The 70,723-nt window shown below is 47.4% G+C and overlaps 3 protein-coding genes and 1 non-coding gene across 4 annotated transcripts; 3 read left to right on the forward strand and 1 right to left on the reverse strand.

Annotated features, from left to right (window-relative positions):
- The first annotated feature begins 20,485 nt into the window (after positions 1-20,485).
- Positions 20,486-22,344, forward strand: SPN (sialophorin). Its single transcript, XM_052636239.1, has 2 exons — positions 20,486-20,530; positions 20,889-22,344. The coding sequence occupies exon 2, from the start codon at positions 20,905-20,907 to the stop codon at positions 22,342-22,344; it is 1,440 nt and encodes a 479-aa protein (XP_052492199.1). The 5' UTR covers positions 20,486-20,530; positions 20,889-20,904.
- A 4,264-nt stretch (positions 22,345-26,608) lies between these two features.
- On the forward strand, positions 26,609-42,337 carry QPRT (quinolinate phosphoribosyltransferase). The gene is made up of 4 exons (XM_052652180.1): positions 26,609-26,666; positions 40,304-40,884; positions 41,616-41,747; positions 41,821-42,337. The coding sequence occupies exons 1-4, from the start codon at positions 26,609-26,611 to the stop codon at positions 42,037-42,039; spliced, it is 990 nt and encodes a 329-aa protein (XP_052508140.1). The 3' UTR covers positions 42,040-42,337.
- Positions 42,338-55,252: 12,915 nt separating this feature from the next.
- Positions 55,253-56,595, reverse strand: C2H16orf54 (chromosome 2 C16orf54 homolog). Its single transcript, XM_052636313.1, has 2 exons — positions 56,524-56,595; positions 55,253-55,909 (listed from the first exon to the last, which is right to left on the reverse strand). The coding sequence occupies exons 1-2, from the start codon at positions 56,548-56,550 to the stop codon at positions 55,253-55,255; spliced, it is 684 nt and encodes a 227-aa protein (XP_052492273.1). The 5' UTR covers positions 56,551-56,595.
- Positions 56,596-64,714: 8,119 nt separating this feature from the next.
- On the forward strand, positions 64,715-64,821 carry LOC128043999 (U6 spliceosomal RNA). The gene has a single exon (XR_008198995.1). It is a non-coding gene; the product is annotated as a U6 spliceosomal RNA (small nuclear RNA).
- Positions 64,822-70,723: the final 5,902 nt, after the last annotated feature.

Genomic DNA, 70,723 nt, shown 5'->3' on the forward strand with positions numbered 1-70,723 from the left:
ATTCCACTTAGCATACTGTTTTGAAGTTTCATCCATGTTGTAGCAGGTATCAGAACTTCTTTCCTTTGAAAAAAATCCATGATTTCTCCCCCTTCTCAAGATGATCTATTTTTGATTCATTGTCATGCTTTGAGTCTTTGTTTTCTTGTCACACTTTTCTTTGTTAGTTCTTTGAACATATTTATAATAGGTACTTCAAAGTCTTGGTCTATTACATTTTTTTTTCCCACTGAGTTTGGACTGATGCCCCCTAAAGGTTGTTGTTGTCATGGTTTGTTTGTTTGTTTGTTTAATAATTAGCCTGGTAGGCAGTATCTGTGAAATCTGCCTCCTTCATGGTGTGTGGCCATGGTCTCTACCCTGTCTTTTTGTGTTTTGTTTTTTAACCAACTGATGTTTTTATTTTTAAGCTTGGGTTCCTTGGAAGACCTCTGTGTCGGTGTCACTTAATGGTCAGCCACTTATTGAATGGAGGCTGTACGCAGTTACCTCGCATCGGGGAGAATTCTGCTCTCTGCCAACAGATCTGTGTGTGGGTAGGAGAGTACAAAGTTCAAGCTGTTTTCAAGTTGGCCCCAGCTTTACTTTCCACTGAGCCCCTTTGAAGCTTCTCTGCTCATGTGGCCCCAGGTTAGCCAAGCGTGGAAGGATGGAGTGGGCCCCCCTGTCCTCCACTGCAAATGCACACATCCTCAACTAGGAGTATGCATGCCTCAACCTCAACCACAGCATCAGGCTAGTAAAAGCATCAGCTCTTCTCACTTTCACACCTCCAGTTTGGCTACTTCTACCAGCAACATTGCTTGGTGTGGGCAATGTCTGCATCTCTAAATCCAATGAGCCCCCTTCATCAGTGAATCTGCTGGTCCTCAACACTGTCCCACCTTGGCAGCTGGGATGAGGTGAGATGAAGCAGCCTCAAGCAAGAACACAAGAACAGCCTCCCCCAGTTCTAACTAAAAGTTGAGCAGTTTTCAAGTCAGTTCCTTCTTAGATTGGGGCATGTGTTTGGTCAGTTTCAGAGCTCCGAAGTGACTGTTTTGTCTGTTTTGCTCAGATTTATAGTTACTTTTAGGGAGAGGATTTTCTGACCTCCTCACTCAAACATAGGTGGCAACCTCCTCCTTTAAATATTTTGAACTTTGTTCTCAAAAACAGTTATGTTGGGACTTCCCTGGTGGTCCCGGGAATCCGCCTGTCAATGGAGAGGACACAGGTTTGATTCCTGGTCAGAGAAGATTCCACAGACCTGGGGGACAGCTGAGCCCATGCACCACAGCTTGAGAAAGCCCACATGCAGCAACGAACACCAAGTGCAACCAAAATTAATTAACTAATTAATTAAAAACCAATTTTATCACTTGGCTAAGAAATTTGGAAGTGGGGGGGTCATAGTGCCTTGAAAACAGTTTGATGCTTTCAAGACTTATTTTTACAGTTGTTTAGACAAGACTGGAGGGCTTCCCAGATGGTTCAGTGGGTAAATAATCAGCTTGCAATGCAGGAGACGTAGAAGATGTGGGTTCAATCCCTGGTTGGGGAACTAAGATCCCACATGCGGAGAGATAACCAAGTCCACATATTACAACTACTAAACCTGAACACGCTAGATCCCAAGTGCCTCAACTAGAGAAGCCTAGGTGCTGCAACAAAAGATCCCATCCTTGTCCACTTTGACTCGATGCAGCCAAATAAATAAATATTTTAAAAAATAAAAAAAATTTTAATGTAAAAAGTAGGTATATCCAGCCCCTGTTACCGCATTCTGATCAGAGCCCCAGGCAGGCTCTCTGGTTACACTATGTGGCACCCCAGCCCAGCCCCACCTTGTGCCCCCAGATCAGTGGCAGCTGAGACAGTAGAGGGCAGCTTTTGGTTTTCTACAAATGTCCCCAGAGTTCACAGAGGCCAGCAGAAAGCCCCCATTCTCTGTGTTCATGGGCACCCATGCCATGTGGGCTAGAGGCAGGCGTGGGGAAACAGGCGCGGTGGAAGGAGCCAGTCCTTGAGTGTCATGGCCACGGGCTTGTTACTGAACTCAGTTTTGGCAGCTCGCTGCTCAAGAGTCCAATACGAGACAAGTGCTACATAAGGAAAGACAGCTTTATTGAGGAAGCCGGCAATCCTAGGGAGAAGGTGGACTCATGTCCCAAAGAACCAACTCCGCACTCCCCGAGTTTTTGCTTGGAGATTGTATAGGGGAAAGAGGAAGCAGCTACATTTTGAAGAGAGGGTTGCAGGGCCCATGATCAGCGTGTGGTCATTCTTCTGATTGGTTTGCAGTGAGGTAACTGAAGTCAGCATCATCAACCTTCTGGTTCCAACCTGTCTGGGGTCTACATGCTTCTGGGCAATATACAGTGAACTTCTTCCACCCGGAGGGGATTTCTGCAAATAGAAAGTATCTGCAAAATAGATCCAAGAATTATCTGTAGCCCTTGATAAGAAAGGGAACTAAAGGTCCTTGACTTTGTTTAATGCCTAAACTACTATTATGTTGTCTTGTTTGACTATTTCCCTTTGCTTCTGCATTTTCTCATTTCTCTGATTAAATTTATTCTGTGGAACTCCGGGAAGACCTTGGAGGCTGACGTTTTTCTACAGTAAAGAGGCAGGCAGAGGATAGGCAGGAGGCAGGGAGCAATCCTAGGAAGGCCCATAGGGTCCTGCTCAGTTACAGCAGGTTACCTGTGGCTCTACAGCCACCAGGTATTCTGAGATTTACAAGGAAGCAGGACATGTAACACCTACCTGAAGCCCACTGGAGGTTTGTCTTCTGATTGTTCTTGAAATTGCCTTGGTGGTGATAATAATGCTGCTGCTGCTAAGTTGCTACAGTCATGTCTGACTCTTTGTGACCCTATGGACTGTAGCCCACCAGCCTCCTCTGTCCATGAAATTTTCTAGGCAAGAATACTGGAGTGGGTTTCCATTCCATTCTCCAGTTGCTATCTGGGTGTAAACCCATCAGTAGCAGGAATTTGGGGCCTTCTGGAGTTTCCTGAAGGAGTAGCCAGAATGACTCCATGGGGGTTAATGGAGGGATAGCTTGGGCCAGTGGCTTTTTTTAAAAAATTAATTAATTTATTTTATTTGGCTGCATCAGGTCTTAGTTGCACCACACAGGATCTTCCTTGCTTCATGAGGGGTCTTTTGTTGTGTAGTGAGGACTCTCTAGTTGTGGCTCTCAGGCTTAGTTGCTCCAAGGCATGTAGGATTTTAGTTCCCCCACTAGGGATCGAACCAGTGTCCCTTCCTTGCAAGGTAGATTTTTAACCACTGGACCACCAGGGAAGTCCCAAATTGTATTTAATTTTAATTATTGCAATTTAAATTGCAGTGATTATTGTATAGGACAGCACAATTCCAGAGGCTTTAATATAGGGACTCCTGGTAGAGTTATAGGTATGATTAAAGGAACCTACAAAGAATGTTGAAGCCCCCAGAGGCTAACAATAAAGGGAAAATGTTACTAATTCCAAGATTTAAGGGAAGAAATAGTGTCGCTGAACCCCAGTGAAAGGTGGAGACACATAGGAGGGGGTAAAATTCTGATCATCAATTCCAGTGTGTGTGTGTGGTTTGGGGGAGTTCTGTGCCAGAAATGAGACAGAGGTTAAATATGTATTTCTTATTTCGAATCACAATATCACAGGAGGTCACCTCACAGATCCTATAGACATGAGCAGGGAGATAAAGTCAGAAGCGTGACTAGAGTGGGCCAGAAATGTCCTCTCTTCTTTCCCTCTGATCTCCAGGCTGTCCTACCTTTAACTGAACCCAAGTGGGAGCCAGAGAGCAAAGGAGCCTCCAGGGTAGAGAGCAGGGCAGAGAAGGGATCTGCAGGGTGGAAGGCAGATGACAAATCAGGCTAGGGTGACAAGCCCCAAAGCACCACTTCTGAACCCCAGGGTCTATGGAACTCTGAAAACCACTTCCTAGGTGGGATGTGTCAATCTGAACAAGTGCCTGGGGCAGAGGCAAGAGGGCACCCTTGGAAGTCTTATGGCTTCTGAGGGATCTCTGCTGAGATTCTTAATGGCCGAGGCAGGAGAAGAAATTCAACTCTGTGCCAGTGCTTGACCTAAGCTGGGTAATTTCATTGACATTTTCTTGTTTAATCTTATAGCATTCCTGGAGAGACAAGCATTATTTTTGTTTTATCATTTACCATCTTACCATTTGTCATTTATCATTTTAGCATTCCCTTCAATTTAGAGCTGGGATGAGGGCAAGCAGTTGGTGACACCCGTTGGTGACATTTTCCAGACTGGAGGAAAGCTGCATGGGTGTACTGAGTACTTCCTTACTTATTCTGGGGCTGGAATGGATCCCAAAACATGCCTTAATGGCCAATACCTGGTCAGCCAGGTCCTCTAACTTCCAAAATCTAGTAAATTCCTACCACCTCTGGCTTTGCAAAGCACACAGATCTTCACTGTCTCGGTGTGTGGGAATCCCATCAGACCTCCAGGCCCAAACTTGGACTCCTGATTCTTTGGCTTTTCTCAAAGCTCTGGAGAAGGCAATGGCACCCCACTCCAGTCCTCTTGCCTGGAAAATCCCATGGACGGAGGAGCCTGGTAGGCTGCAGTCCATGGGGTTGCTAGGAGTCGGACGTGACTGAGTGACTTCACTTTCACTTTTTACTTTCATGCATTGGAGAAGGAAATGGCAACCCACTCCAGTGTTCTTGCCTGGAGAATCCCAGGGACGGGGGAGCCTGGTGGGCCGCCATCTATGGGGTCGCACAGAGTCGGACATGACTGAAGCGACTTAGCAGCAGCAGCAGCAACAGTTAAACACCACTTAAACCCTCTAAGGGTTTCCCAGGTGGTGCCCATGGTAAAGAACCTGCCTGCCAATGCAGGTGGATTTAAGATACACAGGTTTGATCCCTGGATTGGGAAGATCCCTGGGAGGAGGGCATGGCAACGCAGTCCAGTATTCTTGCCTGGAGAATCCCATGGACAGAGGAGCCTGGTGGGCTACAGTCCATAGGGTCGCAAAGAGTTGGACATGACTGAAGAGACTTAGCTTGCATGAATATATATACACACCTGAGTCACTTTGCTGTATACCTGAAACTAACATAACATTGTAAATCAAATATACATACAATCCATAGGGTTGCACAGAGTCAGACTCAACTGAAACAACTTAGCAGGCATGCACACAAACCCTTTAAACACTCTTAATGATAGCCCCAGGTCAAATTGGATAAAGAGAAGCCTACAATGACAACTCTAAAGCAATACTAAAGATGTAAGACCATTTTGAATGCAGTACTAGGACCTAGTTGTGAATGCAGATTCTACTCCATACCAGCTGTGTGATCTTAGGTAAGTCACTTAACCTCTCTGAGCCACTGTGGCCCATTCTTCACTGGAGTAACACCCACCTCACATGTCGTCATCTCTTCAACACTCACTCTTGATTTGCTTTGGTGATGCAAAGTGAAGTCACTCAGTCGTGTCCGACTCTCTGTGATCCCATGGACTGTAGCTTACCAGGCTCCTCCATCCATGGGATTTTCCAGGCAAGAGTACTGGAGAGGGTTGCCACTTCGTTCTCCAGGGGATCTTCCCAACTCAGGGATCGAACCCTGGTCTCCCGCATTGCAGGCAGACACTTTAACCTCTGAGCTACCAGGGAAGCCCTAACACTCACTCTTGAGCTGAGCTCATCCGGACATGGCTTTAAATACCAACCATATTCTGATGACCCCCAAATCCACACCTTCAGTGTGGGTGTCTTCTGGGAGCTCCTTACTTGCTGGTAGGAGCTCATAGAGAATTGCTTACTTGGAACCTCCACTTGGGTGTCTAAAAGGCGTATCAAATTTAGCATGTTCCCAGATGAATTCTTTATCTTCTCCCTCAAACCTGCTCCATCCCCAGCCTTCCCGTATCAGAAAACCACAATTTGGTTCTTACAGTTAGTTGCGACAGAAATCTTGGTGTTGTCAGATTCCCCTCTCTCACAACACCCCCCCGCCACGCCCACCAAAGCTAATAGGCTAAGAAATTCCATTGGTTCTACCTCAGAAGATAAGCAACAGTTGATAACTGGCCTCCACATTGCCCATCATACTGGTTCAGACTCCCTCATCTCTCACCTGACCCGGGGCAGGAACTCCTGCCCTCAGAATCTGGCCCTATTTTCTCTCCGACCTCCCCTCCCACCCTCTCCCTGGCATGCGCTCTGCTTCAGACATGCTGGCCTCCTTGGGGTTCCCAGAACACGCCAGGCATGATCTGCTGACAGACTCTTTGATCTGACTTTGTTCTCCATAATAGCAAACACTGTAGATTTGTCTAGACTCTGTCTCCCCTTGGGAGACAGTCACCTCCAGGACAGGTGACTGGCACTTTCTTTGGTTCATGATTATAAACTATGCCTAACTCATGGTTGCTTTCATGCTCAGTGGCTTCAGTCGTGTCCGACTCTGAGACCCCATGGACTGTAGCCCGCCAGACTTCTCTGTCCACGGGATTCTCCAGGCAAGAATACTGGAGTGGGTTGCCATGCCCTCCTCCAGGGCATCTTCCCGACCCAGGGAAAAAACCCACATCTCATGCATTGTCTGCCTTGTAGGCGGATTCTTTGCTGCTGAGTCACCAGGGAATTTAGCATTCAACAAATATTTATGAAATAAATGAACAAATTAAGTAACATTGTGAGGTAGATTCTTTATTCTCATTTCAAAGGTCTAGAAAACTGAGAATCGGAAATGTGCCCAAGGGAATTTCCTGGTGGCCCAGTGGTTAGGACTTGGTGCTTTAACTGCGGGGGGCCAGGGTTCCATCTTTGGTTGGGGAACTAATCCTGCAAGCCGTGTGGCACAGCCATAAAAAGAAAAAAGGAAAGAAACGTGCCCAACTTCACTCAGTTAATGTCAGGGAGTCAGCTAGAATGTTTGCCTTCAAGGCCTAGACCCTTACTCATGACTGACATGTTGTCGGTTGATGTCATCCCTGACATTAACCAGTATGAACGATATTCTCATGTGAAAAGTAATTTTATGTGAGTGCCAGGAAAACACCGGACTCCTCTGAGGATCTACTGTATTTCTTCCTCCTTGAATAAGAGAACTCATCGTATAAATTGTCCCTTTGGGGGTCGGCCCCAGGAAGTTCATAGTCAGATGTGGAGTTTGTCACTCTACTTGCTCTTTCTTAGCCTTGGATTTTGTTTGTTTGGCTGCGTTGGGTCTTAATTGGGGTGTGTGGGCTCAGTTGCTCCTCGGCATGTGGGATCTTAGTTCCCTGACCAAGGATCAAACCCAAGTCCTCTGCATTGGAAGGTGGATTCTTAACTACTGGACCACCAGGGAAGTCCCTGCTTTTTCATTTTATTGGTAGTTTTCTTTGCTGTGCAGAAACTTTCTAGTTTGATGTAGTCCCACTTGTTTACTTTTGTTTTGGGTACTAAGTTCAAAAAGTCATTGTCAAGATCAATGTCAAGGAGCTTATTACCTGTGTTATCTTCCAGGAGTTTTATGGTTTCAGGTCTTAAGTTCCAGCCTCAATCCATCCTGAGATCTTTTTTGTGTATGATGTTAAGATAAGAGTGCAGGTTAAGGCTTCCTTGGTGGCTCAGTGGTAAAGAATCCACCTGCAAATTCAGGAGATGCAGGTTCAGTCCCTAGGTTGGGAAGATCCTCTGCAGAAAGAAATGGCAACCAACTCCAGTATTCTTGCCTGAAAAATCCCATGGAAAGAAGAGCCTGGTGAGCTACAGTCCATGGGGTCATAAAAGAGTCAGGCACGACTTAGTCACTAAACAACAAAGACTAATTTTTTTTACATGTGATTGTCCAGTTTTCCCAACACCATTAATTGAAGAACTTTCCTTTCCTTATTGTATATTCTTAGGTTTGTTGTTATAAATTCATTGACCATATTTTTTGGATTTATTTCTGTGCTCTCTATTCTGTTTCATTGATTTGTGTGTCTGTTTTTATGCCAGTGCCATACTGCTTTGATTATTATAGCTTTGTAATATAGGCTGAAGTCAGGAGGTGTAATGCCTCCAGCTTTGTTCTTTCTCAAGACTGCATTGGCTCTTGGGGTCTTTAGTAATCCCTTGCAAACTTTAGAATTGTTTGTTCTAATTCTGTGAAAAATGCTACTAGAATTTTGATATGGATTGCATTTAATCTAGATTATTTTTGGTGGTATGGACATTTTAACAATATTAATTCTTCTAATCTGTGAACATGAAATATAATGTGATTTTTCTGTCTTTTTCAGTTTCTTTCATGAATGCCTCATAGTTTTCAGTGTACAGATCTTTTGCCTCCTTGGTTAAATCTATTCCTAGGTATTTCATTCTTTTTGATGCGATTATAAATGGGATTGTTTTCTTAATTCCTCTTTGTGATGGTCTGTTACTAGTGTATATAAACATAGTTGGTTTTTATGTACTGATTTTGTATTCTGCAATTTTACCAACTAATAGGAAGCCCATAGAAGGGGACCAAAGGGGACTCAGGACTCATTGATTGGGTTTTTATAAGGCCTCCAGGATCCCATGCTGTTTTTCTCCATTCTCTGCACCCATAACATTGTCAGCATCCTAGGGCTGGTTCTTCTCAGAGTTGTAGGATGTGTTTTAATCACGTGGTAGGAAGGAAAAGTCATTTCTCCTGTTTTTTTTATTTGTTTGTTTGTTTTTGTTTTAGCCAAAGAAGAACTTTCAAACCTTATAAGCTTGCAACTCAGTGGCTAGAATGGGGTCACATTCTCTTTTCTGATCCAATTGTGGGTAGAAGTGGTGGTGGTTACTTTAGATCATCAGACTTTCTCCTGGAGCTGAAAGGGTGTGTCAGTGTCCCTGATATGCAGGGGCCAGTGTCCCTGATATGTAGAGAGGGTGGCCATCTGAATGAACTGAGGGTCTCTTAGGAAGGAGGAAGGCAGGATAGATGATGGGGTTGGTTAATCTGGGCACTTTCTTTTCACATTTCAATGGCTTTTTTTTTACTGTCTGGTATTTAAGAATATTCATACTTTACAGTGAACTAATAAAGCTAATTGGGGATTTAGGTACTGGAGTTGCTGCTGCTGCTGCTGCTAAGTCACTTCCGTCGTGTCTGAGTGTGTGACCCCAGAGACAGCAGCCCACCATGCTCCCCCATCCCTGGGATTCTCCAGGCAAGAACACTGGAGTGGGTTGCCATTTCCTTCTCCAATGCATGAAAGTGAAAAGTGAAAGTGAAGTCGCTCAGTCGTGTCTGACTTCTAGCAACCCCATGGACTGCAGCCTACCAGGCTCCTCAATCCATGGGATTTTCCAGGCAGGAGTACTGGAGTGGGGTGCCATTGCCTTCTCCAAGGTACTGGAGTAGGGCTTCCCAATTTGAAAGCATTCAGTACTGGAGTAGGGCTCCTCAACTTGAAAGCATTCAATTTTTCCTTTTTTTTGAGAAAAATCTCCTGGATTAGCATCAGACTTTTCATCAGCAAAATCAAGTATTCAGATAGTAGAAGAAGATCAGACAACACCCTCTAGATTCTAAAGAAAAGTATTTTTAGCCAAGAATTCTGTATCAAGCAAGTATAAGAATAAAATAAAGACATATTAGGGTGTAAGATTATTTAGAAAGTTTAACTTCTTCTTAGGAAGGTCACTTTCTTAGGAAGTGACTTGAGGATGTGTTCCAACAAAAATGAGGGATAAATCATGAAAGAAGGATGTACGCTTCAGGTTACAGGGGATTCCACTTTGAAGAGAAATAACCACCAGTCCCAGGATGAAGCTGTGTAGCCATGAGGAGAGGCAGGGGGACAGGTAGGCCACTCAGAGCAAGCAACTAGGAAAAGCAATTTGATATTCTAGGAAAAAATAAAGAAGCATAATTAAGAATGGGTAATCTTAGTAAATTATTAGACTGTGCACTGAATAATATTGGTATAATATTTAAAGGAAAGAAAATGAATAGTGTTCCATTTTTAGACTCAAACCTTGGACCAGACATTGCTGATCCAGACTCTAGATCAGACAGTGCTGATCTTGAATTTCTGAGATAATTGAAATATTCTACTTCTGTGCTAACCAGTACGGTGAAGCCATTGGCCATGTGTCGTTTTTGAGAACTTGGAATACGGCTGGCTAGTTGCAACTGAGGAGATGAATTTTAAATCTTTAAAACAATTTTTTTTTTTTACATTGGTTTTTCCCAGTGGTCCAGTGGTTAAGAATCTGCCTGCCAATGCAGGAGACACACGTTCGATCCCTGGTCTGGGAGGATCCCACATGCTGCAGGGCAGCTAAGCCTGTGCACCACAGCTACTGAAGCCCAAGCTCCCTAGAGGCTGTGCTCTGCAGCAAGAGGACCCACCGCAATGAGAAGGCCACACACCGCATCTAGAAAGTAGCCCCTGTTCGCTGAAACTAGAGAAAGCCCATTCTCAGCAACAAAGACCCAGTGTTGCCAAAATAAATTAATTAGCTAAAAAATTTTAATTGAAGTATAGTTGATTTACAGTGTTGTGTTGGTCTCTGCCATACAACAACACATGCATGCTAAGTTGCTTCAGTCATGTCTGACTCTTTGCAACCCTGTGGATTATAGCCCACCAGGCTCCTCTGTCCATGGGGTTCTCCAGGCAAGAATACTTCAGCGGGTTGCCATGCCCTCTTCCAGGGGATCTTCCCCACCCAGGGATTGAACCCACATCTCTTATGTCTTCTGCATTGGAAGATGGGTTCTTTACCACTAGAGCCACCTGAGAAGCTATATATATATATATATATATATATATATATACATACATATCCCTAACCCTAACCTTATATATATATTCTTTTATCCTGCTGCTGAGTCGCTTCAGTCATGTCCGACTCTGTGACACCCGATAGATGGCAGCCCACCAGGCTCCCCCGTCCTTGGGATTCTCCAGGCAAGAACACTAGAATGGGTTGCCATTTCCTTCTCCAGTGCATGAAAGTGAAAAGTGAAAGTGAAGTTGCTTAGTCCTGTCCAACTCTTAGCGACCCCATGGACTGCAGCCTACCAGGCTCCTCCGTCCATGGGATTTTCCAGGCAAGAGTACTGGAGTGGGGTGCCATTGCCTTCTCCTCTTTTATCCTATATGTATATTATATAATGTATAGAATAAAAATATGTCTATTATTTAATATATACTTTTTCAGATTCTTTTCCAGTATAGGTTATTATAAGATATTGAATATAGTTTCCATGTGCTATAAATAGGTTTTGTTATTTATCTATTGTATATACAGTGATATGTACCTGTTAATCCCAAATTCCTAATTTATCCCTCCCCCATCCCTTTCACCTTTGATAACCATAAGTTTGTTTTCTATGACTGTGAGTTTTATAAATAAGTTCATTTGTATCATTTTTTTTAGATTCACATATAAGTGATATCATATGATATTTGTCTTTTTCTGACTTATTTCACTTTGTGTGATAATCCCTAGGGGTCCTTCCATGTTACTGCAAATGCATTATTTTATTCTTTTTATGACTGAGTAGTATTCCATTGTGTGTAGGTGTGTATGTGCGTGTGTGTGTGTATAAAAGCCACATCTTTCTTTCCATTGAATTTTAAATCTTAATGAATTTTAATTAATTTAAATTAAAATAGTCCCACTTGGCCAGTTGGTGTTGTATTGGACAGTATAGCTCTAGACAATGCAAAGAAGAGATGCAAGTATTAGCTACTTTAAGCATTATAAAACTAAATGTGCGCATATCAGAAACTAGGAGAGAGATCAGGAAAGGGAAACCACAAAGCAACAGTCAAGAAACTGCTATATAAGAGGGGACCCATGGTCCAGCGGTTAGGATACTGCACCTCTACTGCATGGGGTTCAATTCCTGGTTGGGGAACCAAGATTCCCACATGCTGCATGGTGCAGCCAAAAATAAACAAATAAATAAAAGCTTCCAGCCACTGACATTAGAAAAAAGAAAAAAAAAATTTTTTTTTAAATGGACTTCCCTGGGGGTCCAGTGGTTAATACTCCATGCCCCCAATGCAAGGGGCCCAGATTCGATCCCTGCTCAGGGAACTATCCCACATGCTGCAGTAAGAACTGGCATGACCAAATAAATAAATAAATATTTTTCTAAAAAAGGATCTATAATTGCCAATATTTACATAGAACTTATGATCTATTAAAGATGAGGCAACAGGCCTCAAATGGAGTCCATTTGTGTTGAGCCAAGTCACTCAAACCAAAACTTAATACCTAACCTGATTATAGTTTCAGCTGTTCCCAGGCATGAAAGTTTAAATTAACCAGTCTGAAACTTCTTGATCAACACTAGTGAGGTAATTTTCTTGATAAGACTTCTATCTTTCCTGACCCCTGCCTGTAAGGAAATAATTGACTAAAATAATCCTTTTCTTTCTTTGGCTAATCGCCTCCTCATCCTGCCGAACTTAGGCCTATAAAAGCCATCGATTTGTACAGCCCCTCAGAGCGCGTTTCTCCTGGCTAGGTGAGATGCTGCTAGATTCATGGATTGTTTAGTATAAAGCCAATTAGGTCCTCAGTTGAGTTGTACTCTTTAACAGGTTGATGGCACAGCTACCCCTGGCTTAGCTCACTGAATCCTTAGTGTTAGTCGCTCAGTCGTGCCCGACTCTTTGCGACCCCATGAACTGCAGCCCACCAGGCTCTTCTGTCCATGGGATTTTCCAGGCAAGGATACTGGAGTGGGTTGCCATTTCCTTCTCCAGGGGATCTTCCCAACCCAGGGATCGAACCCGGGTCTCCTGCACTGCAGGCAGATTCTCCACCAACTGAGCTACAAGGGAAGCCCTCCACTGAATCCTTAGGATAAGGCTAACTCTCCACAGCTCAGTAGCCTGAGGCACAGGAAGGTGACATTTGTTGCCCGGGGTCACACACTCTGTCAGCGGCGGAGTCTGGGGGTCTGGCCCTAGGAAGTCTGGCCTCAGAGTCCTCTCCAACCATCATCTCGCCACACATGACAGCTGACACCAAAAATGACCATGAGCTACTAAATTTACAGCAACAAAAACTGCAGTCACAGTTACAGAAGGCCTAAAAAAAAGGGATGGCACTGACCTGGGAAGTGGGACAGGGCCAGTGGGTCAGATACTTTCCTACTGGAGCTGGAAGCCAGTGGATTAATGACAGCCAGGGAGGATACTTCTAGAAACAGCAGAATTAACATGTTGTTGAGGAATATGGAACTACCAGAAGAATTGAGACTAGAATAAATAAAGGAGATTAAAGAATGGTTCCTTTCCAGGACTAGGACTCGGGAGGGAAAGGGAGGAGTATTACCCTCCATGATAAACACTCTGTGCTAATAATATGCGTTACTTTGATAAAAATTGAGAAACCATTATATTCAATGATAAATTAGTAGTACATAAACACCCCTCTGACCAGATAGAAAGTCCCTGGGAGGGGGCGGATAGCAGAGAAGAAAGGGCTGCCTGACTTGTCAGCCCTGTTCCTGGAGAGGGCTGTGGATGGGAGGAAAGGGCCCAGGCTTTGGAGGATTAGATGGGACATCACAACACAGCTCATACGCATCAGTTATTGTTTACTAGGCTCTTACTAAGGGACTGCCCTGCTCCCCTACACTATCTAATTTAATCCTCCTATGAACTTTGAAAAATAATATATGTATGTATGTATATATTGGCCATGCCCCACAGCATGAGGGAATCTTAGCTCCCTGACCAGGGATCAAACTCGTGTCCCTTGCATTGAGAGGCAGGTTCTTAACCACTGGACCACCAGGGAAGTCCCTGAAGCACAGAGTCTTAACCACTGGATTGCCAGGGAAGTCCCCTCAAATAGTATTATCGTCCCTATTTATAGATGAAGAAACTGAGACACAGAGATGACATACCTGACCCCAGGCCATGCGGACAGTAAGTGACGCAGCTCAGGTGCCCGTGATCCCTAATCTGAGGCTTCCTTGGCCTCAGGCTTAGGGGCAGGAAGGAGCAGGCTCCCATCTGCTTGGATGTCTGCCTGGAAACAGCCCCTCAGAGACCTGCAGGAGATCAGATCTGAAAGCCCAAACCCTAGAGAGGACAGAAATATTATCTTCATAGAACACAAGTGGCTTGCCCCACTCTAGCACCTGCAGACCTCTGATGACCTCAAGGGACTTCCTGGAGGTCTGTGGGCTGGGTGCAGCCTTCACAATTACAGGCACACCCAGTGCTTGCAGCTCCACCCTCGTCTGGTCCCTTTCAGGCATCCTTGCTTCAGTGGCACAATTCTTCATCCTATGCCTTCTTTCTTCTCTCAGCCAGAGAACTCCTTGTCAGCCAGTAAACATCATGGAGCACCTACTGTTTACCAAGCAAGTCAACGAGGGTTCCCTAGTGATCCAGTGGTTAAGAATCCACCTTACAATGCAAGGAACACCAGTTTGATCCCTGGTTCAGGAAGATCCCACAGGCCTTGGGCAACTGAGCCCATGTACCACAACTCATGAGCCAGCACTCTGGAGCCCATGAGCTGCAAGTACTGAGCCCACAAGCCGCAGTTAGTAAAGCCGGCGTGCCCTAGAGTCTGTGCTTTGAAACAAGAGAAGTCACTGCAATGAGAAGCTTGCGAACCACAACTAGAGAGTAGCCCCTGTTCGCCAAAACTAGAGAAAGCCCATGTGCATCAACAAAGACCCAGCAAAACCAAAAACTAAATAAATATTTTTTAAAAAGTAAATAAAAAGTGCCATAGAAAACAGCGGTAGGGCCTGGGACATGCAGGCTGGGGTGAGGGGAGAACAGTTTTAGTCCCCTCCTCCTGCATAATACAGTACAGTAGCCAGGCAAAGACATACTGAGAAGGTGACACTTGACCCATTTAGATAACAGGGAAGAGCCTTCTAGGCAGGTTCACAAATGGCACAAAGGCCTCCAGGCTCAGATTCTCCAGAGACAGCTTGGAGGCCTGGGTGGCAGGAGCAGAGGGAATGAGGGCAGGAAGGGAGGGAGGGTCAGATTGACATGGCCTTGTTGTCCACCTTGTGGGTGGCTGTCTCAGAGTTTAGAGCGGGAGACGGGTGAGATCAGATGTTTGACCCGGGTCCCTCTGGCTGCTCCTTGGCTAAGAGCCCAAAGGAGGTGATGAAAGACAAGGCTGAGAGCAGGGAGACAACAGCGACGGTGGGGGAAGAGTAACCAGATTCTAGGTCTTTCTATTTTATCTTTTGTGCGTGTGTCGGGGGAGGCATGCCACAGGGCTTGCAGGATCTTAGTTCTCTGACCAGAGATCAAACCCGTGTCCTTGGCAGTGAAAGCCTAGAGTCTTGACCGCCAAGGAATTTCCAGTATGTTCTTTTATTTCGAAATTTTTCAGGTAAGAAAAGTCCCAAGAATAATATAGTGAACACCCGCAGATCTTTCACATGTCTTCACCACTTTAAAAAAAAGTCCTTTTATTAGATGCCTGAGCACGTAATGGGCTTCCCTGGTGGCTCAGAGGTAAAGAATTTGCCTGCAATTCAGGAGACGCAGGTTCAATCCGTGTTTCCGGAAGATATCCTGGAGAAGAAAATGACAACTCACTCCAGTATTCTTACCTGCGAAATCCCATGGACAGAGGAACCTGGTGGGCTACAGTCCATGGGGTGACAAAGAGTCAGACACAACTCAGTGACTAAACGACAAAGAATAGAATAGAATAGAAGAAAAGAATAGAAGAATGATGGAATTACATTTTCAGTATGGTATCTGGATACATCTTACAAACTCAGAAGCTCTGAGTCCTCTTTGTTCCTGACTTAGGGGAAACATAATGACGCCATTCACCTTTTTGGTAATGACCGCTAACTAGAAACCTTTTTTTCTTCTTTTTCTCTTCTTTTATGGGCACCTGCGAAGAGATTTGCAAGATACACGTTTCTGCTTTCTTATTTTGAAGTCGAGTTCTTTCTGCTTTCTCATTTTGAAGTCGAGTTCTTCTCAAATATCAGGCCAGGTGCTAAATATATAGAGGGAAATGGTGGCTCAGGAAAATGTTGATATATTCGATAACCGGTTTGTTATAAAAGTTTATAATGCAGGAACAGCGAGATGAAAGAGAGGAAAAGGGCAGGGTCTGCGGGAAAGGGGGCGGAGCTTCCAAGCCCCGCCCCCATCTCGCCCCATCTCTGCATGTTCAACAACCTGGAAGCCCCCTCACTTCATTTTATTTTTCCATATGTGCTTTATTTTTATCTTCCAAATTTTTAAATTTTCTGTTGTTATTATTGTGTGTGTAAAACTATTGAAGAGGAACTCGCTGGATTATGCACCATGACTCCTACGTTCTTTAAACATGTTATTTCCTTCAAACTAGGAATATAGCCATAATATGCTTATCAAATTCAAGGAATTAATGTTAACTCAACAACATTATTATATATTCTACAGTCTAATCAAATTTTGCCAGTTATCCCTTGGTGTCCTTTACAGCATCTTTTTTTTCCTGTTGACGATACCATATTGCATCTAGTCCTCAAGTCTCTACTCTTTAAAGTTCTGAAAGAGTTTCTCAGGCTTTCTTTGTTCTTCCTGCCACTGACATTTTTGAAGAGTAAGGGCCAGTTGCTTTTGTACAGTGCCCTTCAATTTGGATCTGCCTGATATTTCTCAGTGATTAGATTCAGGTTTTTGCATTTGTTTGCTAGGACAGAAGGGATCCTTCTCGGTGCATCATATCTGGAGCCTCTTGTTGGGTTTGTACTATCACTGGTGATGTGAACTTTGATTGCTCTGGTAAGATAGTGTCTGTTAGTTTTCTCCACTGTAAAGTTGCTACTTTCCTTTAATGAATACATAGCTTGTGGACTATAAATACATAGCTTTAACACTATAAACATACCCTATGTGCATGCCACACCTCCCTGCTCCAATTTCACCCAGTGGTTTTAAACATTCATTCTTATCTGAATCCATTATTATTATGTTGGTTGTAAATTGGTCTTTTTTGTCTTTATTATCAGTATTTTTAATATCTACTTATTTGGCCACACCAGGTCTTGGTTGTGGCAAGCGGAATTTTTTTTAGTTACAATGTACAAATTCTTAGTTGTGCCCTGTGGTATCTTAGTTCCCTCACCAGGGGCTGAACCCATGCCCCCTGCAGTGGGAGCTGGGAGGCTTAACCACTGGACTGCCAAGGTCCCTCTTGTCTTTTTGATACTAGTCATTCTGACAGGTGCGAGGTGATCACCTCATTGCAGTTTTGATTTGCATTTTCTTGATGATTAGTGATGTTGAACATTTTTTCATGTGTCTGTTGGCCACCTGTATGTCTTCTTTGAAAAAATGCCTATTTGAGCCCTCTGCCCATTTCTATTCTTTTTGACTTTTCTTTTTCCTCTGCCCATTTTTAAATCAGACTTTTTTGTTGTTGTTATTGAGTTGCATGAGTTCCTTATGTATTTTGGATATTAACTCCTTATCAGATGCATGATTTGCAAATATTTTCTCCTATTCTGTAGGTTGTCTTTTCATTTTGTTGATGGTTTCCTTTGTGGAGAAGCTTTCTAGTTTGATGTCGTCCCATTTATTTTTGCTTTTAATGTCAAATCTAAAAAATCATTGTCAACACCAATGTCAAGGAGATTATCATCTATATTTTCTTCTAGGAGTTTTATGGTTTTAAGTCTTACATTCAAGTCTTTAAATTATTTTGAGTTTGCTTTTGCATATGGTGTGAGAAAGTAGTCCAGTTTGTTTCTTTTGTAAGTAGTATAGTTTTCCCAACACCATTTAATGAGGAGGCTGTCTTTTCCCTATAGCATATTCTTGACTCATTTGTCATAGGTTAATTGACAGATTAATTAATCAATTAAGTGTGAGTTTGTTTCTGGGCTCTCTATTCTGTTTCATTGATCTATGTGTCTGTTTTTATGCCAATGCCATACTGTTTTGATTACTGTAGCATGAGATATAGCTTGAAATCAGGGAACAAGATAGTTCTTTGGGTTCATCTTATACTTTCCAGGCTCCAGCCCTGGGATCAGCCATTTTCCAAGGAGCCTGGTGGAAGAGGCAATCCCCTGCAGCCCAGAGCATACTTGCACACTCTTGCTATGTGTGCATACGTCCGTGCATGCTCAGTCTCTAAGTTGTGTCCCCCTCTTTGTGACCCTATGGCCTGTAGCCCACCAGGCTCTTCTGCCCATGGAATTCTCCAGGCAAGAATACTGGAGGGGGTTGCCATTTCCTTCTCCAGGGGATCTTCCTGACCCAGGGATTGAACCCTCATCTGTATTGGCAGGTACATTCTTTTATCACTGAGCCACCTGTTAAGCCCACACTCTTGCTGATATGCCAACAATACATGATCCTGGCCGTTCTACATCCAGGCAGTTTCTCAAGGTTGTGTTGACAGTGAGTAACGCTGAGGGATGAAGTAATGTCTCCCTTCAGGACAAAGGGCAAGTTTGCTTACCACCTACTCAAAAAGAAGGAAATTCTACAAGCTCAGAGTTCCTCAGCTGTGGGGCAAGTCTCTCCGTGTTCACCGCTGTGCGAATCGGAAGGTGGTGGGGGGTGGGGGGGTAAGGGGGGGCGGGGGGGGGCAGAGGGGGCGGCGCGAGGGGAGGGACGGGGTAAGCGGAACTGAAGCAGACGCAGCGCATCTGCTGTTTGCTGAGTGATGAGTGGTGGGTTTCTGTGTCTCTGGCTTAGGAGTCTCATGTCTTTGTCAGACTAATTCGTTAGCTTGTGAGTTAGGTACAGTCCCAGGCCCTGATACTGGCCTGTTTTGGTCACATGTCATGTACATGTATTAGTACTTGTACAACATAAATATCCCTGGAGGAGGAAATGGCAGCCCACTCCAGTATTCTTGCCTGGGAAATCCCATGGATGGAGGAGCCTCGCGGGCTACAGTCCATGTGGTCATAAAGAGTTGGAAACGACTGAGTGATTGAGCAAAACATAAATACCAGTTTTGATTTTTTTTAAAAAGAAAGGTAAAAAAAAGAAAAAAAAATCATATATACATACCAAAAGTCAAAGCTCTCAAATTAAAGGAAAGTGAAAAAACAGCAACCACCCAAAGAAGAAAATAGAGAACTCTGCTCATTCCTGCGCAACAAAATTTGTTAATCCCCTCTGTAGATATCTTTTCAGTGTCTTCCATGTAGATTCCCACATTTTTATTAGTCTTTTGCAAAAATAAGATCATAGCATAATGGGAGGGGGCTCAAGAGTGAGGGGATATATGTATACTTAATAGCTGATTCATGTTGTTGTACAGCAGAATGCAACGTGACATTGTAAAGCAATTATCCTCCAATTAAAATGAAAAAAAGGAGGGCGCTTTCCTGGTGGCTCAGTGGTAAAGAATCCACTTGCCAGTGCAGGAGGCACAGGTTCGATCCCTGATCTGGGAAGATCCCACATGCTGTGGACCAACTAAAGCCCATACACCACAACTATTCAGCCTGTGCTCTAGAGCCCCAGAGGTGTAGCTACTGAGCCCACGTGTGGCAACAACTAAAGCCCGCGTGCCCTAGAGCCCGTGCTCCGCAACAAAAGAAGCCACCGTAGTGAGAAGCTCAAGTACCACCCCCTGGAGAGTAGCCCCCGCTCGCTGCAATTAGAAAAAAGCCTGTGTAGCAACAAAGACCCAGCACAGGTAAAAGTGATTAAATAAATACAAAGTTTCAAAAATTAAAAAAGTAAGATCATAGCATGCTGCTGCTGCTGCTGCTAAGTCGCTTCAGTCGTGTCCAACTCTGTGCGACCCCAGAGCCAGCAGCCCACCAGGCTCCCCCGTCCTTGGGATTCTCCAGGCAAGAACACTGGAGTGGGTTGCCATTTCCTTCTCCAATGCAGGAAAGTGAAAAGTGAAAGTGAAGTCGCTCAGTCGTGTCTGACTCCTAGTGACCCGATGGACTGCATATTCAGTGCTCAATAACCACTTTGATTTAGTCAGGCAGTCCATGCCTGGGGCTGTTGTGGTAACCACCCCCAGCTTCTTGAGAAGTCCAGAGCCCACCAGGAATTTCACACAGCCTGCAAAGGCTTTCACTGCCCCCAGCCAGAGTCAAGGGCTTCCTCTTGCCCTGGTATTTCCTGGGAGCTCCTGGGGCAGAAGACGTGCTAGCCTTGGGGGCGCACCTAACAGCCTGGGGACCACAAAGGCAAAGGAAACCGCCTTCCCCTCCCATCTCCTCCTCCACACCCCTTTGTTTTCAAGCACCCATCTCCACCAGCTCTGCTGTGACCCCTATACCTGTTCCAGAGTCACCAACTTGCCATCCCATTTTCCAGTGAAGATCTAGGAATCCCCATTCCAGAACCCGCCCACCATCCCCACCTGCTGCAGCGGAGACCCCAGAGCCCCTGTCATCACCTGGGACCCTCAAAAAGTGAGTGATGCCTCTCTCATCACAGGGCAATGTAGGAGCGGGGAGGGTGGGGCAGGATGCTGGAGTGGGTGGAGCCAGGGCCACTTCCTTTCCCCTTGGGGCCCCTGACCGCCAGTCTTGCCCCAGCTTCAGGAGGAGTTGGAGCAGCCTGGTCGCAGCCCTGTGCCCTTTTCAAGTGAGCTGGTAAGCAGTGGGACGTGGTGGGGCAGAGGCCTCGGTGGACCTGGGAATGTGCCTCTGGCTTGAGAAAACCTTCCCAGATAATGGGAAAAAAGGACGGGGAGCCATCGGAGCTGCATGCGGTCAGGGCAGGGCAGGATGGGATGGCAATGGCTAGAGCGTGCCGAGGGGTCCTGAGGGATAGAGTTGATGGGGGTGCAGCCAGTATCTTGTTATTTCTGACACTAGTGAAAGCAAGGGTGGAAAAAGCCGTTGAACCGGCAGTTGGCAGGGAAGTGGGCAGGAGGGGAGGGCCTGGCTCGGTCCTCCCCCTACCCGCAGATCCTTATGTGCTCTACTTCTCCAACTTCCCCACCCTCAGGTCCCAACTCCTGCTCATGCCTTTTGCTTTGGAAATGATCCTGCTTCTCCTCCTCTTCGGGAGCATGAGGGCGGAAAACCTGACTGAAGTGTCTCCAAGCAGCTCTCCTTCGCGGATATCTAAACCCACAACAGACTTTCTTTCTTCTTCGGTCTCTGGGAAGCTGACATTCAACTCAGTGGCAACCAGTCTTACAACAAACAAGTCCTCTAAGATGAGTGATAACCTTGAGCACCAGACCTTCCCGCCTTCCTATATACCCAATGTGGTGTCCTCTCTTGAAACTTCCCCTGCTGCCAGCAGGGACAGTCCTGTATCTGAGTCAACAATCTCCCAGGAAGATTCAACCGAGAAGTCAACAATGCCCATGAAAATCTCTGATACCCCCAGCATACCTGGTGTCTCAGTAATGAAACCTACAGGACTCCCTACTATGACTGGTGAAACCATGGCAACTAGCCCTCTGGATACCTCCAATGGGACCAGTGGAACCCCTGTCACCATGGCAACTAGCCCTCTGGAGACCTCCAATGGGACCAGTGGAACCCCTGTCACCATGGCAACTAGCCCTCTGGAGACCTCCAATGGGACCAGTGGAACCCCTGTCACCATGGCAACTAGCCCTCTGGAGACCTCCAGTGAGACCAGCAAAGTCCTATTAACTATGGCAACTAGCTCTCTGGAGATCTCTGGTGGGACCAGCAGACCTCCTGTCACCATGGCAACAAGCTCTCTGGAGACCTCCAGTGGGACCAGGGAACCCCTTGTCACCACGGCAACTAGCTCTCTGAAGACCATCAGTATGACCAGTGGATACCCTGTCATCATGAAAACTGGCCCTCCTAAGACCTCCAAGGGGTCCAGTGGACTCCTGGTCACCATGCCAGCTACCTCTCTCAAGACTCCCATGGGGACCAGTGGCCCCACTAGCTATGGCGTAACAACATCCAGCCCAAATACCTCCACAAACGTAAGCAGGAGGGACAAACTAATTCCAGCTCAGGGGACAAACGGCACCCTGCTGGTGGTTGTGCTCGTGGCCCTGCTGGTGGTCGTTGTCCTCGTGGCATCAGTCCTGTTGTGGTTCCGGCGGCAGAAGCGGAAGACGGGAGTCCTGACACTGAGCAGAAGTGGAAAACGCAACGGGGTGGTAGACGCCTGGGCTGGGGTCGCCCGGGTGTCTGATGAGGAGGCCATGACAGCGACAGAGGGAGCGTCTGGGGGGAACAATGACTCTGATGGCCCCCACAGGGAGGGGTCTGGCCAGCGACCCACACTCACCACTTTCTTTGGTAGACGGAAGTCTCGCCAGGGCTCCATGGCGCTGGAGGAGCTAAAGGCAGGGGCAGCCTCCAGCTTAAAGGGGGAAGAGGAGCCGCTGGTGTGCAAAGAGGATGAGGGTGCAGAGGCCCCTACTTCTAATGGGCCAGAAGTGAGAGAGGTGAAGACCCCTTAATGCTCAAGAATCTCAAGGCTAGAGTTTAGAACCATTCCTGCTTTTATCACCTTCCCTCCCATCATCATCCAGCCTCCTCATCCGTCACCCAGCATTTTCACCCAGCGCTCTTTGGATTTTAATACAGCATCTTCACCCTCAATCTTCATTCAGCTTCTTAACCCTGGCTCTTCTAGCCAGCATCCACCCCCAGCATCTACCCCCAGCACCTAGACCAGGGCCTACACCCACTGAACACTTGCAGATGGAACGAATGAAACTTCCTCATCAACCGCTACTTCTCCCCATCACATTTTCTCCACATTTTGGCCCTTGAAACTAGCTGCCGAGTCTCTGGAAATGCCAAACTTCCTGGATTGATGATTTCTCAGCTGATTCCCCACAAATATCAGGGAAGAAGGAATTGGCAACCCAGCAACCTCCCACTTCAGGATTACTCTGGAAAGTACATAATGGCCCCATGGATTGGGACATTTGTAGTGGATTAGCCCATGAACTGCCTGTAACTCTGGGTGCCAGTGGTCTGTGCCAGGCTGGCCCAGAGCATGGGCTGGGTGGCGTCACCTCGGGGTGCTTTCAGTGTATCTGTGACAGCCCCAGGCCCCTAGACTGGCCCATGGTCCCAGCTGCCACACTCCCCCCAACTCTGGATGGAGGCGGCCAGAGGCTTCGGTTGTTTCTCCTCCCAAGAGCAGAGGTGAGAAGTTTCTGGGCAGGTGTAGTTCTTAGAAGTCTTGGCGTCTGCGTGGGTCCACTCGTGCATGCGGTTTGTGTGCAGGAGGCAAGGACTTGGTGATGTTGTGAACAACAGTGGGGAGCAGTATAGACGGTGTGAGGGAGGGGCAGGAAAGGCTGCGGAGGCTGGGGAGATGCCACCCTAAAGAGGTGCTGAGAACATAGGCGCCCTTGTCTTTGCTCAGATGGGTGGGGATGGAAAATTTAGTTCTGTCTGGCCTGGCGTGAGAGAAAGACTGCATGTGTGACTGAGCGTCGTTCTTCAACTCAGCCTCAAAGTACCCCGTAACCTCTACCCCTATCCCCACTTCCCCCCCCACCCCTCCAGCCACACCCTCCCCACTTGCCACCCCCCACTCTTTCATCCATCATCCCCTCCCCTCCGCCCACCACCCCTCCAGTGGGCACACTGAGGCCCAGGACTCACTGATGTTGTTACCCGTTTTAATGTGTTTGTGAGAGAGGGAGCTGTGACAGGTCCCAGAACCAGGAGCATCCCTGTGGCTCTGGGATGGAGAAAAGGGGACCAGACCCAGCTGCACTATCTCTGAGACCAGCCCAGGCCAGTGCCCTGGGCACCACGTGGACCCGGAGGCTGTTGGTATTTCCCCAGAACAAAGAGGACTTGCAAAGAGGAAGTTGTTAAGAGGAGCAGTGACCAAGAGCAGACGTACTGACCTACAAAAGGAGAGGCCAAGGGACACCATGGTAGTGTGACTGCCAGGTGGTTTGGATCGGAGGGGATGTGGGAGACAGGGAAAGAGCTGGGTCAGACAGTTCATGGGAGGGTGGGGGAGAGATGGGGAGAGAAGTGGCGGAAAGTGGCTAGGGACCCACCCAGAATTGTGCCACCCACACCTGGGGAAGCGGGGGTGGAAATCTAGTCTTCCCCACACATGTCTGGGTGCCCTTTTTTTTTTTTTGGCCATGCTGTGCAAGCAGGAGGGATCTTAGTTCCGCAACCAGGTACGGAACCCGTACCCTTTGTCAAAATAAATAAATAAAAAATAAAATATTTAAAATACTAATTTTGTCCTGATGGTAAAATAACAGTTTTCCTCTTTTGCAAAATTGCCAGCATTTTCTAGTATCTTAAATAACAGAATACTTCACACACCCAACCATATATGGTATTTTATTCTTCATCTTATATTTTAAAACGCATGTTCCTATTTTATTTTCAAAAGTGCACATTATAATCAGTTATAAATACAGCTTTGTCATCCAGTGCAAATTCTAGGTGGAAGAGGATTTTGGTCTTGAAAAATCTAGTCATGTAATTTACTTCTCCAGTCAGGAAAAGGGTCTCAAAACATGGTTCAAAGTATATCTCGTTTCTAAAAGTGGATATTTACACTTCATTTTCCTCTGCATCCATAAGTCTGCTCCTGTTTGGGATGTTTGGGGTCCAGCCATTAGCCATCAGAAAACTCAGACTATTCTGGAGATCATCTGTGTATCCCCAGCAATGAGCTGCCAGTGGGTGTCTTCAGGACAGCTAGCCAGACCATGGCCAGACCTGGGGTGCTTAGCAAACCTGCCTGCCCAGCTCATGTCTTCAGGACAGCTAGCCAGACCATGGCCCAGATCCCCAGTGCTGCCAGCCACGGAGAGGGCCACATACTCACTCCTACATTTGCGCATGCTCCGCCTGAAGCCCGCCCACTCCCCATCTTGCCCACCCCACACGCATCTTGACTTCCCTCCAACCTCCTCTTAACCATCAAGATGTTGCTCAAATGTCACTGCCTTTGCGAAGCCACCCTCGCTGCCTCCATGCCCAGCAGAGGGTTTCTCCTCCACTCCGACAGTGCCTCATGTGACAGTAAGAACAACTGGGCTGTCATCATGCGAAGGTGTCCCCTGTTCCTGTCGTCTTTATGACTCCAGATTCCAGAGCCTGGCATGCTTACCTAATGTGTGTTTACTGAATGGAGGAGTACATGAATGAAAGAATGAGCAAACGATGTTTTTCACGTAAGCCATGGCAGGATCAGATGTCTTTTGACTTTGTTTTTTGCAGGTACAAAGTTAATTATTAGAGATAGCACAACAAGTGGGAGAGCACGTAGAGAAACAGTTTCTTTAGTTAACACAGAAGCAAGGCAGAGATGCTCACGCAGAGAGGAAGGGTGGGGGCGTCCCCCCTGTGAGGAGGAGCCAGATCAGTTTTTTGACTGAAACTGGCATCCAGGAGCATGGCCTGAAGGCAGTGCGACCGGAGATGGGAGCATCAGCCTAGTTCAAGTTAGATAGGGTGGGAGTCTGGTCTAAGGCAAAAGAAGAGGTCAGGCTTGAAATATATTTATCCAGAGAATAAGATTTGTGGAACTAATTGACTATTGAGATGATGAGAGGAAGAATGAGGTTAGACTCCAAGGTTTCTGTCTTGGGAGATGAAGATGCTGACATAATTATGTGAAAATGCAGAGAGATGAGCAGTTTGGGGAGAAAACATGAGTATTTCTGTACTTATGTATTTATTTATATTTTGCCTGCTCTGCACAGCTTGCAGGACATCAATTCCCCAACCAGGGGAATTGAACCGCAGGCCACAGCAGTGAAAATGCTGAATCCTAACCAGTAGTGACCAGGGAACTCTCCATGAGTTTGTTTTTAGAACTGTCAGGAGGGATGTTAGAAGTAGAGACCTGAAATTTTGGAGGGATCAGAGCTGGAGAAATAAAGAGTCATCTGAGTTTGCATAGCAATTTAAATAATGGCACTGATGGATAAATGCATAAACTGTATCATTCATCGTGTAGAATGAGAAAAGGAAGAGCTGTGGAGAGAATCTTCTTGTGTTAGGGCAAGCTAACTGCTATTAATAAGCAACTGCCAAATCTCAGGGGTAGAACTCAAAAGAAGCTTTTTCTTGCTTATGCAACAATTGGTATTTGGAGGGCAATCTTCCACGAGCTCACTCAGGGACCCAGGCTCCTTCTATCTTACGGCTCTGCCATTCCTAGGGAGGATCATGGGAAGGCTGGAAGTGGCCTGTATCACTTTTGTTCACATTCCACCGGACAGAATTCAGTCACATGGTGGTCTCTTTTCCCGGGGGCTGGGAAATGTAGTTTAGCTGTGTACTCAGGAGGGAAGGGGCTTCCCAGGTGGCGGGAGTGGTAAAGAATCTGCCTGCCATTGCAGGAAGAGACATGGGTTCAATCCCTGGGTCAGAAAGATTCCCCTAGAAGAGGGCACGGCAACCCACTCCAGTATTCTTGCCTGGAGAATCCCATGGACAGAGGAGCCTGGTGGGCTACAGTCCATAGGGTCACAAAGTTGGACACGACTGAAACGACTTAGCATGTATGCTCACCAGGAGGGAAAGAGGAACAGTCCTCGCCACACTGAGGGGACACCACAATTTGAGGAAGAAGGATCTGCAGGAGGCAGAAGAGAGCCTTGAGGAAAGAAACCAAGAGAAAATGACGTCTAGGGGGAAGAAAGGGAGAAATGGTTCGGAGAAGGGCTGTCAGGAGCTAGCCTGGACTAGAGAGAGGCAAGCAAGGATGGAGGCGCAACAATGGAGCTCGAGCTTGAGCTCTTTCAGTTTTGTGCCGCAGGACCCTTGCTTGCCTCACGTAAGTCCAGTCCCTGCTGGGGTCGAGTGCCGCAGAGGCAGAAATCCGAGAAGGCTGGGAAGAGGCCAGGGTCTAGCAATCAGTCAATGGTCCCAGCAACTTTAGCAGGTGGTTCCGATGAAGAACTGGAATCTCCAGCACTTTTGGAACAGGAACTTGCCTGAAGTCCCAGTACCATAATTGGCAGTTTCCTGGTTTCCTTGTTCAGAAGCCCGGCTCTAATCTGTTCGGGGACCTGAAAGTACTTTGGGAAGAAGGAAGGGAAGGGAAGTGGCTATTTGCTGAGTTTCTACTCTGTGTCACCCGTGGAGTTTTTCACTTGAGTCTCAGCTGAAACCATGAGGATGGTATTACCCCCATTTTACAGCTAAGGAAATGGAGGAACAGAAAAAGGTAAAGCGGTATCTGAGATCAAAAAGGGTGGACGTAGGATCTCCCCAGTGCACCATCAGAAAGGCTCTCCAGGGGCTTCCCGGGTGGCTCAGTGGTATTAATAAAGAACCCACCTGCCAATGCAGGAGACACGGGTTTGATCCTGGATCTGGGAAGATCCCACACGGGGAGGAGCGACTAAGCCCGTGTACCACAACAACTGAGCCCACGTGCCCTAGAGCCTGAGCTCCGCAACAGGAGAAGCCACCGCAACGAGAAGCCCCTGCAGTGAAGCTAGAGACTAGACCCCGCCCACCGCAACTTGAGCAAAGCCAGTGAGCAACGAAGACCCAGCACGGCCAAAACTAAATAATAAAATTATTGTTATTATTTTTTATAAAAATGCTTTCCAACCCTCGGAGGGAGCACAGGCCCTGGGGCAGGGCTGGGGAGGCTGGTGACTGGCAAGAATAGGAACCTTCCGCTCAAAGAGGAGAGGACTTCTGAGCTATTGTGGCTGAGTGCCCTGGAGGCAGGAGGGAGCCCCAGACAGGGGCAGGGCTCTGGTGGGCTGACAGGGCTGGTCAGACTGGCCCCACCCACCTCCCTCCAGCAGCCCCACCCCCAGCTTCCGGCCTCTCCAAACATTGGATCCAGCAGTGGACACACCAGTCGGCCAGCTCCAAGCTCTCATGGACCCTGAAGGTAAAGAAGCCTCCCAGACCTCTCTCCCCTGTGTCCCTGCACCACCTTCTGCCCCTCTTCCGCCCATCCCCGCATCCCATCTCGCCTCCGTCCCCAGCCTTCCTCCTCCAAGATCGAGTCTCTGCTGGTCCCCAGCTACTCTCTTACCTACCCCTGTCTCCCTCCAGTCTCTCTGACCCCAAGCACTCTTTTCTGCCCTCCAAAGGCCTCATCTCACTCTAGTTTCTCTCTCCACCACGGGTCCTCAGTTGAGCTCTGGGGAAGAAAGGGGCTTGACCTCTGGGAAATTCGGGGATGGCCTAGAAGTGGCCACATCTTTGGGGGTGCTGAAGGTGCAGGGTAGTGGGAGGCTGGAGCAGCTCCGGACTTTGTCCCTCGCTAACAACTCTGGAGGAGTGAGGCAAAGTCCTGTCCCATGCACCGTGAGGGCGGGGGAGGGGGCCTGAGTCCTGTGAGTCCTGGGATTCTAACGCATGTGAGGAGTGATGCCCAGAGGAGGCTGGATGCAGGATGGCACAGGCCAGGCTTTGGAGTCAAAAAGCCTCCTGTTTGAATCCAACCTCCACTAGAAATAGGCTGTGTGACCTTGAGCCAGTCACTTGAGGTCTCAGGGCCCCATTTCCTTGTATCTGCAAAATGATAATACTATTAATAGTTTCCTGCTCCTCAGGTTGGGGATGGGGGCAGGGAGTGACAGGAACATGGAGGGCTCCCTGCAGCTTCACAGTCCTCTCCCCAGGCTTCTCCTTCCCCAGCTCTGGCCTCCCTCTCCTGGTCCGACGCTTCTTCAGGGCCCACACCTGGCCCCTCTGGCTTGGCCGTGGAACCAGCTCTTGGGGGGTCAAGACCAGTTCTTAGTTTAGAAATTATCTCAGAGGACTTCCCTGGTGGTACAGTGGATAGGAATCCGCCTGCCAATGCAGGGAACACGGGATCAATCCCTGATCTGGGAAGGTCCCACAGGCCGCGGACTCCTAAACTCTGTGTGCCCGGAGCTACTGAGCCTGCGTGCTGCAACTACTGAAGCCCGTGGGCCTAGAGCCTGTGCTCCCGACAAGAGAACCTGCCACAATGAGAAGCCTGTGCGCTGCCACCAAGAGTAGCCCCCCACTCACTGCAACTATAGAAAGCTGGTGTGCAGCAACAAAGACCCAGCGCAACCAAAATTAAGTAAATAAACAAATTATTATTATTTTTTTTAAAGAAATGATCTCAGAGTTAGAGCTGGGGTTCAGGGCCCATCCCTGCCACCAGCCAGTTGTGTGACCTTGAACAAGATCCTTAGCCTCGCTGTGCCTCGGTTTCCTCATTGGGTCATGTGAAAACAGTGCCTACCCTCGGGTTGTGGTGAGGATTAAATGAGATAATACACATCAGGCGCCTGGTACAGAGATCACTCAGTGCAGTTACACTGGTGATGGTGTTGGGTCCTCACAGTCGTCTCTCCAGCTCCGAGGCCACCCCAGGTTCCAGTTCCATTTTGGGGAAATGTGCTTGGTGTGTCAACTCAAACTCCTCTGGTGCCACCAGCTCCATTTCTGTTCATGTCTCGCCAGCTTCCCACTCAGACCGGAAACCTCAGGTCACCTTTGACAGCTCCCTCTCCCTTGAACCCCAATATCCAGACAGTTGCTGTGTGCTATGGATCTACCGCCATGTCTTTCTGGTCCCGCCTCCCTCTGGGGGAGCCTTCCTCTGAGTGGCGGCCTTCACGCATGAGGTGACACTGATGTTTAACCCAGCCAGAAGGGTTGGTGCTGGGATCACTGACCGGGAGTTCAGCCAGGAAGGAGTAGTGAGATCAGTGGGGTGAGGCAAAGGCTGGGGACACAGAGGAGAGGAGGGGCGAGGACAGAGTTGGGCTAAAAGCAGATGGCAGGCTGGGACTTCCCTGGCGGTCCAGGGGCCAAGACTCTGTGCTCCCGATGCAGGGGACCTTGGTTCTGTCCCTGGTCAGGGAACAAGATCCTGCATACTACAACTAAAGATCCTGCACACTGCAGTGACCAAGACCCGGCACAGCCAAAGTTTATTTTATCTATTTAGTTTTTTAAATATGAATTTATTTATTTTAATTGGAGGTTAATTACTTTACAATATTGTATTGGTTTTGCCATACATCAACATGAATCCGCCACAGGTATACACGTGTTCCCCATCCTGAACCCCGCTCCCTCCTCCCTTCAAATTTTAAAAGAAGAAGGAGAAGCAGGTGGCAGGCTGGTGGCCAAAGTGTGAGCAGGGGGCAGAATCCCAGGTCTGGGGGTGTGGAATGCAGGAGGCAGCCCCTGTAAACAGAGGTTCTCCCTTTACCCTTTATCTTGGTTCGCTGCTTCCTTGCCTTGGAGAAGGAAATGGCAACCCACTCCAGTGTTCTTGCCTGGAGAATCCCAGGGACGGCGGAGCCTGGTGGGCTGCCGTCTATGGGGTCGCACAGAGTCGGACGTGACTGAAGTGACTTAGCAGTAGCAGCAGCTGCTTCCTTGCCTAGGCTGTTGCAATAGCTTTGCAGCTTATATCTTTCAGGGCTTCCCAGGTGGCTCAGACAGTAAAGAATCTGCCTGCAATGTGGGAGACCTGGGTTCAGTCCCTGGGTTGGGAAGATCTCCTGGAGGAGGGCGTGACAACCCTCTCCAGTATTCTGGCCTGGAGAACTCCATGGACAGAGGAATCTGGCGGGCTACAGTCCATGCAGTTGCAAAGAGTTGGACACAACTGGAGAGACTAAGCACATTACATCTTTCAAGAACCCTAGGCATGAGACTTCCCAGGTGGTCCAGTGGCTAAGACTCTAGGCTCCCAATGTAGGGGGCCTAGGTTTGATTCCTGGTCAGGAAACTAGATTCCACACACCACGGCTAAATATCCCACACGCCAAAACTAAAAAGATCTCACTTGTCACAGTGAAGATCAAAGATCCTGGGAGGGGGCAGGGGGAGGCTGCAACTAAGACCTGGCACAGCATTTATTTAAATAAATAAATAAATATTTTTTAAAATCTTAAAAAAAAAGAATCCTAGGTACAACTTGCACATGAAAACTTAAAAGTGCATTTTTCATCATGTGACTTCAGATCAAAAGTTTGATGAATTTGCCATTACCTGTTAAGTGAGACCCTAACTGTTTCCTGTTATTCAGGGCCTGCTCAGTCTGGCCCCTTCCTCCCACTCAGCACTCTCTCTCACCATGTGCACCTTCAGCTCCATAAGCCTCAGGCCTTCCTCTGCCCATCCAGCCCCAGCCTTCTCTTACTGCTATCTCCTTAACAGCAGGTCTCCTCTCCTTGTCTGAAGCCCTGTCGATCATTTTACCACTTGTGTGACAGGCAATCCCCTTTGGCTCTCTTTGGAGGTCATTTCGCCTCTCTAGGGAGAGAAAGGGAAAAGAAAACTTTTTATCTGGAAGCCGGGGTGCTAACCAGCCTCTGTCTCCATCTGGTGTTTGCCAAATGGATCAACAAATAAGTAGATGGGAGAACAAAGCGGCCAGAGTCAGACCCCTGGGTTCAAAGACACCAGCTGAGTGGGTGTTGGCTCAGGCCCTTAACATGAGCCGCCCATTTCCTCCTTATTGTAACCCTGTGCTTTTTTCATGAAATTGACTCTCAGAGAGGTTAGGAAATTGCCTTAGGTCACCCAGCATGTAGGTGATGGAGGCGGGATTCGAATCAGGCATTTCCGACCATCCCCTCCCCTGCCCCCCATCCAGGCTATTCCTACTGCCCCAGGAGACGGAACGCTGGACCCCTGGATTGGCTTGTAGAATTCTGTGAATAGTGATATAATAAATATATAATAATTAAAAAATAATTGAGTGAATTATGTGATAAGGTGGGATAAGTGAGGGGACTCTGGGTCAGCTTGCCTAGACTTATCCTGCCTTCACACACTTCGGAGCTGTGTGAACTTTGGGCAAATTACTTTCTTATTCAGTGCCTCAGTTTCCTTATCTGTAAAAGGGGGATAATAATAGTACCTACCTTATGAGTGTTGTTGGGAGGATTAAATGTATTAATATGTAGAAAATACCTGGGACAGGGCTAGGGAAGGACAATATGTGTTAGCTGTTATTATACACGATGTCACTTCAGATTCTATTATAGACAAGTGGTAGCAGGCACCAGAGTTTTAAGAAAAACCTATAAATGCAAAACCTTTACAACTGACATCTATTTAATTTTTTTTTTCCAGTCAGTTGGGGAAAACCATCATCACTTGCTTTTAGCTGGAACATTTTGTCAGCCTCATATAAGTCACTGTTGTTCCAAGCACAAGCCATATGGTTACACACGGTTACACCCGGTCATACATCAAATTAAGAACAGAAACTTGTGGTATTTGTCTTACATGCATTTGTAGAACCTGCCTTTGTGCCAGTTCATCAAAAGCATGATCAAGTACTTATTACATGATTGGAGAAAAGATGCAGGGATGGGAGCTCTGATTCTAGCCCATTCGCTCTTGGTACCAAGCCACTGGCCAGTTAGGGCAACATAGAAAAATCAGTTAATAGGGATTCTCTGGTGGTCCAGTGGTTAAGAATCCACCTTGGAATGCATGGGATGCTGGTTTGATCCCTGGTCGGGAAACGAAGATTCCACATCTGTTGGAGCAACTAGGCCCATTCGCCACAACTACTGAGCCAAGCATTCCAGAGTCAAGCATTCCATTCCAAACCAATAGAGAGGTTTGTGTACTACAACAGAAGATGGCAAGTGCTGCCGTAATTAAGACCTGGCGCAATTAAGACCTGATGCAGCCAAATAAAGAATGGGGAATGTTTTTTAAAAAATCAGTCAACAATCCAGAATCCAGACGAGAATAGCAAAAGTGCCAGTGGTGGGAGGAGGGAGGAGGAATCTTCAAATATTCTGCCAGAGTCTTCAGTTTACCTGCATCTTTTTACATTATTTGTAAAGAAATAAATGCAGGAAATTTCCCCAGATGCTTTGTGTGTGTGCATGCTCAGTCGGTTCAGTCATGTCTGACTCTTTGTGACCCCATGGATTGTAGCCTACCAGGCTTCTCTTTCCATGAGATTTCCCAGGCAAGAATACTCAAGTGGGTTGCCATTTCCTCCTCCAGGAGATCTTCCTGACTTAGGGATCAAACCCTCATCTCTTCGTCCAGCAAGAGGCAGGCGGATTCTTTACATCTAGCGCCACCTGGGAAGCCCAACTCCCCCCACCCCCCCGTCCAGATGCTTCAGATTCCCTCAAAAACAGAGATGCCAGTTTTTCAAATCCTCTCCCCCTGCAGTGGAAGCACAGAGTCTTAACACTGTACTATTAGGGGAGTCCCAGAGATGCCAATATTTTTAAAAATTCTGGAATAACCAGTGAAGAAAGTATTGCCTTGAGAGATCAAGGTGACACCTCACGGGGTCACACTATAATCTCTGAAGTTCAGGTGTCTTGAGAGACTATTTACATAGAACAACAGTGAGGATAAAAACGGGACAGACAGGGCTTACAGCTGTTTCCTCAGTGCTGCGACTTCTGCTCAGGCAGCTGCAAAAACAGCCTGCTTCTCTTGTGCAGTTCCTTTCAGCTTCAGCAGCTAATTAGGAGAGCCTTATTTTCAAAGCTCCCCACAGGAATTTCTGTTGTTCGAAATGCACAAGAGAGTTGGGGCTTAAAGAAATCCAGATGTACTTATTTGTTTTTCAGGAACATTCTGCATTTACAATAGCTGATCTTGCCTAAGAGAGCCAGACAGGAAGCCCTGTTGGAGGAGGCAGTGTGGTTCTAAAGCTAAAACTACCTTCTTTGGACAGGGAAGACCAGGGTCCACGCTGGTCATTTCCTTTTCTTATCTTCTAATTTTTTTTTTGTTTATTTGTTTTGTTTTGCTGTAATGCATGGCCTACGAGATCTTAGTTCCCCAACCAGGGATTGAAACCAGGCCCTCTGCAGTGAAAGCACAGAGTCCTAACCAGTGGGCCACCAGGAAAGTCCTATTTTCTAGCTCTGTTCTTTAGGTAATTTCCCTTTGCATTTCTGAACCTAGGTTCTCTGTCTTAGTAACCTCTACCATGAAGAAGGGAAGTAGGTAGGATTTGTGACTTTGTGTATATATACATATATAGGCTTCCCAGGTAGCTTAGCTGGTTAAAGAATCTGCCTGCAATGCAGGAGACCTCGGTTTGATTCTGGGTCAGGAAGCTCCCCTGGAGAAATGATAGGCTACCCACTCCAGTGGCCTGGAGAATCCCCACGGACAGAGGAACCTGGCAAGCTACAGTCCATGGGGTTGCAAAGATCGCAACTAAGCACAGCACACTACACATATATATAGCAAGTGCCAGGCATCTGGCGCTCACCAAGGTAGAGTAGTCACACAGGTTCTCGTCCTGTGGTTCGGAAGCTCTCAATTCTGTTATGAATTAGAATTAAGTTATCACATTCCAGACCAGTTACATTAGAATCTCTGGGGGTGGGGCCAAAACATTATATACATTTGGCACAGCTCTCTGGATAATTCCATTGTATAGCCAAGGTTGAGAATCACTGCTCTATTCATCCTCCCCCAAAATTTCTTTGACCTTATCCTAAGCGAAGGTCTCTCTCCTTTCCATTTTTATCTGTTTTACTTTTTCATTATAGAGAAACTTCAAATGTATACAAGGTAGATAGAAAAGTATGATGAATTCTCACATACTCATCATCCAGCTTCAACAACCACCAACTTTTGGCCAATCCAGTCCCATCCATACTCCCCCACCCTTTTCTTTTGGCGGTGCCACTCCACGTGTAGGCTCTTAGTTCCTTGACCAGGGATTGAACCTGTTCCCCTTGCAGGGAAAGGATGGAGTCTTAACCACTGGACTGCCAGGGAAGTCCCCATACCCTTTAATTTCTAACTTCCAAGACTATCTTAAAGGAAACCCAGGTCTCAAATATTTCCATACATAAATATCTCAATATTTTGTTATTTTTAAACTGTTTTTAAAATATAATTTTTTTTTATCACAACCATAACCCACTTCAAAAAATATTTCCTTAATGTTACAAATACCCAGTCAGTGTTCGAATTTTTAACTGTTTCGTAAATGTTCTAATTTGATTTCCATTTGTTTGGTTGAAGTAGGATCCAAATAAGATCCATTGTGACTGGTTAGTATGGGTTTAGATTCTTTTAATCTTTGGTTTTCCTTGCAATGTATGGGTGGTGCTAGAGGTAAAGAACACTCTGGCCAATGCAGGAGACTGTAAGGGACTCAGGTTGGATCCTGGGGTTGGGAAAATCCTCTGGAGGAGGGTATGGTACCCCACTCCAGTATTCTTGCCTAGAGAATCCCATGGACACAGGAGCCTGGTGAGCTATAGCCCATAGGGCGCCAAAGAGACAGACCCAACTGAAATGACTTAGCACACATGCACGGAGAAGAAACTGGGCTATCTTCTAGAGAGTTTCCTATGGTCTGAGTTTGGCTGGCTGTATCCCAGTGGTATGGTTTAACATATTCTTCTGTCTTCCAGTTTTCTTGTGAATTGGTGGTTGCGTTAGAAGTGTGATCTGACTCTGGTTGAGCTGTTTTACCAAGAATATTCCACAGATTGGGGGGTGTTCTGTCCAGAGTGCCCAGTATCTGGTTGACTTTCCTCTTGATGTTGGCTTTTGATCCAGTCCTTGGATCCACCAGGTTACTAAGGTTGCAAAACGATTCCTGCCTTTTGGCAGAGTATTGGTGCTTGTTTTTATTTAAGTAGGCAATTCAACGCTTTTTGGTAAATTTACCAAGTTATGCCACCATCACCAGACCGTTTCCATCACCCCAGTAAGATCCCATGTTTAATTTTTGGCCCCAGACAATCACTCATCTGATGTCTTATCTCTCTCCATTCGCCTTTTCTGGATGTTTCATATAAACCAAGGTATACAACAGGTGGTTTTGTGTGAGCACTTGTTCTTAACCTTTCTGTGCATCTGAATCCCATGGGGAGCATTTCCAAAACTTGGGTTCATGGGAACCGCCCTGGAAAGATTTTGATTCGATTGATCTGGGATGGACCTGAGCAGCAGAGTCCAGAAAGCTCCCAGGGGCTTCCGATGTGCAGCCCAGGGGGAGGGCCCTCCTTTCTCAACTTCCCTCTCCGGCCCTCCCTTCCCGTGACCATGTGGCTTCTGCCTCAGAAACGATCTTCCATCTGCCCCAACCCCTACCCCCACCCCGCCCCGGCTCCTCCATTGGTTTCTGCCCAGTTCAGGGCTTCCTCACTTTCTGTCCGGCCAGTTGCCCCAGCCTCCTTTTGCCTCCCAACCCGTCTCCAGTTGATGGCTGAAGTGACCTTTCTAGAACTAAGTCATAATCATACCATTCCCTCCTTTAAAATTCTATGATGACTCCCAGGATTTGTCCAAAGTTCTCCGCTAATTGGTTTAGCCCCTTTTTCACTCTGGCCTCAAGCTTGAGACATTTCTCCCATGAATCCTCCACAGCCCTCCCTTACCTCCTTTATCGTCTTGCTTCTGAACCTCGAGCACTTGCTCTTTTGTGTCTTGCCCTCCCTCCTCCCCACCCTCTCACCCCTGCCTGGCAAACATGACTCATCCTTTAAGACCACTAAGACTCCCCGCTTCCTCAGGGACGGTTAGTCATTTCTTCCTTTTCGCTCTGGGTAAATGCTTCATTCATCCCATCAGCAAACACACCTGCTGTATGCCAGTGTTCCTGCTGTTGTTCAGTCACTCAGTCGTGTCTGACTCTGCAACCCCATGGACTACAGCACGCCAGGCTTCCCCATCCTTCAGCATCTCCCGGAGCTTGCTCAAATTCATGTCCATTGAGTCAGTGATGCCATCCAACCACCTCATCCTCTTGCCCCCTTCTCCCGCCTTCAATCTTTCCCAGCCATCAGAGTCTTTTCCAGTGAGTCAGCTCTTTGCATCCTGTGGCCAAAGTATTGGAGCTTCAGCATCAGTGCTTCCAGTGAATATTCAGGGTTGAATTTCCTTTGTGTTCTTGAGGATGTTAGAAATATAAACTCCCTGAATTTTCATAACAAGTCTATGGGGTTATCAGTGTTATTCCTATTACAGTTGGTACACAGAAGGTCCCCTGAAAGGTAGAGCCACCTGCCCAGGATCACTTAGTTAAATGTAATAGAAGAATATTGGAACCCATACTGAGTGGTCCTGGAGTCTGGGCTCTGATTCCTTCCACTGTGCCACCTCTCTGCTCAGATAAGTATCATCAAACACTTAATTTCAAACTAAACAATATAAGGGGACTTCCCTGGTGGTCCAGTGGTTAAGACTAGGCTCTGCCGATGGGGTGGACGTTTGATCCCCGGTAGGGGAATTAAGATCCCACATGCCTTTCGCATGACCGAAAGATAAAAATAATGTGAAACTGGACTTCCCTGGCGGTCCAGTGGTTAAGAATCTGCCTGCCAATGCAGGAAACACGATGAGTTTGATCTCCAGTCCAGGAAGATTCCACATTCCTTGTTGGCAATGAAGTCCTCGGGCCACAACTATTGAAGCCCACCGCCCTGGAGCTCATACTCCGCACCCAGAGAAACCACTGCAATGAGAAGCCTCTAGGCACAACTAGAGAAAAGCCTTTGCAGCAACGAAAACCCAGTGCAGCCAAAAGTAAATAATTTTTAAATAATATGAAATTGTCAATATGCAAGCCGCACACTTGTTTGGGTCAGCGTGCCAGGCACTTGGGCTATAGCAGAAAAATCAGTGGACCTCTTGGCCCCGGGGAGAAAACACCAGCAGAGGATGACATTGATGGATGAACAAGGAGCTGCGTGAGCACGTGACCTGGTTTAGGGGGTCTGTGAGAGCCCCCGGCCAAGGAAGTGATGTCTAAGGGAAGATCTGAAGAGGACTGAGAGGTGAAGGAGGCGTCTGGGGTGAGGGTGAGGAAAAGGACTTCAGGGGGCAGGAACAACCTTAGAATACCATAGGCGAAGGCCTGAAAGCTAAGAGAAAGAGCTGCCCATTCTGCCACCCAGCAGTTAGTACCTGGCACAGAGCTAGCGCTCAGCAAGGATTTGTCCAAAGAATAAATGAAAAATGGAAAGAAGTCAAGAGAGCTGGCACTGATACAATGAAAGTGAGGCTTTGAGCGGGAGAGCGATCCACTTAAATTTCCGTTTTTACGGTTTGATTTTGAAAGTCAGGTTTAATGAGATATAACCACAGACAGTAAAATTCACCCTTTCCTGTGTCAACTTCTATGAGTCATGACAAGTGCATCAGTACTGTAGCCACCATCATAGACAAAATCTAGGCTAGTTCAATCAAACCCCCGGACTGGGTGCTGCTCCTTTTGTGGCCAGCCCCTCCCCCGCCCTCAGGCAACCCCTGTTCTGTTCTCTGTTGTATCATTTTGCCTTTTCCAGAACATAGCTACATAGATGGACTCAAATAACATGTCACTTTTTGTTTTGGCTGCGCTGGGTTTTCGTCACAGCATTCGGGGTCCCCTGCATTAGAAGGCAAATTCTTAACCACTGGGCCACCAGGGAAGTCCCAGCGTGTTGTTTTTTGAATCTGGCTTCTTTACTTAGAATAACGCATTTGAGATGTGTGCCTGCTGGGTGTATCAGTAGTTCATTTCGTTTTTCATTGCCAAGTCGAATTCCATCGTATACATGCATCACAGTTTGTTTATCTGATACTCACCAGTCCAAAAATTCAAATTCACTTTAAAAAGTAAACATCACAGCACCTGGGTCTGAATGGAGTGGGGGCCTTTGCATCCACCTCTGCTCTTTGTTCACTGGCCTTTTGCCTGGCTGGATCGTGAATGGTGGGGACAGGACTATGTTTTTTTCATTGACTTTTTTCCCAGCACCTGGCCAGGGCACAGCTGGTTCTGAGGAGGGAATGAGAAGCCACTTGGGTCGTTGCAGAGAAGAACATGGGGAAGGAGGGTCAGGTGAAAGCACAGAGATCTGTGGCTGGGGTGGGGAGGGGCAGGTGCTTGGTTTTGGGAAAGAAAGGCTGAAAAAGAAGGGCTTTGGGCTTCGCAGATGGCTGAGTGGTAAAGAATCCACCTGCCAATGCAAGAGATGGCAACACTCCAGTATTCTTGCCTGGAAAATTCCATGGACAGAGGAATGTGGCAGGCTACAGTCCTCAGGGTCACAAAGAGTCAGACACGACTGAGCGACTGAGCAGGCATGCACCTTCTGAGAGTAGAGCAAGCCAGACTGTCTGGCCTTAACTTCAACTTGGAGCAGGACTTCCTGGTGGTCCAGTGGTTAAGATTCCATGCTCCCAATGCAGGGGGTATGGGTTCAATCCTTGCAGCGGCGGGGAGGACTAAGATCCCCACATGTGGCGTGGCCAAAAGACAAAATCTTCAACTTGGAGTGAAAGTAGGGGAAACAAACAACCCCCTTTACAGGCTATCAAATTGTCACCTCTGCCCACTTCAAGCTGAGTCCATCTGCGGCGCCCTCCACGAGGCTGTAGTTCTTCTCTTGACTAACAGATGGCAATGTTGCACCATTGTGTGGTCACCCCACTCATTTCAACAGACACAGGGGCCCTGCAAACCAGCAGTAAGGACCTCAGAGAACACTTTGTCCTTAACGCTTAGAGGGCTCGGCCACACTCCTGAAGCTCTGTCTCGAAAAGCAAAGGCTCAAACACAATCTCCCCATGTTCTTTCCTCCTTATACTACTCCATCTCTAGAGAGAAGGCATGTTTTGGAGGGCAAAAGTGATGCACAGATGCCCATGACCCTGAGTCCCGGCTAGTCTCACTCTGCTGTCAGTTTGCCTTGTGACCTCAGTTGACTTGCCTTTCCTTTCTGGTCCTCAGTCTCCACGTCTATAAAAAGCTGAACATCCAGCTTTAAAATTCTTGGTGCTATGGAGAAGACAGGGATCGGAAAGACATACAGCTCATGTTCTCCTGGGAGCTTCAGCTAATAAATAACCCATCCTTCTATGAAAGGCAGATGGAAAAGCCACAGAATGACATTTTAGGTGGCTGCATGTCTCTTATAGTTGACAAATAGCTGTTGATCCAGCATTAGGTTTACCAGATACAATACAGGGCACTCAGTTGAATCTCAGATAACTGACAGACAATTTTTAAGAGAAAGCATGTCCTAAATATTGCCTAGAATATATTTATACTAAGAAAACTTTGATATTTGTCAGAAATTTAAATTTAACTAGGAGACTTCCTGGTGGTTCAGTGGTTAAGAATCCGCCTGCCAATGCAAGGGACACAGGTTCGATCCCTGGTCCCGGAAGCTCTCACATGAGCCCGAGCACCCTGCAGTCCACGATCTGCAACAAGAGAAACCACCACAGTGGTGCCTGCGCACTGTAACTCGAGAGTAGCCCCTTGTTGCACAGAGATTGCACACAGCAATGAACAGCCCGTGCAGCCAAAAATAAATAAATACATCAATTTAACTAGGTGTCCTGTATTTTCATTCGGTCAATCTGGCAACATTGTTCAGCTTACAAGGCCTACCCAGTGCCTCAGCCCCTCTCCCAGGACCCCCAGATCTTCACCCTGACTGGCTAGTGCCCAATTCAGCCAGCGGTTAAATATTCTGACCATCACTCGACTATCAGAAAGGCAGCCAACATGTAATGCCATTCTCTCTCTTTCCCTCCCAGGCCTGGCGCGTCTGCTGCCTCCTGCCACTCTGGCCGCCCTGGCAGACAGCTGGCTCCGAGAGGACTGCCCAGGCCTCAACTACGTGGCCTTGGTCTCGGGGACAGCCCCCTCGCAGGCGGTGCTGTGGGCCAAGTCCCCAGGGGTGCTGGCAGGGAGGCCCTTCTTTGATGCCATCTTTGCCCAAGTCAACTGCCAGGTCTCCTGGTTCCTCCCTGAGGGATCAAAGCTGGTGCCTGTGGCCAAAGTGGCCGAGGTCCGGGGCCCTGCCCACTGCCTGCTGCTGGGGGAGCGGGTGGCCCTTAACACGCTGGCCCGCTGTAGCGGAGTTGCCAGCATGGCTGCTGCTGCGGTAGAGACTGCCAGGGGGACCGGCTGGGCCGGGCATGTGGCAGGCACGAGGAAGACTACCCCAGGCTTCCGGCTGGTGGAGAAATACGGGCTCCTAGTGGGCGGGGCTGCCGCCCACCGCTACGACCTTGGCGGGCTGGTGATGGTGAAGGACAACCATGTCATGGCAGCCGGTGGTGTGAAAAAGGTGTCTATCTGTCCAGCTGAGCCCCTACCCTGGCCCTGCTCCAACCCCAGCCCCCATCACAGTCCTTCCCCGCTACCAGGGACCCCCAGCCACTCCTTGGTGAAACAGTGATGGCCTGGGGCCGGGTGGGATGTGAGACTCCTCGACCCCTCAGAGGTTCCATCTGTGAAGGGAGGGGTTGGACTTGCTTCTTCTCCAGCCTTCTTCAGCTGGTTGGTATGATGCTCCAGGGCAAAGGACGAACTATTGGAAGCCAGTGTTGATGACTCTACGACCTTGGGCAGGTCACTCGAACTCCCTGGACCTGTTTCCTTTATGTGAAACTGTGCTTGAAGACCTTTTCGAGTCTTAATATTCTGAGTCGATTGAACTCAGGTCCAAATGCCAAAGTGTGCTGAATCTGGCCTTTTTTTGCCTCACAAAAATGGTAATTTCATGTGGTTTCACCTAATGTGTGTGTGCTAATGTGCAAAAAGCCATTTCCACGCCCCGTTTCCTCATGAACCCCAAGTGTTAGTCACTCAGTCGTGTCTGACTCTTTGCCACCCCATGGTCTGTGGCCCGCCAGGCTCCTCTGTCCATGGGATCCTCAAGGCAAGAATACGGGAGTGGGTTGCCGTGAACCCCAAGCTCATTATCTATCTGGAGCCTTTCGCGTGGCAGTCCCAGCTCACTTGCCCTGGGGCGGCCAGGTGCCACCCGGTCTCACTGTCACCCCTGCGGCCTGCCAGGCGGTGCGGGCGGCGCGGCGGGCGGCCGACTTCGCCCTGAAGGTGGAGGTGGAGTGCAGCAGCCTGCAGGAGGCTGTGGAGGCGGCCGAGGCAGGAGCGGACCTCGTCTTGCTGGACAACTTCAGGCCTGAGGTGAGACCGGGGCGGCTTTCTGGGGAGGGGCCGGGTCAGGGGCTCTCACCTTTCCCTGGTTCGTGTCCCACAGGAGCTGCACCCCACGGCCGCCACGCTGAAGGCCCAGTTCCCCAGTGTGAGTGTGGAGGCCAGCGGGGGCGTCACGCTGGACAACCTCCCGCAGTTCTGTGGGCCCCACATCGATGTCATCTCTTTGGGGATGCTGACACAGGCGGCCCCGGCCCTCGATTTCTCCCTCAAGCTGTTTGCTGAAGGGGACACTCCAGTGCCCCACGCCCGCCGCTCCTAAAGCCAAGGAGGCTACCCAGGCAGTGGGATAAGGTGGTTTCATGGGACCCTCAAGGTTTCTTTAAGTCCAGCGGCCAACAGGACACTTTGGCGTTAGACTGTGCTGAGGCCGGCTCTGCCACTCGCTGCCTGGGGGTCTGCGAAGGACTGACTTCACCTCTGCTCACTTCAGTTTCCTAATCTGTAAAATGGGTCTAATCAACCTTACGGACTTCTTGGGGGTGGTAATTAGCACAGAGTAAATGCTCAGTAAATGTTAGAAATTGCCATCATTCATCTGTTCTAAGATGCACTTTTTTTTCCCTCCACACACTGAAATCGCCTTTAACTAACAGCGTCTAATGGTCCCTGTCAGACAGACATGGGTTGTCACGTAGCCCTTGTGGTCTGTGCATGCGGTTATAGGTATAACACGATAACAATCTATGTGGAAATTAGTCTTCCAACAAGCATAAAATAGAAATTGTAAGTACTAAGAAAGGACTGGTTTGACAGTTTTCTTTTTGAGTAAGTGTGTGTGTTTCTGGGCTTCCCAGGTGGTGCAGACATAAAAGAATCTGCCTGCTGATGCAGGAGATGCAAGAGACATGGGTTTGATCGCTGGGTTGGGAAGTTCCCCTGGAGAACGAAATGGCAACCCACTCCAGTATTCTTACCTGGAAGATCTCATGGACAGAGGAGCTTGGTGGGCTACAGTCCATGCGGTTGCAGAGTCGGACATAACAGAACACAACGCAACGTGATGTGTGTTTTACAATCAATGGTGTCTTATATTTAAGGATACGTGGACCCAGTCTGATGTCCAGCTGGAATATTACACTTGGTTAATGCCCATGTTGTACTGATGACTAAGTATTTCACGTTTTGCCTCTGGCTACTATTACCATCTCTTTGGTTGGACGTGAGAACTTGTTCATTCCTCACTTTTGGGGTCCCCAACAGACTCCACCACCCATCCTTCTCCAGATGAAACCCCCATTGGGTGCTGAAGGCCTTTTAGGATATCATTAGTTGGGAGAGATACGCAGCTGCTGAGCCTCTGAGAGGACCAGAGCCTAGGTCAGTTAGGGAGTAAGGAAGGGATGGGTGGGGGCCCGTGTTCAGATATCAAACCTCATTCCGTGCTAGGTCAGGACTCAGAGGTCTAAGCAGAGGGTCTAAATCCAGCCCCCCCAAGCACACATGCGCACCCACACCCCTGAGGTCTTGCCCATTTGTGTGGCCACTCCTACCCTCACCTCGAACCTCTCTCTCTCTGACCCATCTGGGTGCCTCTGGGAGGAATGAGAGCATGAAGGGCCCCAAGGGTGAAGGTCCCCAGGGTGCTTCCTTCTGGAAGGGCTTCAGTCTGGAGTCGCCTCTCCCCTCCCAGAATCTACTCTCTTCTCCACCCTTTGCCAGGAGGAGAGAAAAACAGGTCTCAGCCACAGAGGCTCCTTCTTCAGGGGAAGGCTGGGGGTCCCAGTCTGTCTTGAGGGATCAATTCTACCCCTCTGCCCCCTTTTCAACCCTGGAGACCAGCGATGGGAAAGGAGCAGATGAAGAAAACATCAAGCTCACCCCAGATGGGAAAGTTCCAGACAGGCCAATACCTTCATCTTTCAAGCATCAGATGTGTGCTGAGCGCCTGCCATGGCCAGGCTCTGAGCACACCGTGGAGATTAATCTAGCAAAGATGCCGGGCAGAAGTGGCTGGTGCCTTGGCCGATGTCCTGAACTAAAGGGGCTATTCTCACAGGACATGGACCAGAGATGCCACCTGGGCTACACCTATGCTGCGATACACACTTCCACCCCAGGGCCCTCCTGTCCTGCCTCCAAGGAAACAAGGACACTCTCTGCCAGGCATCCTTCCCTGCTCCAGGGATCTTAGATCTTCGAGGACCAGCTCCTCCGACCTGCAGGGCGATAGCTGAACCCTCATGGAACTGGGTGTCAGGACAGAAATGGGGACCCAAGATGAGCAGGGAACTGAAAGGCAAAAGCCTTGGGCTCAAGAGGGAGTCAGAGTCTAGTAGAGGCAGAAGGGAGACGTGTACTAGGAGTCTCAAACTCAAATGCCTCTAGGATCCAAGCACGTGAGACAAATGGGGAAGGCTGGAAGAAGACGCAGGGGAGCAAACTGTGGCCAACCGGAGAATGTGGGTGGCAACCACAGCATCCCAATTAAAATAGAAAAAAAGCAAGCTGCCAGGCTGAATCTCAAGCTCACCCTTGAACAGAAAAATGAACCAGTCCTCCCAGCCTGATCCTAAATACAAGCACTGGGAGGGGATTCCCCCACCTGCCTAGAAGAAAAGGGAGCGTAGGCAGGCAAAAACAATTCATGCTCTCCTTGCAAGGGTGGATTTCCAGGCAGAGGAGACTGTAGGCAAAGGGTCAGAAGTGGGAAATGGCTTGGATTGTTTGGTTAAGATTTGAGGCTGAGATCAGGAGAGGCGAGATGACTAGGAGCTGGGCAGCATCCAGACCACAAAATGGTAGGTCAGAGGACTTGGACTCTGTCCCAAGAACAATCAGATTGAAACTGGAAAATGAGATAAGCATATTTGCAGGAAGATCTATTTGAAGGGGCCAGAGTGGCTGTAGGCAGGCCAAGGGAAGGCTGATACCGCTACTCAGAGGGCTTGAATGTGGGTCATGGCAGGTGGTCAGCAAGAAGGGAGGGCAGGTAGGAGAAATAGTATCTGCAAAGGCTCAGGGGGCAGATGGAACCTGATGGGTTCAGGGCCAGAGGAAGAACTGGGTGTGGCCGCGAGGATGAGGAGACAGGGGTGAAAGGCCAAAGTCTCACATTTCACCTGGTATCTACCTGGTATCTTCCTTCTTCCCTGACCAGCCTGAGACTAGGCTGCCCCCACCCAGCATAAAGCCAATGTCCATTAAAGCAAACATGCCCATCAAATCAGGTGCAAATCAAGGCAGCATATACAGCATCATCACTGCCGGCTGCTGGGGGAGAAGGGAACGCACGTTTATTTAACTGGGGGCCCTTGCTCAGCACGTGTAGGTCTCGTTCTCAGTTCATGCTTATGGGAGTGGGGATGTTAGTATCTCGCGTTTGCTCAGGAAACTGAGGCTTTATGAAGTTAAGAATGTTGCTCAGGGTCAATAAAGTGGAGGAGCAGATTCAAAAATAAGTATTTGTTGAAAGCCTACTATGTGCCAGGCACCGTCTTAGACGCTGGATATACAACAATGAGCAAACGGTGAAAAAGCCCTAGTCTCATGGAGTTTATATTCTAGTGGGGGGCTCTGCGTGGGGGCGGGGCGGGGTAGGGAAGAGAATAAACAATGGAGTGGCGAGGGGAGAATAGACAATGAAAAAAATACCTAAGAATACCGCCAAATCCCCTTATGGCCACCAGAGGGCACTGCAGTCACAGCACCGTCCATTCTGCTCTGATTCCATCTTCCTTTCCGATTTCAAAGATCCTAGGCTAAGAGGCAAAGGCGATGGCACCCCACTCCAGTACTCTTGCCTGGAAAATCCCATGGACGGAGAAGCCTGGTGGGCTGCAGTCCATGGGGTCGCGAAGAGTCGGACACGACTGAGCGACTTCACTTTCACTTTTCACTTTCCTGCATTGGAGAAGGCAATGGCAACCCGCTCCAGTGTTCTTGCCTGGAGAATCCCAGGGACAGGGGAACCTGGTGGGCTGCCGTCTACGGGGTCGCACAGAGTCGGACACGACTGAAGCGACTTAGCAGCAGCAGCAGCAGGCTAAGAGGCTATGAATAATGTGCAGCATCTGCCCAAGAAGGAAAGCTGAGGAGGAGTGTGCACCAGGCGTGTCCTCCACCCACTTATCCAGCTTAATCCCCTCATCAGTTCCCCCTCCAACTGCTTAAGGTATCTCAGTGACTTCAAGACCCTGTGTACTCCAGAGACCACCAAGACTCATTCAGCTCACCAAACTTTCCATGCTCCACACCGCCCCCACCCCATTCTGCTAACATTTACTCACCTACCCAGGCCCCTTCCATCCACCCATCCCCCTTCCGTGCATCCATTTCTCTTCCCACCCCTCCACCCAACCCAACCACTGGAACACTAAATGTACAGGGTCAGGGAAGACAAGAGATCAAAGTAGGTTGGCAGAGCCAGTGAACTCAGTGGGCATGAGCTTTTTAGTGAGTCAAGGCCAGAGAAAGCTGAAAGCATTTAAAAACAGCAAGACATTACTAGCAAACCAAATTGTATCTGCAAACAATTCAACTTTGGATCTTTAAAAAATCCCACTGTGCTATTATGTGGTGTGGACACATATATTAATTTATTGTTAGCCCTCCAGGACAATACAGTAGGTAAAATTCCATAAATGTTTCAACATCTCTGTACATCGTTCCAATCACTTCCTGAGGAACAGAACATTTTGGCAGTTATTCAGTAACTGCTTTTAAAAGCTGCTTTCTGAAGCCCTAAGTAACTCAGCTTGTAAAACCAAACTACAAAGATCTGAAGAGAATCTGACCATGAGGCTCTGAATAATATCTCCATTGATCTCTGTGCACAGTAGATTTACTCCAGGTAACATGGGCTTTATTTCAGGTAGGTAGTCCTCTTTGGATCCCTGGATCTAGTACAGCACACTCAGGGAATGATCAGAGGCAGAGATCCTCTTATGTACCTCTAGTTTGGTGGGTCACTGGGTAACCTATTTCTTCTTCCAGCTCTTGAGCTAAAATTTTCAAAAGACTTAGCAATAACAAAGATCTATCTCATAAGTCACTTGCTTCTTAATATTTGGCTGCTTATTAACAAAAGAAAAGATTCTTTTGAAATACTACATCAGTATATAAAGAACAATGCTGAAACTTCCCTGGCGGTCCAGTGGTTAAGAATCCGCCTGCCAATGCAGGGGACACGGGTTTGATCCCTTGTCCGGGAAGATTCCACATGCTGTGGGGCAACTAAGCCCGTACTCGACAACCACTGAGCCTGTGCTCTAGAACCCATGCTCTGCAGCAAGAGAAACCACTGGAACAAGAAACCTACACACAGCAATTAGAGAAAGCCCTTGCAGTAACGAACACCCATCATAGCCAAAAATAAATAAGGAAAGAACAATGTTGATTCCTTAAAGGCTGGATAAAAATCATGCTTCCCACATTAAAACAAAACAAAAACAATTTTAAAACCACTTAACTGGAAAGCTATGACCAACCTAGATAGCATATTCAAGAGCAGAGACATTACTTTGCCAACAAAGGTCCCTCTAGTCAAGGCTATGGTTTTTCCAGTGGTCATGTATGGATGTGAGAGTTGGACTGTGAAGAAAGCTGAGTGCTGAAGAATTGATGCTTTTGAACTGTGGTGTTGGAGAAGACTCTTGAGAGTCCCTTGGACTGCAAGGAGATCCAACCAGTTCATTCTAAAGGAGATCAGTCCTGGGATTTCTTTGGAAGGAATGATGCTAAAGCTGAAACTCCAGTACTTTGGCCACCTCATGCGAAAAGTTGACTCATTGGAAAATACCCTGATGCTGGGAGGGATTGGGGGCAGGAGGAGAAGGGGATGACAGAGGATGAGATGGCTGGATGGCATCACCAACTCGAAGGACGTGAGTTTGAGTGAAGTCCAGGAGTTGGTGATGGACAGGGAGGCCTGGCGTGCTGCAATTCATGGAGTTGCAGAGAGTCGGACACGACTGAGCGACTGAACTGAAGTGAGCTGAACTGTAATCTCACCAAGAACCAGAAATATCTATTTTATTTTTTGCATGATTTGCTTTGTTTTCTTGGAATATTAGGAGCCAGAAGGAGAATTCATTGAGCTTTGGCAGCTTTTTAGGTAAAGGATTGTACTAAAGTTATTTTTGTATTATTGGTATAGTAATTATCAAAATGGATGGAAGATTTCAAGGGCGAGACCAAGTCTTGCATTTTAAAATTCCAATCTAATTCCAAAGGATGACAGACCCACGGGGGGAAAGGTAGAAGATGCAAAGGCACTGTTTGTGGCTTATCTGAGGCAACAGTTCTGTGATGCTCTGGATACAATAATTAAAATAGAACCAAAAAAATCCATAATCTTTTCTGACAGTTCATTTATCTTCTCCTGTCTTTTTCACTTATTACTGCTTTCGAGATGTGGTGAATTTCACCTTGCTGACCACCAGATAGTTTTGTAATCTGTAATTATACAGATGAATCTGTATAATTCTTCTGTTGTTTATTCAGTCACTAAGTCATGTCCGACTCTTTGCGATTCCGTGAACTGCAATAAACCAGGCTTCCCTGTCCTTTACTACCTCCTTGAATTTGCTCAAACTCATGTCCATCGAGTGATGCCATCTAACCATTTCATCCTCTGTCACCCGCTTCTCCTCTTGCCCTCAGTCTTTCCCAGCACAAGGGTCTTTTCTAATGAGTTAGCTCTTTGCATCAGGTGGCCAAAGTATTGGAGCTTCAGCCTCAGCATCAGTCTTTCCAATGAGTATTTAGAGTTGATTTCCTTTAGGAGTTGACTGGTTGGATCTCCTTGCAGTCCAAGGGACTCTCAAGAGTCTTCTCCAGCACCACAGTTCAAAAGCATCAACTCTTTGGCACTCAGCCTTCTTTATGGTCTATGGTCTCACATCCCTACATGACTACTGGAAAAACCATAGCTTTGAACTATACAGACCTGTGTCAGAAAAATGCTGTCTCTGCTTTTAAAACGCTGTCTAGGTTTGTCACAGCTTTTCTTCCAAGGAGAAATCGTCTTTTAATTTCGTGCCTGTGGTCACTGTCCATAGTGATTTTGGAGCCCAAGAAAATAAAGTTTGTCATTGTTTCCATTGTTTCCCCATCTATTTGCCATGAAGTGATGGGACCGAATGCCATGATCTTCCATTTTTTGAATGTTGAGTTTTAAGCCGGCATTTTCACTCTCCTCTTTCACCTTCATCAAGAGGCTCTTTAGTTCCTCTTTGCTTTCTGCCATTAAAGTTGTGTCATCTGCATATCTGAGGTCATTGATATTTCTCCAGACAATCTTGATTCCAGTTTGTGAATCACCCAGCCTGGCATTTTGCATGATGTACTTTGCATATAAATTAAATAAACAAGGTGACAATGTACAGGCTGGACATACTCCTTTCCCAATTTTGAACCAGTCCATTGTTCCCTGTCTGGCTTTGTTGCTTCTTGTCCTGCATACAGGTTTTTCAGGAGGCAGGTAAGGGGGTCTGGTATCCCCATCTCTTTAAGAATTTTCCACAGTTTCTTGTGACACAGTCAAAGGCTTTAACATAGTCAATGAAGCAAAAGTAGATGATTTTTGGAATTCCTTTGCTTTTTCTAAGATCCAGCCAGGTCTTAGTTGTGGCACACAGAATCTCCCATCTTTGTTGTACCATGTGGGATCTAGCTCCCCAACCAGGGATCGAACTCGGGCCCTCTGCATTGGGAGCACAGAATCTTAGCCACTGGACCACCAGGGAAGCCCCTAGGTAAATATTAAATGAATTGATCCTTCATTTCTTAATGTTTCTTACATTATTTTTCTCTACATCCTGAGAGATGTTTAAAAACCTTTCCACCCATACATTCTTTTGATTAATTTTTTCATTTGGGCAATCAAATTTGCAGTTTCCAAATTATAATTTATAATTTTCAATCACAAAAGACATTGTGACACATTGTCTTCCTAGAAGCATCTGCTGGTTTCATGGTGTATTATCTTATTTGTTTCTGAAACCATTTACATCAGATTGGGACTTGAACCCGGCAAAAACCCAGTTTGGGACTTGAATCCACAATTTTTTAATTAGAATCACTCACCCGATATCTGGGACTTACTGAGGGTCAAGGTATTTGTGTCTCAGTGCAGAAGGAATTCAGCGAGAGGCAAAGTGATAGCAAGAAGTAGATTTATTAATATAAAACGGTTTTAAGAGATACAAGTGGGCAGGTGAGGGAGCTCTGCCCCTAGGATTGAGTGGGAGACAATTTATAATGAAAAAATGGGGAGGGGAGAAGACCGCCTTCTTCAGGTAGATGGAGATGCGGATGTAAGGCATACATCTTTAGGTCCTCGGTTTTATTAGGCAGGAATGTGTCTGACCCTATGAGGTCAAACTAGGATTATCTTGTTAGTAGAAGAATGGTGACATTTCTTCCATCTAGTGGCCTGGGGCATATCTTTCGGGTTTGTTTATGGTTTTATAATTAAGCAAGCTGCAATGGCACCCCACTCCAGTATTCTTGCTTGGAAAATCCCATGGATGGAGGAGCCTGGTGGGCTGCAGTCCATGGGATCGCGAAACTGGACACGACTGAGCAACTTCACTTTCACTTTTCACTCTCATGCATTGGAGAAGGAAATGGCAACCCACTCCGGTGTTATTGCCTGGAGAATCCCAGGGACAGAAGAGCCTGGTAGGCTGCCATCTCTGGGGTCGCACAGAGTCGGACACGACTGAAGCGACTTAGCAGCAGTAGCAGCAGCAAGCTTGCTTCACTGAATAATGTTCCAATAGCTTTCTTGCTGCTGCTGCTGCTGAGTCGCTTCAGTCGTGTCCGACTCTGCCACCCCATAGACGTCAGCGCACCGGGCTCCTCTGTCCCTGGGATTCTCCAGGCAAGAATACTGGAGTGGATTGCCATTTCCTTCCGCCAATAGCTTTCTTGAGCTATCATTAACTTACAATGCCCTCCCAAACTTTCTTAGGTTTCCTTCTCTATCTATAGTCCCTATTGGGACTTCTACAGCTACTTGTTTAACTATCCAATTCTATCCCTATCATTTCCTCCAGGGTTGGTTGTTTTATCTCTTCATCTTAATCCTTTCTTGGTGCCCCTGAAAATCAGTAAGAGGAGGCACACATGGTTCTACCTGGCAGCTGAGCGGGTCTAGTTCCCCAGTGGGCCTTTCCCTGGACAGTTTGCAAGCTCTGTGTGCAGGTGTGTTAACTGCATTATATGTGTCACTTAGATCTGAGAGGTTGTTCCCCTCCCCTCCCCACCCCAGGTGACATTTGGCAATGCCTGCAGACATCTCCTCACAACTAGAGATGCTGCAAAATATTCCACAGTGTACAGGAACATGAAACTTTATCTGACCCAGGGACTTCCCTGGTGGTCCAATGACTAAGACTCCTCGCTCTCAATGCAGCAGACTCGCCTTCGATCCCTGGTCAGGCAACTAGATCCCCCATGACATGTGGTGTGGCCAAAAAAAGAGATAGGGAATCAAAATATTTAAGATGCTCACGGGAGACTGAGTAGTGTCCTTTGATTAACATATGCAGGTCTTGGTTTTGGGGAAAGCAGTTTCTGGAGAATGCTGGAAGTGTACAGAAGCCTGCAGCAGGTTGCAGAGTGATGGGGAGAGAAGCAAATGTAGCCTGCTAGGGCAGACGGGTCCTTCCAGAAGTTTAGCTGTGAAGATTTGACCTTGATTATAGAGGAAATCGTCTGTTTTGGGTGATATTGTGAATAGTATTAATCTGACAAGCACATGCCTGCTGTGAAACATCGAGAAACGCTGCATAACATCAAGCAAACATCCTTTACAAAGCACAGCTAAGTTTCAAGAAACTAAGGGGAACCCCCAGAGCCACACACAAAGAGGAAATCGAAAACCAGAGTTGGGGGAACTCATGGACAGTTGCAGATATTGGCAAAAAGAAGGAGTTTGGGGTTTACCTCCACCTATATTTTGGAGAAGATTTACCTGGGGCACTGAAAACTGAGACCTTAATATTCAGCTCAGTCCCTTAAAGGGTGACACTCTCAGTGAAAATGCAGACTAGAAAGAAAAAAAAGCAAAACACCTTTCCATCAGCCCAGGGAACACAAAAGAACCTGGTGGGTCACACCCTGAGAACTGGTGGCAATGGAAAGGCTCTCCTGAGAGTTCATAAGCAAAGGTGTGTCTTCATGTAAATCTGGGGTTCAAATTTATACAATTTGTATAGTCTTGGAAGCCCAAATAAAAATGAACAAATAATGTGGTCAGGCTTGGTGATTCCTCTGAAGCATCCTCGGCTGAAGCAAACATAGAAGCTCTCTAAAGAGACACCCTGGAGCTGGTCACATGGATTTCCATACATAAGGCCCTGCTGAAGCTGAGTTCATGGCCGCAGCTTAGAAAACGTAAGAGGAAGCCAGCTGTCATGAATAAGAGTGAACAGACAACTCTAGAACTTGACTCAAGACTCCAGAGTTATTAGGTAAAGAACCATTCAGGAAGTACGCTTTATTTCTATGGTTTTGTTCATTTGTTTTTAACTCTTAGCCATGTAGCATGTGGGATCTTAGTTCCCTGACTAGGAAGTAAACCCGCGTCCCTTGCACTGGAAGCGCAGAGTCTTAACCACTGGATCACCAGGGAAGTCCTGAAGAAGTACATTTTAAATGCTGAAAGGCACAGAAGAAGGACTCAACACGAGGAAGTAACAAGACAGTGTTAAAAATGAAGAGAGGTTCAAAATAAAGAGGAGAAAGGAGGACTTCCTTGGTGGTCCAGTGGTTAAGACTTCAGGTTTCCAACGCAGGGGACATGAGTTTTATCCCTGGTAGGGGAACAAGGATCCCATGTGCCATGGAGAACAGCCAAAAAAAAAAGGAAAAAGAGAAAGAGTGAAATGAATGCGTCTATTAATCTATCTATCTATACAGTCATTCCCGTTTCCCTTCTTTGGGCTTCTGCTATATTTTAGATCCTGTTCTGGGTCTGGGGACATAAAGGAGATTTGGGGGACAGCAAGCTGGACTCTGCCTCAGGGAGATGACATTCATCCACACGTGAGTGTATGAGTCCATCTTTCATTTTATTGTATCTTTAGACATCACAGCTAGGAGAGCTCCAAAAGAGCATTGGTTTAACTTTCAACTCTCACTGTGTCACGAGAAAGAATGTGAGGCCCAGTAATACAAAAATTACTTTTCTCCAACTGAGTGGGTGATAGAGCCAGGTCGGAGCACTGGGGCCTTGTCCCTCCACTGAGCCCTTGGTGCACAGGCATCTAAGCTCTGAGCTTTCGGTTCACACCTCGTGGGCGGAGTCCCCACAACAGGGTCTGGTTAGCTGATGGTGACAAGGAGAAGTAACACTGTTAGCCAATCGTGAGTGACAGAGATGGGACTGATCTTGTATCACTGGTGTCTTCCGGTCTTATCTCACCTCCCTCCACCCCCACGCCTGCCACTAGAGAGACTGAGAGCTCCCTGAGGGCGGGGTCAGTTCTGATTCCTCCACCCGCTGGGCCAGGCTGGGAGGAGCACAGACAGGATGAGTGTGAGGTGGGAGAAGAAGGCAGGGTCCCTCAGCCTCCGGTGGGAGGGCAGGAGGGGGTGTTGATTCCCTGACTGCTCCTCCAACTTCTGGCATCCAAGCAGTGAGAAGGGAGGCTCCCCAGCCCTCCAGGCAGAAAGAGCAGAGTGTCGGCCTCTACCCCCCCAGCATTTCCTGGGTGTGGATGAATCTGGGGGAGGGACTCCTGGCCGGCCTCAAGTCGCACAGGATGGCTGCTGCCCGGGCAGGGCTGTCATCTGGGGGCAGGTCTCAGGATGGCGCTAGAGCGTCTGCCACTTTTCTAACACTGCTGACAAGGCTTCCCTGGTAGCTCAGCAGTAAAGAACCCACCTGCCAAAGCAGGATTGATCCCTGGGTCGATCTGTGGGTTGGGAAGATACCCCTGGAGAAGGGAAACGGCAAGAGTTTTCCAATACTCTTACCTGGGAAATCCCACGGGCAGAGGAGCCTGGTGTGCTACCGTCCAAAAAGAGTCAGGAATCGAAAAGAGTCAGGATTTACCAACTCAACAACACTGTTGATCCTTTTAACAAAGAAAGGGCAAATCTCTAGGTCAATGCCTCCAGCAGGAAGTCAAGTCTATTTAGAACTTGATATCTTTGTTTACATTGTATTTATTTCCATGTTTAACCTTCTATTTCTGGCCAATGGTACTTTGTTGTCCATTTACAGAAATGATATACAACAGAGTTCTTGTAAAATAAATTTATTAAGCAAACAGTAAGCCATGTGTAAGAAAAATATAAAGTACAGGTGGTCGACTGATATGGCAGAAATCCTAACATTCAGGACTGAGGTTTGAGAAGTCAGATCCCAGGGAATGGAAATTCCTTAGCCTGCCCCCACCCCACCCCCAACTCCTGGCTCCATGCCCAAAGGGGAAGTCAGCTGATACAGATATGGGGGCTCCATTTTTGTGGGGTGGAGCATTATAAGTAAGCCCGTCTTGGGGCAGCTCTGGCTAGCAAGCTGGGAGGGAAGATGGCCAGGGACGCTGTTTTAGGAACTGCCTTGTTCCAGGAGAGTGTTCCTTCCGCACTGGATCAAACTCAGATCTCCTTGGATCGGGCCTCCCCACCTGTGGAGGGGTAAGACCCAGAGGGCTAAGATGGGACACCTCAAGAGGACTTGCTGCCTGCTGGCCTTTTTCAGACTGTAGATCCCACTGCAGGCAAGAGAGGGCCTCCTGTCACCAGCTGGGGGCCAAAGCCACAGTTTGTATCTAATAAGATGCTCTGTTGGATGCTGACCTCTCTGTATGTGTTTTTCTGGTGGGATGGGGGGTGGCCTGGGAAGCTGAACTCCTGTCTCTCCTGCTAGTGGCTGACACTTGTCATCACCACAGGCTGTTCTTCAGCACCTATAGGACCCTTCACTCCGGTGTCGGCATCTCAGGCACACGCAGAAGAAGGGAGGAAGCCGCTGTGCTGATGCTATTTCCTTCCTGTCTGGTACCTTGAGTTCTTAATCCGAAGTGTGATCTTGGCAGCTTCTGATGCAGTGTTAGCCACTCAGTTGTGTCAGACCCTTGGCAACCACATGGACTGTAGCCCGCCAGGCTCCTCTGTCCATGGGATTTCCCAGGCCAGAATGCTGGAGTGGGTGGTCATTTCATTCTGCAGGGGTTCTTTCCGACTCAGGGATCGAACCTGGGTCTCCCATATCACAGGCAGATTCTTTACTGCCTCAGTCACCAGAGACAGCCCCAAATCCAGTTCTCTGTGCCACAGCCCTCGACAGCTAAGCAAAGACACCACTGAGTTCCTGCTCTGTCCACATCCAGGCCTCCCAGGCCCAGATCCAGGGGAACCGAAATCCACAAGTAAAAGGCCTGGGAAGGGCATTCCTCCAAGGGGACCTCAGGTGTCAGCTCGAGTTCTTGGGAGCCTCAGGATCTTAAGATCCCTCTGAGGTTGGGCCTCCCCCCAGGGTCTCTGGAAGGCCAGTCCTCCAGGCAGGCCCTGGGAATTCAGAAACCCACGCTGCTTCGGCCTTCACGCCTCCAGAATGCTGAGATCTGCTCCAGGGTGACCCGAGGCTGCAGGCCCCACTCAAGATCCGGGCTTCCTGGCCGCACCCTCCGAGCCTGGGGGCTCCCGGGATATGCACTGGCCTCTGGCCTCTGTTCAGGCTCAGCCCAGCTCACCAGGCCTGGGGCCTGGGGCCTCTCGTCCCAGACCTGGGGCCCCCAGAAGGTGCTCCGGTTTGGGGCATTGGGTGGAGTCTGGGGGACCAGGCTCCTGGGAGGGGAGCGTGGGGCTGAGGGGGCGGGTGGGGCTGTCGCTCGTGCCTCCAAGGTGCCCCCCTGGGCTGGCAGGTCTGGGCCACGGTCCGTCAGCAGGGGGACCTCCGAGCCATACCAGTCCTCAGAGCGCTCTCGGGGCGTGCCTATGGGCTCGATCCACAGCTCTCCTCCGGGGCGCCACACGAGGGTGGGTGCGCGAATGCTGGGGTCTGGCCGGAGGGAGCGGCGAAACAGGCGTTCGGCCAGCACGGCTGTGGCCAGGAGGAAGACGGCGGCCAGCGTGGCCAGGGCCACCATGATGGGGATGCAGGGTCCACAGGGTAGCGGGGCCCATGAGGAGGCTTCCGTCTGCCCCGAGGGCGGCTCTGGGGTCGGAGGCATCTGAGGAGACAACGGTCAGGAGAGGAAGCGCCTGCGACAAGGTTGATACCACCAGGAGAGACAGGGGGGGCCTCAGGTGTGTGAACACGGGGAGGAGAGAGACAGAGGGCAGCCGGGCTCCCGGCCATCTGGGCGAGAAACAGACCCATGCAGACAGAGGAGCCCGGAGACCCAGAAAGGGTGGGAAGGAGCCAGACGGCCAGAGAGACAGGGCCCCCCAGGGTCTGCAGCTAGGCCCTCCTGCTCAGAGTCCCCAGGCCCTTCCTGGAAGCTGTATTTTCCTCCCAGAATCCAGGGTGCCTCAGATCAAACTCAAAGGGCCCTGAGGGCTCCTCTCCTCCCCTCTCAGCCCCCCTCAGGTCTTGCCTGGAAGAGGAAGTGCCGGGTGAGGAAGTGAGACCTATCCCAGCCCTGCCCCTGTGTGTGGGCCCGGCTCCGGCACCCTGGGTGCTCCTTGGCCTTCACAACCCTCCTTGGAGCTGGTCTTGCTCTTTGCAGGCTCCCCTGGGTTTGCCGTTGTGCCAGGTCTCAGGTGCCACCTCTACCCCCGTCCCCGCCTCTCCGGCTTTGCCCAGCCTTGCCCAACCCCATCTCCCTTGTTTGTATCTGCTCACCTCCTGGCGGGCCCCCTGGTCCCCCATCTTCAGGGGCCTCCTGTGCTCCTCACCTTAGGCGGTGAGTCCCGGGCTCCTGACTCTCCGTCGGAGCTGCTCTTCCTGTGTGAGCAGAGGGTGCTGGACAGTTGCCTCACATGAGGGCGGAAGGGAGGGCACCACCTGTTGCTGGGCAACTGTGCCCTGGATCCCCCAGCCCCTGCGGAGCGTTTCCCAGGCAACCTGCTGGGGGATGTGGTCACTGCGGGCGGGGAGGCGTTTCCTGGCAAGGGGTGGGGCCGGAATGGGCAGTAGCTCTGTGTCACCCTATAGCCAGCCCCCAGACCTCAGAACACGTAAGCGGAAGCCAAGAGAGACAGAGCCCATCCCGGCCACCAAGGTGGCCCCCTCTACTTGCTCCCAGGAGGCTGCTGTGGCCCTGCCCTGCCCACTGGGCCCTCCCCCAACCCCGCTCTTGCTATCTGCCCCCACCCCCTCCTGCTTGCCCCACCTTCTCCGTGTTTTTCATGGACATATATCTCCTTTTCTTCAGACCATGTAGCCCCAATTTCAGTTGGATAATAACTATGAGGTGAGACTCAGGTAGCAAAAATGGCAGGCTTCTGGGAAGGATCCCGGTTAAAAAATGTGCTTAGGCCTGTCTCCAAGTCACTGTGGACGTGACTGCAGCCATGAAAATTAAAGATGCTTGCTCCTATGACAAACCTAAACAGCGCATTAAAAAGCAGAGAGGTGATTTTGCTGACAAATGTCTGTATACTCAAAACTACGGTTTTTCCAGTAGTCATGTAGGGATATGAGACCATAGACCATAAAGAAGGCTGAGCAACAAAGAATTGATGCTTTCGAACTGTGCTGCTGGAGAAGACTCCTGAGAGTCCCTTGGACCGCAAGGAGATCAAACCAGTCAAATCCTAAGGGAAATCAGCCCTGAATATTCATTGAAGGACTGATGCTGAAGCTGAAGCTCCAGTACTTTGGCCACCTGACGGGAAGAGCTGACTCATTGGGAAGACCCTGATGCTGGGAAAGATTGAGGGCAGGAGGAGAAGGGGGTGACAGAGGATGAGATGGTTGGGTGGCGTCTCCAATTTAGTGGACATGAGTTTGAGCAAATTCCAGGAGATTGTGAAGGACAAGGAAGCCTGGCGTGCTGCAGTCTATGGGGTCACAAAGAGTCGAACACAACTGAGCAACAACCACCAAGACTGTGCACACTTGCCATCTCGGCTCCTTTCCCTTAGCGCTGGGGGTCAAGGAGAACATCATCAGTTTCTAGACTTTGAGCCTTTCACAGATTGTCTAGTTCGACTCCCTCACTGACAGAGGACAGATAAGCCCTAAACAAGTTACATGTTGTGCCCTAAGTCTTACACCTCATGTCCATCGGAGGACGGGGGGATTATAGATATAAATCCCTTCTCTGGCAAACAACCTGTATACAGCACAACACTTCCTAGGAACACGTATTTCATTTTGCAAAATGACAGCCATTTAATGTGAAGGGCTACCAAAAATATGTTGAAATGTTAGTGTATTACAAAAGGTGGTCACAAAGGCAGCCTGACTCAGACTGCTTTGTCCTCGTGGTTTTGAGGGAAGGGCCAGAAGGAGTACAAAATGTGGCAGGGATGAGCGTAGGAGGAAGGAGAGTCCCAAGGCTCTGTGCCTTATGACCTGCGTGCAACGCAATGAGATTAGAATTGGATGAGACTATAAACCTTAAAATAAAACCTGAACTTAATTGGATATGTACAAATAATTAAGATGGTAAATTTTATGTTACACGTATTCATGGCATTAAAAAGGTTTTCTTTTTAAAATAAATTCCAAGTAAATAAAATCTGAAAATTGTTTTATCTGTTTTCTTATAAATTATCTGTCTTTAAAAAAAATTAAAGCACTAGGAGTTGTTGTTTAAGTTGATAAGTTGTGTTCGACTCTTTTGTGACTTCATGGACTGTAGCCCACCAGGCTCCTCTGTCCACGGAATTCTCCAGGCAAGAATACTAGAGTGAGTTGCCATTTCCTCCTCCAGGGAATCTTCCCAGACCCAGGGACTGAACCTGCATCTCCTGCATTGGCAGGCGGATTGTTTACCACTGAGCCACCTGGGAAGCCCACTAGGAGAGTAAACGGTATTAAAAACCAGAAAAAACAGGTACGTTTTTGTTTGTTTGCTTGTTCTCAGGGTATCAAGCTGGCTGTTTTGATTCTTAACTGTTTTTCATCATTTACAGAAAGGCTTAACTTTCTTTTAACTGGTTCCTCAAGAAATTAAATATAGAATTACCATATGTCCAGCAATTTTATGTCTACATATGTCCACAAGAACTGAAAGCAGGGGCTTCCTGGTGGCTAAGATTCTTTGTTCCCAATGCAGGGGGCCCAGGTTCAATCCCTGGTCAGGGAACTAGATCTCACATGCCACAACTAAGACCTGGGACAGCCAAATAAATAAATATCTTTAAAAATAATAGTAAATTAAAAGAAAAGAATTAAAAGCAGAAACTCAAACACATTTTCACACTAATGCTCATAGCAGCATTATTCACAATAGCTAAAAGAAATAACTCAAATGAATTCACATGTCTATTGATGGATGAGTCGATAAATATACTACAACGTGGAGGAACCTTGCAAACATTATGCCAAGTGAAATAAGCCAGACACAAAAGGACAAACACTATATGATCCCACTCATGTGAGGCCCTTAGAGTAGTCAAACTTCGATAGATAGAAAGAGCCCTGGTGGTTGCCAGGGGCTGGGAGGAGGGGGAATGAAGAGTTTGTGTTTAACGGGTCTAGAATTTCAGTCTGAGGAGATGAAAAAGTTCTGCAGATTGAGGATGGGGATATTTGCACAGCAATACGGTTGCCCTTGATGCTACTGGACTGTACAGTTAAACGCTGTTAAAAGGGGACTCCCCTGGCAGTCCAGTGGTTAGGAGTTGGTGCTTCCACTGCAAGTGGCACAGGTTTGAGCCCTGGCCAGGAAACTAAGATCCCTTGTAAACTGTGCAATTAGGCAAATAAATACATCAAGTTTCCAGCCATTGATATTAAAACAAAAAAAAGGGGGGGGACTTCCCTAGTGGTCCAGTAGCTCAGACTCTGTGCTCCCAATGCAGGAGGCCCCAACTCAATCCCTGGTGAGGGAACCAGCTTCTGCATGCCGCAATGAAGATAGAAGATTCTGCATGCTATGACCTGTTTAATAAATATTTAACAAAAACCAAAAACAGTTATCTGCAGCCGTAACCAGAAGCCCCATCTGGAGGTAACTGGACCTGATGGATCTCAAAGGAGCAATCAGTTGAGCTGAGTATGTGTGGGGCTCCTGCCCATGTGGTGGCTTTTGTGGGTCCTATCTTTCTGCCATGGTGCCCCTAAGAAAGTCAGTGAGGTATATTCCAGTCTGTGGCTTTCAGTGGCCAATACCTGAACCTACATCTTCTGATGCATTGCAGCCCACCAGATGTTTCCAGGAGAAAGGAGGGCTGAAGAGGCTCCCACAACTTTCCCCAACTCCTGTGTGTACTGAGCCTGAGCATACTTAGCCTTATTCTGGTGAAGGTGGACTCTTAAGAAAACATCAAACTTCATGTCCTTTACAACATACCTGGCCATCACTGCCCCATTCATCAGAAAGGAATACTAACTCTATGGGTCATTAGTCACCTGAGATCCAACTGGAGAACTCACTTGTATCCTGGTTCTAGAAAACTCCTCCATCCAAGTTCATCCATCCTCCAGCTCGCCCATCCTGATCCCAAGGGGTAGCAAATGGATCTCGGAAACATCACTTCACTGCTCACAGCTGCACTGTCTCCATAGAGCAGCACGGGGTGGTCAAAGCTTATTTATTTATCATTGTTTCTATTGAGCTATACAATTCACATATGGTAAATTTCACCCTTTTCAAGCATACAATTCAGTGGTGTTTAGGGTATTCACAAAATTGTGCAATCACCGCCATCTAATTTCAGAACATTTCATCACCCCAGGAGGAAACCCTCTACCCACTCCCCATCGCCTCCTCCCCCCAGTCTCTGGCAATCACTATCTCCTTTCTCTCTGTATGAATTTGTCTGTTGTGAATATTTCATATAAATGCAGTCATACAATTTGTGGCCTTTTGTGTCTTGCCTCTTTCATATCACATATTGTTTTCAAGGTTTGTCCATACTATTGCAAGAATCAATGCTTCCTTCCTTTTTTTATAGCTGAATAAAGAATATTCCAGCATAGAATATTTAAGGTTTTTTTCCTCTATCTGAAAGTAGAGCATTCCTATGAAGCATTTCGTAAACTGAAATGGCATAAAATAAGGAAGTCATTATCTTAGGATGTATCTTGCTAATGGATGCACAAAATAAACAGAGAGAAGCACAGATGCTCACACACAATTGAAGACTACGGTGACTGCACGCTGAGATGCTGAGTGTAGTTTCCAGGAAGGAGCTTGACTGTGCCACTTCCAGGCGTGGGGTAAGCCCTGCCTCTATAACCATTCGCTACAAAAGAGACACAGTATTACTCTCGCCTTTTACTGTAAAAACGAAAATCCTCTTCAGATTTCTTCAGGCTAGTGAAAACAGGTACTAATGTAGGTCTTTCATAAAAGCGAAGTGGCGTAAAGTGAAGTTTCAAGAAACGTGGAGGATACCTGCACCACTTTTTGTTCATCCTTTCCGGGGCGGGTTGTTTCCACTCTGGCTATTACAAGTAGAGCTGCTAGAAACATTCAGGTCCAGGTTTTTGTGTGGACATATGTTTTCAGTTTCTCTTCTGTATATACCTAGGAGTAGAATTTCTCAGCCATAGAGTAATTCTTTGTGTAACTTTTTGAGGAACAGTGGCTGGCCAAATTTACAACTGCTGGGTTCATCCACTTCTCCTCTTCATAACTCATGTTCCCCCAGCAATGACAGCTCCACACTTTCCCCGTCCACGTTGCGGAGGACCTCCGTGAACCTGGCTCCTGGGCAATATGTGGAGGCCACCAGCCTCAGGCTAAAAGAGCATCATGAGCGGGCATTGGGGAGGGCAACCACGCTCTCATCCTGTCATGCTTATGCCACCCATTTTGGCTGAATCCCAAAGACTCCTTCTTAACTAATGTTACTGCAATCAGAGTTCTGGGTTTCAGCTTCAAGTGGCCTTCACTGGCATGCGGGTTCTTTACCACCGAACCACCAGGGAAATACCTGAGCTTCCCATCTTAATTGGAGAAGGAAATGGCAAACCCCTCCAGCATTCTTGCCCTGAAAATCCCATGGACAGAGGATAGTCCATGGGATCGCAAGAGTCAGACACGACTTAGAGACTAAACCACCACCACCCATCTTAATAATCCTGAGGGACTTGGCAATCTTCTTCATTTGTGTCTGAATTTTCATTTTTCACAAATCCTCAACTTGAAGGGCTGTTGCAGTGATAATATTAGATACTTTACATAAAGAGTCGCATTCAGCACTTTGGTCCTCTTCCACCTTGATGTAGCATTACTTCTCATCTTATCTTTCAAGACCATGAAGAATCTGCCTCTCCACATTAAGTGAAAGTGAAGTCGCTCAGTCGTCTCTGACTCTTTGCGACCCCATGGACTATAGCCCACCAGGCTCCTCCATCCATGGGATTCTCCAGGCAAGAATACTGGAGTGGGTTGCCATTTCCTTCTCCACATTAGGGACCACCTTAAATCTTGTTACCATTAAGGATTGCTCTACATTGACCATCAGATTCCCCAAACTCTGAGCCTCTCCTTTCTCTCATTCCACCCACTGGTCCAGCTTATTGACATTTCTATTTCCTGGTGCCCACACTCAGAAATCCATCACTGACTGCTTGCCCTTCCTGACCTCACTCTGCTTCCTCTATAAACCTGAGATCATTGTGAATTGCTTCAACCCCTCTCCTTCCAGCCCTTGCCAGCGTTTCCCCTTGAACTAATACAACCACCTGTCCTTTGTTCTATTGGAGAAAATCACACAACCCATCACAGTCAGTGCGTCTAGTCACCCTTTAACACTGATCTGGGCAACTCTCTCTCCCCTCTGGACAGTGGCTCTTCCAAACCTTTCACTGCTTCCCTAGGGTCCTGCCCAATGCCACCAACCCTCCATCAGCCAATAATCTCTTCCTCTCTTCCATGAAGAAAGCTGAGGATTTTGGCAGGAGCCCCAGCTCTCTTCGTTGTTGATTCTCAGCTTCCAGAGTGGAGTTGGCCCCCTTTGCCCCTTATCCTCACCCCAGCAAGGATAGGATTAGTCATCATAAATATCATGGTCTGCTCTTGGCTCCATTCATGGCTTGCCTGGGGGGGGGATAATCATCGGCTGCTGCCTGATCTGCCCTGATACTGTCCTCTTGTGATGAAGGTTCTCATTTTGTTTGGTGATCAGTTCCCCGCCACTGACCATCCTACCCTGTTCAAATATCTATTCCTCCTATGATACTGCTCCTGGCCATAACTAATTCTGTCTTCTATGTGCCTCATTTTTCTATCTCATTTAATCCTCTAAAATAATACTTTGAGACTTCCCTGCTGGTTCAGTGGCTAAGACTCCGCATTCCCAAAGCAGGGGCCGTGGGTTCCATCCCTGGTCAGGGAACTAGATCCCAAGTGCTGCACCTAAGACCTGGTGCAGCCAAAGTAATAATAATAACCCTTTGAAGTGGGTCTTTTTCTTTAAAAAATTATTTATTTATATTGAAGTACAGCTGATTTATGTTTTAGATGTATGACAAAGTGATTCTTTTCTACTATAGGTTATTGCAAGATAAGTATGAGTACTATAAGTAGAGCCTTGTTGTTGATCTATTTTATAATAATAGGGTATATCTGTTAATCTCAAATTCCTAAGCTATCTCTCATAACCTTATCCCCTTTGGCAACCCTAAGTTTGCTTTCTATATCTGTGAGTCTGTTTCTGTTTTGTAAATAAGTTCATTTGTATCTTTTTTTTTCTTTTGGCCATCCAATTTTGGAATCTTAGTTCCCTGACCAGGAATTGAACCCATGCCCTCTGCAGTGGAAGTGCCATCATTTGTATCATTTTTTTAAATGAAGCAGATCTTATCCTTCTTTTATTAATGATGGTCCAGAGAGACTTTAAATAATTTGCCCAAGATAAGTGGCTGTGCTGGATGGACCTCAGCCAGCTCCTCTCTTTTCTGCTACCCCATCATCGGTGACCACACTTTCCTGGCCACAGGTGAGATCCTTTCCTTCTCTGTCCTCGGCTGAATCCCCATATGGCCGTCCATTGTTCTCATTCACTGCACTCTGACAATTATACATTCCTTTATGTTTGCCCCTCATAAGGCTGTGAGTCCCTCCAGGTGGGACACTCCAGTTCCATTTTCCAAGTGACCTCAGTAAATGTTTTTGATCACATGAAGTTCAAGCTACTTTAGCCCATGTGTCTGGTTAGTTATGGCTAGTTGACCATTTTGCCTTCACTTACACAAAATGAGTGGACATGAAAAAGTGATGCTACTAGAGAAAATGTGCAAGATCTCATGACCTTGGTACAAGAGGGACAAAGTTGAGACATACTAAGTACTGTGGATGTTAACGGGGCTTCCCCAGTGGCTCAGCGGTAAAGAATCAGCCTGCAACGCAGGAGACGCAGGAGACGCAGGAGACTCAGGTTCTATCCCTCGGTTGGGAAGATCCCCTGGGGGAGGGCATGGTAACCCACTCCAGTACTCTTGCCTAGGAAATCTCACAGACAGAGGAGCCTCACAGGCTACAGTCCATAGGGTCGCAGAGTCAGACGTGATTGCAGCAACTGAGCACGCAAGCACATGGATGCTAAAATCAATGACTCACAGCTGGATGTGCGGTGAGCAGTTGGTCTGCCCTGTATTCAACTGGGAAGGAAAAGAACAAAATCAAGGCGTGTGTAGAGAATGCTGGAAATGTATGATTTCGGTGTATAACTAAAACGTGAGGGATAATTAGGAATCTTAGGATTTTCTCATTTCCACTGGATGGAGCCCCTCCTTAGAACACGAGACATTTGTTTTACTAGTGCACTCTTGATTCATATAGAAACATTTCCTTGGGACTCACCATGCACCAGGCCATGTTCTGGAGTGAACCCTAAGAGGTGAATACAGTTATGACCCTTTTTTTAGGTGAGGAAATAGAAGCATAGAAAAGTAAAATAACTTGCCCCAGGTGCTCACTTCAGCAGCACATGTACTAACATTGTAGGAAAAAAGAGAAGATTAGCAGGGCCCCTGTGCAAGGATGCCAAGCAAATTTGTAAAGCATTCCATAGTTTTATTATCAACTCTCTGCGAATTCTTGTCTTCAGAGAAGATAATGTTTAAACCTGCATCACAATCACCCTTGTTTACTTGGAGCTTCAGCATCAGTCCTTCCAATGAATATTCAGGGTTGATTTCCTTTAAGATTGACTGGCTTGGGCTCCTTGTTTACCGTGTGTTTTTTTTCTGGTCACTTCCCAGAGCTGACTCTCCCCAGCCTTAACATCTTTTGTCTTTAGATGAGGCTGGCAGGGCTGCAGCCACTTTGGTGAGTTACTCAGTTTTTCTGATTCTCTCCCATATATACGTGTTATTAAACTTTGATTTTCTCCTGTTTAAAAATAAATAAATGAGTAACTTTCCCTGGGCACACACCATCTGAGCAGTGGTGGCTGAATGCCAACACTGTACTCTTCACCAGCACCTCACAGCACCTCATTGTCTTAATGCATTTGCAGAACACGTCAAGCATGAGAGTAGATGACTCTTTGAACCTCATGTGATGTGTCAAGGAAAGCAAATCTGCTCCTATTTTTAGATGGATTCTTTCTGACACAAAGCAAGAAGGAGGGCATTGTGGTGGAATGACTCCCACATAGGTAGCTACTTACCCAGCATATATGAGCACTGGCTGATTTACAACTCAGATGGACAGGGATTTCATCCCTTTGAATACTATATTGTTATACGTTCTGGAGAGTGATTATTTTTGTGAAGAGGAGCAAAACAGATTAAAGGAAACAAAAAACTAAACAAAGGGAAAAATAAAAAGTTGCAGTGGATAAAGCAATTCAGTAAGAGAAAGCAAAAACAGAGGTTAAAAAAAGTTACTGTGTAATTATATCTCAATAAAAGGAAATTAAAACCAGTTTCCCAAGTGACTTTAATTTGAGTTGTTCAAGCCAACTTACACAAAATTATTTGGCAGTCTTATGATGCATTTGACAAGATCTCTAGGATCTAAACTTAAGTTAAGCCAAGCTTTAAGATAAAGCTAACTGCAGATGAAAAAGATATGGCCTCCTAAACCATCTTTATTTTGAAGAGATAAAAAAGGAAGGCCATTTTGTGAAATTCTCAAGGGAGAGAATATACGTTTACTTAATACATATCACATGCCAGGTCTATTGCCAAAAGTTGATCTCATTATCTCCAATTTACAGAGGAAGAAACCGAGGCTCAGTAGGTAATGAAAAGAGCGAAAACTGGAATCAGGCTTTAAACCCATGTCTCAAATAAATAAATAAATAAATAAACCCATGTCTCTTTGTAATACAGCAGTCTGTCCACAAATTCTTGGTACATTACTATAGGTTTCTGATTTCAAAAGTGATTAACTCATTTTGTAATATATACACATATTGAATCATAATGTTGTATACCTGAAACTAATATAATGTTATATGTCAATTGTATCTCAATTAAAAAAAATTATTAACATTGTACACTTGCCTACCTGAATCTGGGTCTTTAGAGCCACTCTAGTTACTGCCCTGAAGTGAAGTGAAGTTGATCAGTCGTGTCCGACCCTTTGCGACCCCATGGACTGTAGCCTACCAGGCTCCTCCATCCATGGGATTTTCCAGGCAAGAGTACTGGAGTGGGTTGCCATTCAGTTCAGTTCACTTCAGTCGCTCAGTCGTGTCCGACTCTCTGCGACCCCATGAATCGCAGCACGCCAGGCCTTCCTGTCCATCACCAACTCCTGGACTTCACTCAAACTCACGTCCATCGAGTCAGTGATGCCATCCAGCCATCTCATCCTCTGTCGTCCCCTTCTCCTCCTGCCCCCAGTCCCTCCCAGCATCAGAGTCTTTTCTAATGAGTCAACTCTTCTCATGAGGCGGCCAAAATACTGGAGTTTCACCTTTAGCATCATTCCTTCCAAAGAACATCCAGGACTGATCTCCTTTAGAATGAACTGGTTGGATCTCCTTGCAGTCCAAGGGACTCTCAAGAATCTTCTCCAACACCACAGTTCACATTAGAGGGTCCCAATTCTAGACTTCTAGCCTGACAATTTTCAACAAACAGCATTGTTATATGAAGAAACTCTACAGGAACCTTACCCTTTGACAGAGGTAAACATTTTTTTTTCAAGTTTTTTAAGCTACATTTCATAACAGGAAGCAACATTTTATATCATGACCCACTACATATTCAGTGTTTAACTGCACTGTTTCAAAAAACAATATAAGGACTTCGCTGGTGGTCCAATGGTTAAGATTCCACGCTTTTACTACGGGGGGCGCAAGTTTGATCCCTGGTTGGGGAAATAAGATTTCACAAGCCGAGGGGCCAAAAATCTCCCCCAAAGCCCATAGTATTTAACTTTGTTACATGCTGTGCTCTCTTCATTTCTTTTCTATTCCATTTTTAAAATATGCTGGTCCTGAGCTGTTAAATTGATTTCATGGCCCACCAGTGTCAAGATCTACAGTTTGAGAAACACTGTACTTTAGGATTTGGGTTGATCTGGAGATTTTTTTTTTCTCATTTGATAAATGCAGAAATATAGGCTCTCCAGAATGAAGTGAGTTCTTTAAATGTACACAAGTAAGAAGTACTGAATGAGGACCTTGACACAGAATTCTGCCTTTACACCTAGTATTCTTCTGAATACAGAATTTCTCCAGAAGAATTGTCAATGAGAAACTGAAGAACACCCACATGCCTGTCCTGCAAGAAGAAAGGCTTAGCTACATGAAGAAACGGGGGTAGGGGGTACACTTTCTAGGAGTCTCGCTGCAGCCGAGGCATTTGACAGTCCTTTCTGGAGGACACCTGCTCTGGACCAGGTAAGATGCAGGAGCGGGGATTCAGAGGTGGATTCATAGTCCCTGCTGTGGGAGGGGCTCCCGTTTCAGTAGAGGAGTCCACGAAAACAGATAAATTACAGTGCAGGCAAATTAGAACCATATTAGTGATGGAGGAAATTAAAAGAAATTAAAAGACGGTTGCTCCTTGGAAGAACTATGACAAACTTAGCGTATTAAAAAGTAGAGACGTCACTTAGTTGACAAAAGTCGGTATAGTCAAAGCTATGCTTTTTCCATGTACGGATGTCAGAGTTGGACCATAAAGAAGGCTGAGAGCCAAAGAATTGATGCTTTCGAACTGTGGTGCTGGAAAAGGCTGTTGAGAATCCCTTGGACTGCAAGGAGATCCAACCAGTCCATCCTAAAGGGGATCAGTCCTGAATATTCATTGGAAAGACTGATGCTGAAGCTGAAGCTCCAATACTTTGACCACCTGATGTGAAGAGCCAATTCATTGGAAAAGACCCTGATGCTGGGAAAGATTGAAGGCAGGAGGAGAAGGGGACGACAGAGGATGAGCTGTTTCGATGGCATCACCGACTCAGTGGACATGAGTTTAAGGAAACTCAGGGAGATGGTGAAGGACAGAGAAGCCTGCCGTGCTGCAGTCCATGGGGTTGCAGAGTCAGACATGACTGAGCGACTGAACGATAACAAGTGATGGAGGAAGCACAGCTGGAGGTCAGAGAAAGGAGCTTGATTTCAGTTCAGAGCCTGGAAGAAGGGAGCTGAGGAGAGAAGCTGTGGTGGAGGGCACACGGAGTGGCTGCAGTTGTGGTGATACGGCAGACTGTCCTAAGGGTAGAAGGTACTGGGTGGGCAGAAAGAGAAGAGCGTGTTAAGTAGCTGGAGCAACATGAGCCAACTGTAGGCCACTGAGGGGCAACGTGTGGGGCATGAAGAACAGTGGGGTAGGGGGTAGAAGCCCCTTTTGCAACTTAGCAAAGTCACCTTTGCCCACTAGACATTTTTTAATATTAAAAAAGTTTGTTTATTTAGTTTATTTAGTTGCAGGATGTAAGATCTTCAATCTTCAATGAGACATGAGAGATCTTTAGTTGCAACATGCAAACTCTAAGTTGCAGCCTGTAGAAACTAGTTCCCTGATCACGGTTCAAACCTGGGCTCCCTGCATTGAGAGTTCAGAACCTTAGCCACTGGAACACCAGGGAAATCCTGCAAGGAACGCTTTTGAAAGGCAAAACGCTTCAGGGCTCCCCTCACTCTCGGAAGGAATCCAAACCCCTGACCACATCTCCCTCGCCCTGCACCCTCTGCCCACTGGCTGCTGCCCAGACCTTGCCTCCCACCTGCTTCCCTCACTTACCACCAGCCACTCTGCCCTCCCCACCGTTTCTAAATTCATCCCACGTGCTTCCTGCTCAGGACTCTGGTATTCATTTTTCCCTCTGCCTGGCCCACTCTTCACACAAACAGCTGTATTTCTCTTTATGACTTCAGTCAGGTCTCTACGCAAATGTTACAGACCAGAGGACCCTCCAAGCCAGAGAAGCAGCCTCTCTATCCCTTTTTATGTTCTCATTCTGATTTGACGGTTTATTCATAGCATACCTCCTACAGTGATGTTGTTGTTCATTTGATGACACCCACTCACCCCCGCTGGAACGATCCCTGGGTCGGAAAGATCCCCTGGAGGAGGGCATGGCAACCCACTCCAGTATTCTTGCCTGGAAAATCCCACAGACAGAGGAGTCTGGTGGTATACGGTCCATAGGGTCCCAAAGAGTCAGACACGACTGAATCGACTTAGCACGCATGCACATGCCCACTGGAGTGGAAGCTCTTAGGGGTGGGATTTGAATCTCTTCCTCCTTGGTATCTCTTCAATATCTGGGGTGGTGTCTCCAACCTATAGATGCTCCATAAACATGTGTTGAGTGAGTTGCTTTGCTAAGGGGGCAAAGAAGATGGTGAGAGAGTTTAAGTTGCCTGGGAGAGCAGAAAGCTTGGGAAGGCTTTGGACTTTCCTGGTCTATAGGACCAGGGCAGGTGTGCCTTTCACTGCTCATAGACCAGGACAGGTAGGCCCCCAGCTGGCACATGGGTTAAATGTGAAAGAGTTCAAAGGGAAGCTAATGAGGTAGAAGCAGAGGGGGCCCTGGTGTCCCATGGCCTCCACCTCTTCCTTCTGGCTCCTGAGGCACAGCATCAGAGCAAGCTCTGGAGGAGGTACTTGCATCAGCTACACAGAGGCCTTTCTTGTTTGCAGGAGGACAGAGGATGAACCCTGAGACCCCTCCCACTGGAGGAAGGGCATCTCCATCACGCTGGAGAGGGCACTAAAGACTAAAGTCCCAGAACCCAGGGACCAGTCTTCAGGCAGAGAGGAGACCCTGGATCACAGCATTGTTGGGGTGGGTGCATGAAAATGAACCTATGATCAGTGTAAGAGATTATTCTGAGGGTCCCAGAGGAGTTTTCCCAAGGTGTTCCCCTCAGATCTCTCTGAGCTGCCATCTTTGAGTTCTAGTATTTTTTTCACAGACTGCGTGATGTGCCCCTATTAAAAAAGAGAGAGATGGGTGATGGTGAGGGGTGAGGGCAGAGTTAGAGATAGAGTCGGGGAGAGACAAAGAGATAAGGAAGGAAGAGAAGAACAGAAGGAAAAAGGCACTGAGAGAGGGAACATAAAGAGAAAACCTTGGGATAGGAGATGTCAGGGGAAGATCAAGACATTAAAGGAAGGAGAGAGAATCGGGAGAGAAAGGCAAGTGCAAGGAAGCTGCACTTGCTGGGACAGAAACTGGGACTTCCCTGGCGGTCCAGTGGCTAAGCCTCTGGCACTCCCAATACAGGGAACCTGGGTTCAATCCCTGCTCAGGCAAAGAGATCCCACATGCCACGACTAAGACCTAGCACAACCAAATAAACAATAAATATTGAAAGAAAGACAAAAGCCATAAGAGGACAAAATGGCTGGAATGAGATAAAAGTGGTCACCAGGATGTGCTTGTTTTGGACACGCAGAAGGTTGGAGTAGGGAGATCACACAGCTCATCCTTGACTGCCCACCTAGATCTCGGAATCTCCCCACCAGGCGCCCCGCCCTACTTCCGGCTCCCCAGGGTGGGGCTCCT

The sequence above is a fragment of the Budorcas taxicolor genome, chromosome 2 (assembly GCF_023091745.1).
Source record: "Budorcas taxicolor isolate Tak-1 chromosome 2, Takin1.1, whole genome shotgun sequence".
Taxonomy (NCBI): domain Eukaryota; kingdom Metazoa; phylum Chordata; class Mammalia; order Artiodactyla; family Bovidae; genus Budorcas; species Budorcas taxicolor.

Bases quoted from the DNA above. Each gene is read 5' to 3' on its own strand.
- QPRT (XM_052652180.1), top strand. From the start codon at position 26,609: ATGGAGCTCGAGCTTGAGCTCTTTCAGTTTTGTGCCGCAGGACCCTTG. The intron at 40,885-41,615 runs GTGTCTATCTGT...GCGGCCTGCCAG, and splicing joins CAGCCGGTGGTGTGAAAAAG to GCGGTGCGGGCGGCGCGGCG. The intron at 41,748-41,820 runs GTGAGACCGGGG...CGTGTCCCACAG, and splicing joins TGGACAACTTCAGGCCTGAG to GAGCTGCACCCCACGGCCGC.
- SPN (XM_052636239.1), top strand. From the start codon at position 20,905: ATGCCTTTTGCTTTGGAAATGATCCTGCTTCTCCTCCTCTTCGGGAGC.
- C2H16orf54 (XM_052636313.1), bottom strand. From the start codon at position 56,550: ATGGGGGACCAGGGGGCCCGCCAGGAG. The intron at 55,910-56,523 runs GTGAGCAGATAC...TTGTCTCCTCAG, and splicing joins ACCAGGGGGCCCGCCAGGAG to ATGCCTCCGACCCCAGAGCC.